At 43.5% G+C, this 68,598-nt stretch overlaps 2 protein-coding genes across 2 annotated transcripts in view; one reads left to right on the top strand and one right to left on the bottom strand.

Annotated features, from left to right (window-relative positions):
- Positions 1-11,046: 11,046 nt before the first annotated feature.
- On the bottom strand, positions 11,047-38,078 carry DIPK1C (divergent protein kinase domain 1C). Its single transcript, XM_054985783.1, has 4 exons — positions 37,777-38,078; positions 23,733-24,410; positions 17,506-17,670; positions 11,047-11,328 (listed from the first exon to the last, which is right to left on the bottom strand). Exons 1-4 carry the CDS (start codon positions 37,966-37,968, stop codon positions 11,089-11,091), a joined length of 1,275 nt encoding a protein of 424 aa, XP_054841758.1. The 5' UTR covers positions 37,969-38,078; the 3' UTR covers positions 11,047-11,088.
- Positions 38,079-52,420: 14,342 nt separating this feature from the next.
- CNDP2 (carnosine dipeptidase 2) overlaps positions 52,421-68,598 on the top strand; it is a 22,254-nt gene continuing 6,076 nt past the window's right edge. Inside the window, exons 1-7 of the mRNA XM_054984609.1 lie at positions 52,421-52,500; positions 56,664-56,756; positions 58,842-58,985; positions 61,326-61,488; positions 63,015-63,103; positions 65,723-65,923; positions 66,734-66,818. Of these exons, the coding sequence (XP_054840584.1) occupies positions 56,694-56,756; positions 58,842-58,985; positions 61,326-61,488; positions 63,015-63,103; positions 65,723-65,923; positions 66,734-66,818 (745 nt within the window). The 5' untranslated portion in view covers positions 52,421-52,500; positions 56,664-56,693. The remainder of the gene's footprint in view (positions 52,501-56,663; positions 56,757-58,841; positions 58,986-61,325; positions 61,489-63,014; positions 63,104-65,722; positions 65,924-66,733; positions 66,819-68,598) is intronic.

Genomic DNA, 68,598 nt, shown 5'->3' with positions numbered 1-68,598 from the left:
TTTCAAGAAGTTTAGTGTGCCTTTCATATTGGTGACCAATATTGTGGCTTGGCTTTATTGCATTGTAATCACACTACAGTGAAAATAGCTGATATCACAATAAATAACAACTTTTGATAGCATGTAATAGCAAAATCCTGTTTTTCCCTTAATAAACCGAAGCCAGAATTTTATGGAAAGAATTACCAGTTACATTTTTTTGAAGACTAATGCAAGCACATAGCCACTGCATCCTACGGCTTTCCTCTGTGGTTGCTGCCATGCAGAGATATATCCAGTTTGACTTGGTGTAATGAAAAGCAGCTTTTCAATATGACCAATTGGTCCAAGAAAACAGTTTGCGATGTCATGATATCCCCCACAGTGAGTGATTTAGTAGCTATTTGTTCATTCAGTAGCTCCATTGGCTGGCTGGTGGTGGTGGTGGTGGCAAAAGCTCTTATGTTTCTTGACCACATGACTACCTTTTAGGAAACCTTTAATCTACAGAATTGGGTACAATTTAAAAAATTTCAGTGATAGTCTCAAAACATACTATCTGCAATTGATCTTTCAAGATCAAGCAGCACAAAGTATAGAAAAGTAGGAGTACACTGTGTTACCCAAATAGGGGAGAGGTCTCCTTGTGAATTGGGGGAATTAGCATATGAGGAGAGGCAGCAAGAGGGGGTAACTAGCAGGATCTCCACCAATGTGAACCAGGAATAATAAAAGAAAAATCAGACACAAAATACACACAACACACTCACACAAGGCTAAATAGGAAATCGGTGAGGAAGAGTGAGAGAGATTCAGGAGAGGCAATATTTACCAGTTCTGGGAGAGAAGAAGGTTCATGGAAGTGCCAGGACAGCCAGTGTCTTATGGAAAGGGGAGAAGAGGGGTCAGACATAGTCTGAGTGTGCTTGAAAGGGTCCAGAACACACAGCTATGGCTGAGAGTAGCCCAATTATAGTGTGAATTGTATCCTGGGGCAGAAAGTCTTCTGCCCCCCAAACAATAACTTAATGGCTGTCCTCAGAGGAGAGACAATGAATTGGGTAAGGCTTCATTAAGCATATCTAGGTGGAACTATAGGTAAAAATGGTGATTGATGATCCGTGATCGCTGGATAGGAAAGGCTATCAGATCCCTGAATAGCCTTTATTAGGAAGGAGGGAAGATTGAATGGGTATGGATGAAATAAATTCAGGAACTCCCGGAAGACTTCTTTTGTCTTTAAATCTTTGCACATCTCTGGGGTGTGGGGCTGCTAGCCTCATGACTCACAGTCTGGTAATTTCCCCATTCCAGCCAGCTTGGGAACTGTTCTGCCTAGCCGGGCAGCATGCCTTGTGCTCAGAGCACATGAGGAGGAGTCTTATGATATTGCCATTTTCATAAACTGCCCTTTCAGTGTGAGGAAGGGTCTGACTACTAACAGCTGAAAGTAATTGCTTGACACAACTGTAGTAAGAGCAGATGGGTGAATTTGACTCTGTGGTAGCTTACCAAGTCACCCAATCAAAAGAGGTGACTGATAAGGGCATCTCCAAAACCAGAGTTTACAGGATCTAGCACACCAGGCAAGGAGACTTTTTTTTTCTTACAGTATTAATTGCTTTTGTTTTGCTACATTGCAGGAGTAAACTTGTTCCCACATTCATAAATGTGCTGAGGTGTTTATGACCTTCCACACATCATAGCAAATAATGTTTGAATGTATGAGAGAGGAATGAATTTGTCAAGTGTGCTCTGACTTCTAAAAGGTTTTGGTGCCTATCAAAATCTTAATTCTCAACACCGCAGTTTTCACCTTGCATTTCTGAAAATATATTTTTCAAAGGAGATTCTCTTGAAGTCTTTCATTCTGTTTAGCTATAAATTTCATTCTGTTTAGCTATAAAACTCTCTTAGATGGCCTTGGACTCTCTCTCCTTAACCCAATTCACACTGTTACTAAGAGAATAAATGATACAAGCATTCTGTGTTTTATATATGAATAACTTTAAAAAAAACATCCATTTTTTCACTTTTAAGATGTCCACAAATCTTTTTCATTCCAAACATAGAGCCAGTTTGGTGTAGTGGTTAAGAGCATGGGTCTCTAATATGGAGTGCCGGGTTTGATTCTCCACTCCTCCGTTTGAAGCCAGCTGGGTGACCTTGGATCAGTCACAACTTCTAGGAGCACTCTCAGCCCCACCCATCTCATAGAGTGTATGTTGTTGTGGGGATAATAATAACATACTTTTTAAACCGCTCTGAGTGGGTGTTAAGTTGTCCTGAAGGGCAGTATATAAATAGAATGTTGTTGTTGTTGTTATTCTGTACATCTTATTCAGACTTCCTTTAGAAAAGCCTTTTTAAAATCATTGGTTGTGATAAGTTTTGATGTATCCTGTTAAATTTAATGACATGATTTAATTTGGCTTTAGGGATTCTGGATTGCGCATCTGATTACCCCAACTAACTGTTTGGTGCAGAGGTGGGCATTCCTATCTCAACTCAGCAGTTGTTACATGCAACTAGTTGACCATGTCTGGAGTTGGGTCAGAATCAGTGTGATTAGCACATTAATAGAGCATCTTTATCAGCAAGTTGACTTACCACCCAATTACATGAAAGCATTTTGACTTCTTGTATGGTCTGTGGACTAATACTAAAACATCATGCAACAGTAAATAAACCTTTTGAAAAAGATATTTTATTTACCAATTTCAAATGTTTTAATCCTGCCTTTTTACCTAGTTAGAGCCCTCAAGGCAGCAAACATGTTTTAAAAAACATCAACAATATTAAAAACTATGCATGTATAAAAAATAACAAAAGCATAAACAAGAAGGAGGGTCATGAAGGGAATCCCAAACAAAACAGGACTTCACTAATGGGTAAAAGCAGGGCTTTTTTCAGCAGGAACACAGTGGAACGGAGTTCCGGAACCTCTTGAAAATGGTCATATGGCTGGTGGCCCCGCCCCCTGATCTCCAGACAGAGGGGAGTTGAGATTGCCCTCCGCGCCGCTGAGCGGCATGGAGGGCAATCTCAACTCCCCTCTGTCTGGTGATCAGGGGGCGGAGCCACCAGCCATGTGACCATTTTCTCCGAGGGCAACCCACTGAGTTCCACCACCTCTTTTCCCAGAAAAAAAGCCCTGGGTAGAAGACAATAATAGATGGAGATAGACAATCCCTCTGTGGAGAGAGTTCATGATTTGGTGGCATGGCTTAAAAGGACCTTTCTTGTTTTGCCTTGCCACCCATCTACCATCAGATTACTGGAGCCCATGAGGCTGGGCCCCCAAAGATGACTGTAATGTTCTGATAGGTTTGTATGCCCCAAGATGTATAGGGCTTTAAAGGTCATTAAAAGCATTTCTAATAGGGCTCGTAAGCAAATTGGGAGCCAGTGTAGAGAGAACAAGACTGGAAAGATACAGTTTTATGACCCATCCAGTCAACATTTTTGCTTCAGCATTCGGTCCCAATTGCAGTTTTTGGATGCTCTTCAAGAGTAGCCCCATATAGAGCATATTGAAGTAATCCAATCTAGATGTTACCCAGGGCCTGTTTCAGCCATTTTGGGCCTGTTTTGGCCAAATTCAGTCCTAAAGTGGCCAGGATTAGGCCACTGCCAAGTGGGGGAATATTCCCCCACCTGGCAGCAGCCTGATCCTGGCCATTTCGGGCCCATTTTGGCCATTTTGTGCCCATTTTGACCCAATTTGGGACTGAAACAGCCAGGATTGGGCCACTGCCATCAGGAGAGTATTCCCCCTCTCAGCAGAGGCAAGATGCTGGCCGTTTCAGGCCCAATCCTCGGTGTTTGGGGCCTATTTTGGCCATTTTGGGCCCAATTCAGGCCCGAAATGGTAAGGATCAGGCCGCTGCAGGGTGGGGGAGAGTTCAGGCCCAATCCTGGCCATTTTGGGCCAGTTTCAGCCATTTGGGGCCCAAAACAGCCAGGATTGGGCCCAAAACGGCCAAGATCGGTCCTCTTCCAGGGGGAGTGTTCCCCTGCCTGGCAGCACCCCATTCCAGGCAATATTGGGCACAATCCTGGCCATTTGGGGCCCATTTGGGGCCTGAAATGGCCAGGAGTAGGGGGGCAGTTTTGAAAACTGCCAGAATGCCGTTCTGGAGTGTTCCAGTTGGAAAAAACCATGATGTTACCAGATATAAGAACTGAAAATGATTTTTGACTTTGTGGCTAATACAGTAGTTTAGGATCAGGATTTCAAACTTCTAGTGTGATCAATATGCTTAAATCCAAACAAACTAGATTTACAGCACAGCCAGATTTACACCAAATTTTTACTCCCATTAAGGAGCTGACTTTTTTGGGCTCAGATAGTTATGTCCTTTTACAAAGTGGGGAGATTTAGCCCAAAAGCTGGATATAACTGCAGTTTATGGGTCAAAAGCAAGTGAAATGAACATGATGAAAAAGCAGGGATTAGTGATATATTTAGAATGCATTTCTTGGACTACTTAACATAAAGCGATCGATTTGTTAGGGGGAACCTTTTTTGAGCACGTAGTTTGAGGATCACCAAGGTCAAAAGGAGGAATCTGGTGTTTTCCTGCTTTTCTCTTGCGGGGACAGTTGTTCTGTATGCCTCAGACTTGCCTGCTTCTCACTCCATGCAAAGAGTTCTCTGTACAACATATGTTTAAGTAGTCTCCATGGGATACCATTCATGACTTGCATATCCATCTTACAGTCTTAAAGATTAATATGCTAGTTAAAGGCAACAAAGCAGCTCTTCATTTTCCTGTGGTTTGAGGTCGGTAAAATCATATGCAAAGTAAAGACAAACAGATGAAATGTGGATGCCGGATAGAACTATGGCAATAAATAAAATATGTGATTTTGAATCAGACCATCTAACTCCCTATTCCTGTTGATTCCAGTGGGTAGTGCTTCCCAGGATCTTAGTCAGAAAGGGGTCTTTCTCAACATCTAATATTATTTTAATGGGAGAAGCTATGGACTGAACTTGTGACCTTCTACGTAAATTGCATGTGCTGTACCATCCGTGCTATAAACATATGAAGCTGCTAGACCATCTATATAGGTAGTTGCTCGTTCTGTAGTTAATGAAGATTGAAATGAAACAGATGTAAGACATCATACCAACAAATGTCCATTTTCCCACTGAACAAGTTATCGGTCCTAGTAAGTGATCTGCTTGCTTTTCAGTGTAGTTCTTATTTTCAAGGCATCTGAGTGTTCTCAAGGTAAATTTGCATCTCATTTGCAATACATTCTGATAGTTACACATGTAGAGCAGAACCTTCCCTTACCCACAGCGACCTCTTTGTAGTTTGTCTCCCAAAATACTTTTCTGCCAGCCAAGTACAATTCTGGTATCCTTGTCTGAGAACAAAAGTGTCTGGAATGGGAGGAGGAAACAGGCTACAGAGAATTAAGCACCAGGGGAGGGAACAGGTATTCTACAGTCATCATCTGTGCACAGACACAAACACAAGGATTGGACTGAGCTTGGCCTTCCATAAATGTAGGGTTACAATCAATTTCCACTCATCTTTTGCCATACCACAATTCCGTCCCCATCCTCTGTCAAGTCCCCTGTTACTTGCCTTCTAGTGGTAGTGTTATACCAGGACAAATTTTACACCTGTGATAGTAATGCCAATGTAACTATGTTGCACATTCCCTCATGCTTCTGGCCTGTGCCCATGCAAGTGGATTAGGGATAAGGTTGCCAGCTCTAGGTTGGGAAATTCCTGGAGATTTGGGGGGGGGATGATACCTGGTGAAGGCAATTTTGGGGAGGGGAGGGACCTCAGTGGGGTATAATGCCACAGAGTCCACTCTCCAAAGCAGCCTTTTCCTCCAGGAGAACTGATCTCTATGGCCTGGGAATCAGTTGTAATTCCAGGAGATCTCCAGGTCCCACATGGAGGTTGGTAACCCTAACTAGGGATGATCCCGGCAGCTGCAAAATGGAAATAGGCTCATGCTACTGGACTAAGCAACAGAGGTGACATCTACCATATATAGCTTCTCTTCAGAAGAAAAGCAAAAGTATTCATGATACCTGTTGAGGGTAATGGTGTATTTTATACAGCTACCTGAGAAAGAAGCAACATAGGTGATGGTTAATCCATATACACAATTCATGCAGCCATCCTTTGCCCAGTTTTCCTATTTAGACTGGGCTATTTTTTATTAAGTTTCATTCTGCAGAGTACATCATATTTTTTTCCCTGTTGCATTTCAAATGCTGTGGCATATTTAAAAACTTTTTTAAAAAAGTTGTGTTCCTTATCTATGAGAACAATTGTCTAAACAAATGTTCAGTTTTCAAATTATTGATTACTCTCTGAAAATTGACGTTGACCGTTCATGGCATGTATATCATCACAACTAAGGGGCATGATCTTGTTTGGGGAAGTCCAAGTTCCACCAAACATGTGGTGTAACCGTGTTAAGAGAATGAGCTACCTTTCTATGTTTCCATAGTGCCTATGCTGGTTTTTTTCCCATCACAACAACTCTATCAGGCAGGATGGGCTAAGATTTAGTGTCTGGGTCAAGGCCACCCAATGACCTTCATGGCTGAGGGACCTCAAACCTCTGTCTTACCGGTCCAAATCCAGAATTCTAATAACTACCCAGGCCAGGACATGCAGTCTTAGGGCGAAGCTACAAGTGACGAATGACTCTTGAACGGCAAGTGTATTTCTCCCTGTTCACTTGAACTCCTCTCAATCCACTTGCCGTTCAAGTGTCATTCGTCACTTGTAGCTTGGCCCTTAGTGTTATGGAGACTGTTTTTTTCAGAGGAAGAAGGCGAGCCAACTCAGTTCCTGATGTCCAGGTATCATCTGAAGGCATACGATGCAAGTGAAACTAAGCGGCTGGGATTGGCCACTGCTTAGATAGGAAACCTCCTGTGAATCTCTGTGGGCCATCTTGAATTCCACAAGGGGGGGAGGGTGAGTAGAGTGTAAGCATAATAAGGGAGACAATGCATGCAGATCTCTTTTACCTCACAGATAGAAAAGAAACTGGAAGAGCTATTTTGAACAGAAAAAAAATGTGTAAAGGGAAAAGAGCTGAGCAGCCTGTCCACCTTGACTTTCCTTCCCTCAAATTTGCAAGCTTGCAGAACTGCTTTGGGTTAAAACAAAATGTTATGGCATGTCTTGAGTGGGCCTGAGCATGGCTCTTGTTGGGTTCTGGCAGCTGTTAAGATTCCTTTTGCTCATGTATGCATGCAGTGCCAGAGAGAGAAATTAGTTTCAAGAAACAATCCCTAGTCTAGTGGAAAGTATGAGCAGTACCCACTCAGAAGCCAAGACTCTCAAGCAGCTGCCCAGACCCACTTTCTTGTATTTTCCACCAGACAACTGATTTGTTTTCAAAGTCAAGACAGGGCCTGCTATCGCTAGCTTCAGATGGTCCAAATTTGTCGGGTTTTTTTAGCTCCTTAAAGATAACTATGAGTCCTGAAAGTGTAATAAATATGCCTGTTTAAACGCGTAGCATTTCTAAACTGAAGGATATTTTGCTATTTATTCCACTTCCTCCATCTAAAATCTTATTTATAAGAAACTCAAGAGCAAACTTGCATGGTAAAATGAGTGGATCCATGTGGCAAGTGACTGACTTGCAACTCAACCCATCTTGGCTCTGCAATGGTATTTTATTGTAGAGTGAGCTGTGTGTTGAGGCCCATGTTGAAACAATTATCCTAATGCCAGAATTGTGCAGCTCAACTCACATTTGCAACATCTGTTTGGTCCTCAGAATCTTAGCACTGTAGCCAGATCACACAGTCACCAAGTAGAATTACAAGTAGCCACATCTTCTTTGGGCTTCCTGTGATTACCTGTCAAAAATGTAAATACATCTGAGCCCATGATCAGTGAAGTTGAATCTGTTATTCCAGGTTAGCTGTTTTCCAGGACCATTCTCAGTAATTAAACAAAAGAAAAAAAAGTCAGAATGAATTAATGTAATATACATGCAACACATGAAGCTATACCTCAATTCTTTGTAAAGGTATCAATTGGGCTTGATTGAAACATGATTGCGGGGCTTTTTTTCAGTGGGAACGCAAAGGAATGGAGTTCTGGCACCTCTTGAAAATACTCAGCAATAGTGTGTGAAAATAATATTATTTCAAAGAATCCCATGTTTCTTCCTCATTTCCCTCTTGAGAGTTCTGCCACCTCTTTTCCCAGAAAAAAAAAAACCTGAATGAGACCCATTGTGAATGCTAAGTACTGCAGGTGATTTCTTTTGCATTAGCCAGTGCCATGTTTAAATCAGGCCTCTGCAGAAAGCTTCAAGGCACAGAGCAAATTTGCCATATGTAGTTTTCTTTATTAAGGCTTGTCAAGGGGAAACAAACCTCATGAGGAAAGAGATTTTTTCAAAGGTTCCAGTACTGTTTGTTTTAATCAGCTCTTATGATAAGGCTATATTCAAAGATATCTCTGTGCAATATTGACAGCTTAATTAGGTTTACAATTCTCTCTGCACTGCAAGTTATACCTGCACAGAGACAGTACCTATCCTTAAATTTGAGATGGACTTGTGTTATTTGGGGGAACTTTTATAGGTCCTACTATCTGCCCCTCCTTTTCTACAAGAAAATCCATGCTGAAACGATTGGTGTAGCAGTCCTCATTCAGCAAAAAAGCAGCATGCACATTTTGTAAATAAATAGTTTTATTAATTTTTTTTTTAAACTGTGAGCACATGAGCCTTTCCTCCATTGCAGACAGTGCCTCACAACAATTCTGTTGTTCCATTTGGAAAAGGCCACTGGAAGGCACTTTGAAGGTGGAGGTCCTAAATATGGCAGTTCACAAACCACTTCAATTAGCTTGGGTATTATTTACTTAATTTATACCCCACCTTTCTCCCCAACAGGGGCCTAAAGCTGCTTATATTCTCCTCTTCCCCATTTTATCCATTATTAAAAACATTTATTTTGACGTAAAAGTATTGATTTCACTAGAACTTATTTCCCCCAAAACATGCCTGTCCCATACCTGGGGATCAGTGGACCTGAAGGTCACAGCTAAGATGTAAATCAGCAGCAGAGTTTACAGGTGATGCAGGGCTTAAAGCTTTCAAAAATTGTGTCAAGACAATGTAGCATAACAACAGCTTGCAGCTAATAGCTAAATGATGGTTACGAATTTGGGTGATGATATTCTGATTAAGGTAAGTAGGATTGTAGGGTCTCCCAGGCGTTTAAGAATCCTGTTTAATATCAATGTCATAAAGAGTTGTTTTTCTATTTTGGTCATACTTTGACAAGGAAAAACAGAAACTCTTACCTAGAGGGGGCAGCAGAGCTAATACAAGACTGCTTGTCAGTGGCACAGCATATCTTTGGCATGTTAAACAAACATCCCAATTCGATCCCTCCTGTCTCTAATAAAGGATCTTGGGTAACAGGTATTTACAGAGACTTTCCTCTGCCTCAAGAACCACAGCCAAAGTAGATAGTACTGAGTTAAATGGACCAAAGTTCTAGTAGTACACAGCAGCTTCTTATGTTCTAGTCTGGGACACAGTCCTGATGGCAAAGCTCACTCACTGGATTAAAACTGGTAGAAAGCAACCAGTCTGGCTTTCTACTGTCTTGGTCATCTTGCTTCAAATATATCTTGATTCCTAATATGGTCTACTTTAAGGTTAGGAGGGAACTTCTAAGAAGTCTGAGCTTATTTGTTTTACTAGATTATTGCATTATCCACACAGCAACATACTTGTGTTCTTTTATTTTTAAAATCGCTTTTATTAATAAATACTTTAAAATGTATAGGCAAGAGGAAATGTGACTCTCTTGATACATTCTCCTTGTATTATAGACTTTATCTACTGCAGTGTATTGTGATGGAATAGTTTCCATGAAGGCAACTGAGCACTGTACATTCTCTACAGAATCCTCTATAGCACACCTCACTCCAGAATTTCTGAAGGTCCTATCTGACCAAAGCATTTTGGTAGATGGTCATTATTGGCAGTCTGGTCCCCAAAGTTCCTTAGCCCTCACAGAAAGAAAACGCATCACAGTCACAGTTCATGAAGTTGGTTCCAAGGTTGGATTGCAAGGCTACAACTCAAACTCAACCGCCACAGTTTTTCCCTCCCTATCATCCCACCCCAGTCTCTACTGCTCCTCTTGTTCTCCTTTTCTTCCAGTTAGTGGGCAGAACTCCAGGTGAGCTGCTCAGCGGGAGGAAGAAGGAGAATAAAAAATACTAAAGAAAAACAAGGAGGGAAATTTTAGCAGTTTTTTTAAGAGATATGATGTATATCTCCAGCTTGGCAAGGCACTTACTTCTTAACTCTGAGTTCCCAGTCCCTCATCAAGAGCCATTTCCCCTAACCTGGGCAGCCTGCAGAGGGTTCATTTATTGAAACACTGAAGAACATCAGGCATGGTCTAGATGAACTCTAACCATCTAGAAACACTACTTAGGTCCACAGCCTCCATCTCATGAATACTCACATGGTCATTGCATTCAATGGGACTAACAGTACAATTCTAAGAACACTTTCCTGGGAGTAAGCCCCATTGTGTAGGATTTTGAGTAGACCTACTTAGAATTTCTCTCTAAATAATGTTAGCATGAGTGCAACCAGATTGAAAATAGTATCGGACACACTTGCTTAAAATCTGTCCTTCATTCAAATACTCAGGCATTTTTTCGGCAAACATACTTTCTAACTTCTCCACTGAATAAAACATTAATAAGGTGTACAACTCACCCCATCTGTTATTTAAAACTAGACCTAATAAGTGGGTTTATTATTCTATCTCCAAAGCACTTTTGGAATCCAAATGCCTTTCTACCATCTGGTCAGACATTGGTTTGAATAAGTGCCGCAGCTTTTTGGATAAACAATATAATACAAAATATCAGTGGGGAGGAACAGCATGTGTTCAGGAACGAAGCAAAACAGAGTCCAAAGAAAGCGATTTCACATTTCAGAGGATATTAATGATATACACACTGCACCTCCAATTATGGTTTTCAAAAGCACAACCAATCAGCATAAATTAATGCAGCTGACAGGAACAAAACAAAGTTGTTATTTATTGGATAGAAATCATTAGTAAACATGATGAGAGTAGCTTCCAGATTTCTGGAGTTCCTTTTGACTGGCTCGAAGCAACTGGTACAGCTGGGTAAGAGAAGTCAGAGAAGTCCTATGGAGAAGGGCAACATCGTCATAAGCTGGTTCTGCACAATCATGCACTGCCTTCTGCAACTGCAGCTGCAGGGGAAAGGAGACTGTTGGTCCTCTGAGGTTCAGAGAGAACCAGGGACGAAATATTTTGTCACAGATTACCTGTGGAAATGAAAAACAACAGTAACTTGCTACAAGATGTTCCAATTCCACCAAACTTTAAGGTCAAATGACATAAAACAATGTTAATAGAAGCTGCTGACCTATGATCCAACTAGACATTTTAAAAAATTCACATTTACCTAGTCTTCTGTTCAAATAAAACAGACGTCCAATGGCACCTTAAGGATTAACAACATGAGTATGACCTTTCAAGAGGCAGCGGTCACTTCCTCAGTTAAAATGGGAAAAGAAAGAAAATGATTGTCCAGTTTTTAAAAAGTTACATAAGGGGAAATGAAAAGGGGGAGCAACTGAGCAAAGAGAGACCTGGTATCATAAATCAGGTGCAATTCTCTAGTTATACATAATGCATGATGAGCAAAATCAGGAGTTCTAGCAGCTCTTTCATGCAGTGAAAATTTTTAAAAGTGCAATAAAGTAGGGTAAATAAAATAATGAAGGAAGAGGTAGTTTGAAGCATGAAATAATCAGGGCTTTTTTCAGCTGGAATGTGGTGGAACAGTGGAACCTCTTGAAAATGGTCATGTGGCCGGAGGCCCCGCCCCCTGATTTCCAGATAGAGATGAGTTTAGATTGCCCTCTGCGCCGCTGGTGTGGAGGGCAATCTAAACTCCCCTCTGTCTGGAGATCAGGGGGTGGGGCCTCTGGCCATGTGACCATTTTCACCGAGGGCGATTTAAACTTTAAAAAACTCCCTTGTTCCAGCTGACCCAAAGTGATGTCATTGTGTGGTCCTGAGTTCCACCACCTCTTTTCCCAGAAAAAAAGCCCTGGAAATAATTAACCAATGTTGATAAAGGCTGTGGTAGGAGACAACATGTTCAGAAGAGTCTATAAAAGCTTCTAAAACTGGTGGATTATTAGATATTGTAATGAGTGTGGAAGTCCAAATCTCGGTTTAAACCAGGATTAGAGAAGTGTTTACTTTTTTATTGTTCTAATTCAGCAGTTTTGCATTTTATATCCTTTTGATTTTTTTTGTAGAACAGTGGCTTTCAGGTCTGTAACAATATGTCCAGGAAGATGAAAATGCTCACCTACTGTAGGCTTGCCATCCCCCCTGTCCTACCTGCCACCACTCCCCTGCTTACCTGGCTGCTGGAGGAGAGGCACAGGGTGGGGGGGGGACAAGCACATGCTGCACTCCCCTATTCCGCTGAACTGGCTTCAATGCACCTGGAGTTTCCTCCTCCACAGGACACACTGAAGCCAAAACTAGTCATTTGGAGGCTTCAGCAGAAATGCCAGGAACACCAAAGCCTCCAAACAGATAATTTTTGGCTTCAGCACATCCCGCAGCTCTTTCTTCATGCTGAAAAATGACATCATTTTCCAGCATAAGGGAGGAAACACTGAGCACACTGAAACCAGTTTAACGGATGAGAGAGCGCGGGAGTGCATGCACAAAGGGCACGTGCAGGAGGTTAGTTCCCTGCTGTGCTAGTAATCAGACTTGCCCTCACGATATTAAAAAAGGCCTTATGAATATGGCAATATCATGAGCCCCTCTCAGTTTGTGTTTAAAACACAGAAACACTGTCTATCCAGGCAGAAAATGAATATCAGATCCTGGCTGGGAGCTGAAAAATTATTAGCATGTGAGATGTCAAGTGAGACCAGGGCTGTTTTCACACGCCTGTAACCTTCCAGAAAATCACGCAAAACTCACAGCACGACGGTGTCTTCATAGCGTGATTTCCCATCATGATCCAGTTTAATGGTGTGATTTCTGACGTCATCACACTATTAAACGGGATCATGATGGGAAATCACGCTATGAAGACACCGTCGTGCCCTGAGTATTGCGTGATTTTCTGGAGGATTACAGACATGTGAAAATAGCCCAGCTTTCAGCCCCCACACCCTGGAGATGTGCAAAGATCCTAGGACAACAGGATCTTCCCAGAGTTTCTGAATTAATCACTTTAACAGACCCTACCGATCTTCCCTTATCCACTCTCCCATTTCAAATGGTTCAGGGCTCTGATAGCCTTACCCACCCATCCATCGCAGGTCATCAATCATTGTTGATAACTTTAGTTTCATCCAGGAAGGCTTTATCAAACCTTCCCAGTTTTATTGTCTCACCCTGGAGACAGCCTTCTAGTTCATTGTCTCACCCCGGAGATGACCATCAAGTTATTGTTTGGGGGGCAGAAGACATAATCTTGCCCCAGGGTACATTTCACAGTATAATTGGAAAGCCCCTCCTCCATAGTTGTGTGCCTGCCCTAGGATCCAGCATTCACCCTCAGATTTCCATCTGAGCTCTTGCATTGACTCACTGGTCGCCCAACACTCTCTCTCAGAACTGGCAATTATCACCCAATCCCTCAACTCTGCCTAATTTTCCTCACTGCTTTCTAGTTAGCTATGGGTGTATAGTGTATGTTTTGTGTGCAACTGATCATTATTATTTTAAATAAAAACCGCTTTTGGTTGAACATCTGCCTCATTGTTAAAAGAGTTCTCTATAAGGAAAAATCCTTGTATACGTTGGTGAAGATCTCACTAAGTTACCCACCTCTCGCTGCCTCTCCTTGCACACTAATTTTCCCAACTCACAAGGAGACTCTCCATTTGGGTAACAGCTGTCCCCCCACCTCCAGCCCATGTGTCCCCACTTGACCCCTGGAGCCCATTGGTTGCTAAGCACTGCAATTTCTTATGTCAAGATTTGTGTTCACTGGTTCCTCCCACTTATGGTTTAATACAATTGTCCAATGTAGATTAAAATGACAGCAAAGACAAACATGGATGGAATCTAACATTTTGCTCACAAAGAATAAACATGATTGTCACACTGGATTAAGTAGTGCTGCATCTTGCTTTATGTTCAGTATACTGGCAAAAGCAACCCACATGCCATTACTACACCTAGTAATGAAGTGGGTGGCTTGTGTTAGCCACGAAGGCTGTGAAACCAGAGGAGGGGAAATTAGTCTGTTTAAAGAGGGAAATATATGGTTACTAAGGGAGAGGAAATTTACAAATAGTTTATACCCTTTCCCTGCAGTGCCTTGTGAGCCTCCAGTTTATTGGACAGGATGATAGCTTCCCTCCTCTGTGGTTAATCTCCAGCAGACGACTCCACCCAATCCTGTCATCTATTCTAGATTCTAACATACACATGAGGCTCCCTCACCAAGAACAAATTTCTGTAGAAACAGCTGGTCCGCATATACATTCCTTTGTGTACACAGACTAGCTTCTTGCATTCAAATATTGGGAATCTTCTACACTAAAGATCAAGCACTCTGTGAACACACCAGGATGTCCACCAAACTCTGGAAATGCAAAAATGTCTATTTTCAAGGAGACTGGTTCTCATGGCTTCCTAGCCACTGACAAACACATCGGCTATGCATTCCAGCTAATGAGGATATAACCACTATCTGGGCCAGCCACTTCTTCATCCCAGTGTAAACACAACAGGGAATATTTGGAACTCTGTGCCAATATTCATATTTTTGGATCCTGCTTTAAATAAAGTGTGGGGTGCTATTAACTATTATTAAGGCCAGATTTCCCATCCATTAGCATCTTCAACAAACCTCATTTATAGAAACAAGCCACTCTTGGGATTTCTGTGGGACATGCAACTTAATTGTCACAAGGGTGCAATGATGTGGAGTTCCTTGGAATCAATAGCTTTATTTCCCAGGCAAAAGGATTATGGTTTGCTTCATGAAATGGTAAGTTGGATGTGATTTTAGAGCAGGAGCAGGCAACATGTACAATTGGCTTGGGTCTGGGAGCTCATCAGAGACATCAGCTACAGCAAAGAAAAATCTCCCTTGTCATAAAGGAGAGCCCAAGAAAGGGAAGAGATCAGAAAACTATAGAGCTTTCTTCTTTCCAAGCTGAGGGCATCACAGCTTCTATATGCCTTGGTCAAGTCGCTTCCAATTTATGGTGACACTATGGATTAACAATCTTCAAAACCTATAATTAACAGCCTTGCTCAGATCTTGCAAACTGGAGGTCATGGCCTCCTTTATTGAGTCAAGCCATCTCATTTTGGGTTTTCTTCTCTTTCTTCTGCCTTCCACCTTTCCTAGCATTATTGTCTGACCCAGGGTTATTTCAGTAGTGCTCCTGAGCAATCAGAGGTAGTGGATAAAGAGGAATCCAGGCAAGGCATCTTAGTAAACAACTTTATTATTGCAGACATAACTCTAGGATAAAATGCAGTAAAGTTTTAGTATGCAGTCTAATAAAATATGAAGAACATGGGAAAGATTACTAAGCTGATGGAGACTTACAATTCTTGTGCATCTGGCCCTCTAGCAGGAGCAACGGATGACTACACAACTTCACGTGCAGTCCTCTGCAGTTTTCAGGGCTGGCGCGCCCATTGAGGCCAGGTAGGTGGTGGCCTCAGGGCGCGGGGTGCTGGAGGGGGCGCCGGAGGAGGCGCGGGGGGTGGGAGTGCACACCACGGACCACCCTGCGCCACCGACGCCACCAGCACATGCCCCCGGCTGGGCTCAGCAGCCGCAGGCAGGCGTCTGCTGGCTGGCTGCAAACACCAAAAATCCTGGCGCCGCTGCTGGTGTGATCATTTGCAGAACTGCCAGCAGCAGTGCCAGGGTTTTCAGTGCCTCTAGTCAGGCGCCCACGCCCGCACGCGAGCACACACACCGGCCTGCGTGATGACATCACGTGTCAGCGTGTCAGCTGCCAGCCCAATTTCTGTGGCGGGCGGCTGGGACGGGGTGCAGGTGGCCTCCGAGGTCTCCTGCTCAGTTGCCCTGCACCGCCGCAGACGCCTGCCCGCAGCTGCTGAGCCCAGCAGGGGGCATGTGCTGGTGGCAGTGGCGGCGGCGCAGGGCGGGAGAGCTAGGAGGCTGCAGCTCTGTGGTGTGCACTCCCACCCCCCGCGCCTCCTCCAGCACCCCCTCCAGCACCCCACGCCCTGAGGCCACCGCCTACCTGGCCTCAATGGGTGCACCGGCCCTGGGTCACACACACATACAAGGGACAACACTTTTTCAGGATTCCCCCATGCACAACAAAAAGGCATTAATCAATCTGGACCTGGGAGTTCTGAGACCAGAAGCCTGCCAGATAACACACAGTCATTAAGAAATCAAAGGGGTACTGTTGTTTTTCCTCTAGGTTGTTGTAAAAGCACACCATCTGGGATAGAATGGCTAGCCTGGGAGATTCCATTAAGCAGTTCCATCACAATATCTGTTAGCTCTATCTACTCATCTGTCCAACTGCCCCTCATCCATCACACACACTCAGAGCCTCCATAGACATCTATTGACTGATGGCATAATTGACACTTGATGGCATAGTTGAGAACTAGGATACGTTACAACTGTCACAAGCATGCCATCAAACATGGCACTCCCATGCCAAGTCCATCTCCATCCCTAGGAGTACTTACCACATGATCATGCAACCTAATCATACTGGAAAGATTTCTTCCCCTCTGTTCTGCATCCGTCACTTTCCTCGGCACAAGTGGAAAATCTGATAAAGCAATTACACTATGGGCCAAAATAGATGATACAGTGCCCCCAGGGACATCACCACCATTTTACTGTTGGAATTCTTTCATTTTACAAACACCACAGAGGCCAATCCTACTAGGGACTACATGGCAAGAGAAGACATGTGCAGCTCCTCTCGCTGTACCCTAGTCCCAAGCAAGATTGGCCCTCATGATGTTTGTAAAGTGAGGGAATTCCAGCAGTAAAATGGCATCAGCATCCATGGAGATGCTGTGTCATCTAGTTTGGCCATATGTCATGTGATGCTATAGAGATGCCATTTTTGATAGCATTACATGAAACATACATGAAACACAGCTCTTAATGCATGAATCATCTCCATCACAACATGGAAGTTCCGTTGATGGTGTCTGGATTTATGACTTTGGTTTGTAAGGATTCTTTGACACATGGAAGTCACCACTTGGAGCTGCAGAAATCAAGTGATGAACAACTATCACTTGATGACCACAGCCCCAAGTGGTGGCTTCCGTGTATGAATGATTCCATGTTGTGATGGAATCATTTCAGGCATGTGAATGAGCCCTTAATGACAAACACCGGATTCTTTATTTAAAATTGCATGGTAAGGAGTATTTTGAAATGAAGACAAAACATCCAGTCATAAACAAGCAAGCCTGCAGCCACTCACTTGAAGGTTGTTATTGGCTCTCTCTGCTCCACATTTTCTGTTTTTCAGGTCACACTTTGAAAAGCAATCAAAAAAATTACAGTCTTCATCTCCTGTGCAGTTCTGGTCAAGGATGTCTCTCATTTTAGGCTCAAAAAAAGCCATATCTACGTCTATAGCAACTACCTGCAATCAGAGGAAGACATACACAGTGACACACTTTGACAAAAACAACCAAACTGTCATTTTTAGATTCTTATTAGCAGTCTGGAGACAGCTGCTGACCCAAGCAATACCAGATAAAGGCAAGAGAAATTACTACTGGGTGAGCTTTAACTGCCTAGGTCAGCACCACCAGTGCTGAATATAGAAATGTAACAGTCACAGCAATCTCTTGTGACAGGAATGGCAAAGACCTTCTGTGAGACTGCAAGTAAAAGCCACTCTCAGAATAATTTCATTCCATTCTTCTTTAAACAGATAGTAGTTTCTAACAATAATGTTCACTTCTGCTTCCTTTGTTCTAATGAACCTCACCTTCAACGTCTCCTTCGGTCTCAGGGGCATGACAACTATCCAACCAAAGCTCCCATCCATTCCCCACCCCCCCAGCTGTGTGTGTGTTTATGTATTAGTGATTTTTTTCTCCCTTGTGGCCTTCTACTCCAAACTAAATTGCAATGTCTACCATACTCAGATTGTCACATTCACAGTCTTGGACACTTTCCCTAAAGGAAACTTGGACTTTATTGGCACTTTAATTCCTGTTTTATTTTGCTGCTACAGATTAACATGGCTATCTACCTGTATGTTTCCAAAGAAGAACCATCTTCTCCACAGGAATCAATCCATCAGTCACCATTATCAGCAATAGATCATCAGTTTTTCCATTCCTCCCCTGCCTTTAGAAGAAAAGCTGGTATCCACCGAAAGAGGGCTTTTTCTGGGGTAGCATCCAAGACCTGGAATTCTCTCTATAGGAATGTTTGCTTGGCACCATCCCTGCTAACACATAGTCAAAATCCATTCTGCTCTTCAGGTTTTTTTAGTGGTATTTAAGATCCATTTACCTGATTTTAACTGTGGTGTCTATCTTGCTGCTTGCTGGATTTTTTGGTGGATGTTTGTAGTGCTATGTTTATTCTTTCTGTATTATGTACATTTTTCTAGGAAGAGATCCTATGTTTCAAAAGAAAGGATATGTTCTCCAGGTAAATAAATATACCTGAATGACACTTGAACAACACTCAAAAGTATGGGTAGCTAGCCACTCCATGTCTGGCTGTTATGTTACCACACTTCCTGAAGTTTTGCTTGCACCCAATAAAATGTTGGTAAATGTTGCATCCTGTTTTTATCCACCAAGGTATGTTGGTTTTTTTCCTGTTTCCATGATGGCCACGATCCCTCTATCAATTTTTAAACGTGTATTGCCTCTTTTTGTTACAGCCTTATTGGCTCTGGAATTTTCATCTCACACAGAATGCAGATTTGTATGTATTCATTTTGAACAACTCTGAACACATGAAGTTGACCTATATTAAACCAGTCTGTGGTCCATCAAGGCCAGTATTGTCTACTCTGAATGCCAGCGCCTCTCCAGGGTCTCAGGAAAAACTTTTTTTACATCACTTACTATTTGATCCTATCAACTAAAGATAAAACCTAGGATCTTCTGCATTGCAAGCAGAAACCAATGATGAATATAAAGTGAAATGTCCCCGTATGCTTTGTATCGATGCACAAATAATTCTCTCAGGTTTTCACCTGGCAGCTGCTGTCATTGTCTGGGGCTCCTTTGTGTTCAGCTCCTAAATCCACTTTGGATGATCAGCAGAAAAACAGAGAACTGAAGCAAGGCATACACTTCTGTCTCTTCCCAAGTGGGTGCATCGAGAGCGTTACTTTTTTTCAAAGATGTTGATAACTGTTACTAATGACATTTACTTGCCAAATCCAGGCTCATTATGTAAATAATAAATTCTAGTCTCCAAGCCATCAATACAACACTCTCTATTGTAGGCACACTTTTTACTTGGAAATTACAAAGTTAAAGATGGGGGAGGGGGGATAAGCAGTTTATGAACCACAGAGATCTGACAGGGTGAAAATCTCCTTTGAATATCAAACGGCCCTCTCATTTTCCCTCAGAATGAGAGAAGTCAAAACACAACATATAGCTCCTAGTGTTTTTTTAGGCTTCTTGGAAAGCTTTAGAAGAGTGACACACCCTGGGGCCTTTCACAAGCTCATGCAGGCAATATCAGAAGTGTATCTGGTTTCTAACAGATTCTTCAGTGTACTGTAACTTCTTGGAGATTTTCTTTTCTTTTTTTCCTGGAGATTACAATTTTCAGAGGGGGAAGCTGTGTTAGTTGCTTGTGCATGCATGTATGTGTGTGTAGAGGCACTTTAAAGACTAACACATTTATTGTAGCATAAGTTTTCAGAGCCCACCATCATACATGTGAAGTGAATTCTTAACTCAGCAGATACGTATGCATAGACCAGGGTGAGTGGAGACTATGACCATGAAATGTAAGAGATTAAAGTTTATGTATTTTTATACAAAATCAAAAGTATCTGCAAATTACCTATATGATTCTAGCTGCCATTCAAGTGTTGGATATTACCTGGTGAAGCCCTTTACCACCTGAATATACTCATCATATTTATTGAACTGTATCTCCCAGAATATACCCATGTGCCAGCTACACTCTTCCAACAGCCTTTTCCTGGTGGTATCCATTCAGGATATCATTGGATATCATAAATATAGGTATTTCCTCAGTGGGCCTTGAATGTCAGGAAATGGTTTTGTTCAAGTACCCATCAGGGTTTGGAATGGGTGAGCTTTCCATCTAGCTGAAGGGAGAGAACAAATGAGTGTCTGTATGAAAAAAGCACAGCCTGAATGCAAGACAAGACAGGTTCTGCTATGAGTTGGCTGAAGCACCTCAGGGGTACAAAGTCTCTCTCTCTCTCTCTCTCTCTCTCTCTCTCTGTGTGTGTGTGTGTGTGTGTGTATCTGATGCAGGATGAGAATTTTCTGCCCCATAGAAGTGCCTAACAGTGAAATGCTAAGCAGCATTACTCTAGACTAAGTCCATTGAAATCAGAAGGCTTAGACTGGAGTAACTCGGCTTAGCGTTTCACTGTAAGTCCATGTTCTACCAGTGTACTTCTAAATAAAGCAAATACTACAAAAACTCTCTCTCTGATACTCTCTCCTCCAAAGGGAACAAACCCAAGTAAACACTAGCCTTTAAAACTTCTCACCGTTCAGAAGTAGGGTGCATGTAACAAAAGCAATGAAGTACCAGACAAATAGAAGAGACTTTCCAACACAGAGACTAGAGTCAAGGCATTTTCAGTGGTGGCACTTCACCTTTGGAATGCCCTTCCACTTGAGGCTTGCCTGACATCTACCAAATTGTCTTTTAGGTGTCAAGCCAAAACTTTTCTTTTTACCCACATATTTAACTGAATGGTTTCATATTTTTAAAGCTGTTTTAATAATAATAATAACAACATTCAGTTTATATACCACCTTCAGGACAACTTAATGCTCACTCAGAGTGGATTACAAAGTGTGTTATTATTATCCTTACAACAATCATCCTGTGAGGTGGGTGGGGCTGAAAGAGATCAGAGAGAACTGTGATTGACCCAAGGTCACCCAGCAGGCTTCAAGTGGAGGACTGAGGAATCAAACCTGGTTCTCCAGATTAGAATCCTGCCACTCTTAACCACTACACCAAACCAGCTCTGCTTCTCTAGTCTGAAGACAGTTTTGTGGCTATTTTATGCTATTTTTATGTCCCTGAATTGTTTTAATGGATTATTTTGTTTTATATAAATAATTGATGGTAATTTTATGGTATTGTTTTTACCTTAAGCAGGATTCAAGGAGGGCATAAACATTTCCTAAACAAATAGCTTTGCCAACACTCAAGAGATAAAAGACCCCCAAAAAAGTGTTTAATAGAATGGAAAGCTTAAATATAGAGATATGATTTGTTTAAGGTGGAAATAATAAGGTTTTTTTCAGTCTTTATAAATATGATATAAATTGATTTTTTTGGTAAAATGAAACAAACAAAACATAAAATGGTAGTCTCTAGCAGTTAGGCTAACTCTGCAGTCTGGCTCATATCCCTCAATTACAATAGTATAATTCTGTTTGCCCATTAGAAGAGGCTCAAGAGGCGCAAGAAGGGAGAAGGGCCATTTCACCCTCTTCCCTGCAGCCACCATCCTAGGTAGCTTTTTTGCCCCCACAACTTTCCATTCCCAGAATCACCTTTTTGGTGCTTACAGACTGCTGCTTAGGGAAGCAGGAAGCAAGGAAACAATCAGCCTCCATCACTTCTTTCCATAGGTGCTGCATAGGATTCACACCATAGCAAATAAAGCTGACAAACTCCATCCTCCACCTCTTAATAATTCAAATTTTCTGGTGCCTTGTTCCTTCCTGCCCATTCCCTAGGTACTAATTATGCACCTGAATAAATATCAAAATAGTTTGGAGAGTAAAAATACTTCTGCTCCTTTAAGCTGCTACATGCTTAACCTTTCAAGTACAAACGTTCTATGTGCATACTTAATAAATACAGAGTGTGTTGGGAGCTGTGTTAATTAACACAGTCTTCTTTCATTCTGCAGGAAATTAATTTGCTTGAAGCTGAACTGAAAGCATGATTTGATGGCCCTTCCAAGGAGGCCTTACAAAAATTCCATTTGAGATCAGTATATACTAAGTTGGATTTCTACTTCACCAATTAAAAATTGTTTAAGAATTAGTTGAAATATCTCTAGAACAAGAGCAAATTATCTCAACCTTATCCAGTCTTATCCACTTATCAATCTTGAAATCCAATGAAATTAAAATCCCTACTATCCCTCCATGTGAATTCAATTCCCTAGTAAAATCTCTTTTTAAGTACAAAGATTTTACAACACCTTCAGAACATACTCAGAGGATGACACAAGTCTCCAAGCAAAGGAAGTTCTTTAACAAACAGTTCTACCACAAAGCCTTTCAATAAAACTATCATTTGGATGTGGCGCACAAGAAATTTCTAGACTAAACCACAGGAGAAAAGACATCCTCAAGAATGCAAGACCCAAGCCACTTAGGGCCAATTTTGTTGGGTGACATCAAGAGGACTTATGTCAGTTGTGCAATGGGAGTTTTGTGCCTCCCAAGTGCATGTTTGCAATGACAGCAGATGGGGAGAAGCCACTTCACACACATCTCAATGCCATGTTTGCAGCTTTAATCTGTCCCATGAAGACACTTTTGGTGCTGTTAAAAGAATCAGGATTACACACGTGGCCGCACATAATTTTCGTAATAAAACTAATAAGGGCTCCACAGGGCAGTTTGAGGACACAAAATCAGGAGAGAAAGATGAAGCTGCTTCTCCCAACACTCTGGTTGCAAGCAGTGGCTTGCATGTTGCAGGCACAAAACTCCTTTTGCACACCTGATACAAAGTCCTTGTGCTGTCCCCCAACAAACACAAGGATTTTGTTTGAGAGCCTCTGTTATGTTGTGGTTAAAATGGTTAAAATGTTAGACTAGGATCTGGGAGATCATCCAGGTTCAAATTCTATTGTCATGGAAGCTTGCTGGGTTACCTTGGGCCAGTCATACCCTCTCAGCCTAACCTACTTTACAAGTCGGTTGTGAGGATAAAACAGAGGGCAGGGGATTGATGTAAGTCACTTTGTACATAAATAATACAAGATTAGTACTTAGGACACTGCAAATAAATGGATTTTGACTGAAAGTAGATATGTGACAAGCACAGCAAGGCAGACTTCTGGTGATTTGGTCTCCAAGCACAGACATCCCATTTTTACAAGGTCAGTCAAGATTTGGAACAATTTTGCCAAACAGCACTTTGCAGATATGATGTAAGTGGAGACAATCCATTTTGCTTAGTTTGTTTGAGCTGAATGTTACTTGTGCTCTATCCTTTTATAACTTTCTCATCTCAAACCCCTTGTAAGGCAGAGAAACTTAGGTTGATGAAGCAGTGGCAAAGATCATCTTTGCCAACATTAGCAATGTCAGCTATCAAATCAAAAGGAAGGATGTGTAAGCTTATTTCGGTGAACTAGGCGGCAATATAATGAACAGAAAATTGTCACAGTGTACCACTCTTTCTGAGGAGCAGCATGAATTTCAGTTATGACAATGAATCATGAGTTCAGTCATCAAAACCAAGGGTCGAACTTACCGTCAGATCATTCCGGATAGCAAAATTTTCCGGTTTGATGTCACAGAGATGAAGCCGGTGAGAAAAGTCATTGTCAAAATGATTTACCATATCAAGGAAGCTGATTGCAATTTCAGTGATGGCCTTAGCTTTGTTTTTAATCCCAGAAAAGGAGGCACCAACTGCATCTTCCACAGAAAAGAGTGTGTTGTGCCAAGCATGTCCAGCTGTCAAATACTCCACAGCGTAGAAGTGGCCACAAGAGCCAATGACCCTCAGGACATGTTTACTGAAGTCTTGCAGGACACTAAAATAAATATATTCTTCTTGTTGGAGTAAAGACCACATACTGGCCAACTGTGCTTTCCAGTGAGGGCCTCTCCCCCTAGTCCACAAAGGTCCTGCAGTATTATTAGGTAGTTCCAAGCCTAGAGCATTTTTTATCTCCAAAGCCACCATAAGAAGCAGATCTGCCTCTGGGATACCCTGCGATTCCATTTCCTCCAGGAAACCAAGGCGCTGATAGCTGGAGAAGATTTCTTTTTTGGATTTCAGGATCACTGGGCGGCCTCTCCAGTCAGCTTGGATGACCTTTTTACCTTGGTCATAATAAAGGCAGCGCTTGTATATCAATTTCTGGGCCACACACAAGTCTTCACAAAGGTCACCTGTCAAAGCTCCTTTCCTATAGTCCAGACACTGAAGAGATATGGAAACAAAAATGAACAACTGACAGCAGAAAACCTTCGTAGGTGAGGGGGAGGAGACCATTCAGAAGCCCGTTTCTTTTAAAAGGGTTTTCCACTTTCATGTGGCACACAGCAAGCAATGTCTGTGGAGAATACACATCCCTTATTTACTGTTTGATTTCCTGAAGAACTGTCAAGGAAATTTTGGCTAAGTAGTTTATACCTAATTCTTTTTAAATGGAGCGGTCACAGACTGTCGACAAAAGTCAGAGAAATCGTGGCTAATGGGTTACAAGCAAGTGCTCTGAGTCTGCATCTGAAGGATTCTGGGTTCAAACCAACAGTTATTTACTTAAACAGACCTAGCATCTTAGCCTACAAAGGCCAGAGCGGGGGAGTAAGCTGGCATGTACCCTTAAATATGTTTTCCTATTTCTTCTGTCACCAAACAGAAATGATCAGCCTACAAAGGTCCAAACTCGGATGGCTCATAGATTTAGGCCTGATACTTTTGCTCAGCAGCCAGGCAGACCAAGGTCTAAATCACCATGCTAAGGGCAAGCATAAGCCTAAGTTTTTAAAAAAGACATTCCTCTGTCACATATAAAATAGTTAGCAAAAAAGGAGCACAGGAATGCATACTTTGTTGGAATGCAGCAAGGCATATATCATGTAAGCAGTAAGAAGGTATTTGCAGCAACATGGTTACTATATAGAAAAGAGCAATACAAGGTCATGGGAAATACTCTGTATACATGGGAAATTCATGACCGCATAGACATTAGGGGCAAAATCCTGTAAATTTAACCAAGTCCAATTTATAGCAGAAAGTTTTCAAGACACAACATTAAATATGGATTACAGCCTAAAAATTAACATAATAATACCATGTTAAAAATACAAAAGGTTTAAAAATTTATTTTCAAAACAGGTCATATTTGCTTTGTGGGGTTAGACAATATCTTCTCTTCTGACCCCCATTAATAAATAAAATATGACTGCTCATGATAAAAAGCATGTGAAATACATATCTAATAAGTGTATTTATACAGCTTGGTCAGTTACAATTCACAACTGAAAAATGTAAAAAGCAACTGCAGCTCTGTAATTATGTGGTCATCTCAAATGCATGAAAGAAGTAAAAGGGATTTCCCCTGTCGGTCCCTTCCTCCACCCATAATTGTTTCCATCCCTCCATTTCTAGCAGTGTAGGCAATCTGCGTAACTATCAGACCTTCCAGAAGTGCAGCTGCAATGTCTATTCTGGGTCAGTCTCTGGAGGAGACGTGGCTTAGGATGGAAGGTCTTTGCTGATGTAGAAAACTAAACAGCCAAAAGATGGCTCAGTACCAATTTCTGTCTCCTCCTTCTCCCTTTCCAGCATTTGGGTATTTATTTCTGCTGGTCAATTGTTTCCCACATTAGGTTCATTCAGCCTTTGAGAGAAATTTTGGGCCCCAAGAAACAAAAGCATTGTGGACTTTCTCCAGCCAACTTCTATTATTTTGGCTAAGAATGCTGCATGACAAGCAATAAAGAACTTTTAGCAGTTTGAAAATGCCTAGCTACAACTAGGTTATTATTTCACAAAGAGCACCATTTGGATTTTCTGCTCCAGCACCGGCTTGTCTTGGACGACAGTATGCCAAATTAGAGCCCTCAGAATTCATACACAGTTCCCCCTCAATAAATACTCTAATCCAGGCTTTTGTAAATTCATGGTTGGAGCACTGTAATGTGTTCTGTGTTGGGCTGCCCTTGAAGATAACTTGGAAGCTACAGGTTGTTCAGCATACAGCAGTTCAATTTCTGTTGGTGGTTAGCGGATGGGAACATATGTCACCTATTTAAAAACTGCTGCGCTGGCTGCCAGTTTGTATCCAAGTTCAGGTCAAAGTGTCAGTTACAAGTTTTAACAGGGCTTTCATGGCCTAGGACTTACATATCTGAAGGACTGTATCTTCTATATGCACTTGTATGGCAGCTGTAGTCTTCAGGCTAACACCTGCTAGCTGTTCTCCTGGCCAGGGAGGCTCACTGGATATCAAACAGAACCTGAGCTTTTTCCATCCTTGCTCCTACTTTATGGCACAGGATCCCTGAGGTGGTGAGGGGACACTGTCTCTAGGTGTTCAGGAGGCACTCCAAGGCTATTGTAATCATTGGGGCTTTTGATGGGATGCAGGCTGCTCCCCTTTAGGGAGGGGATTTGGAGGTTTTATGTATATTTTCAACTGAGTTTGTTGTAAGCCACCTTTATCCATGGGGAATGGTGGGTGTAAATACTTTAAAAAATAAAGGAAAATTCATCCATTGGAGCCACAGAGAACAAAGTTGTCTACATTCCAGCACCAGTCTTGCTTATCAACTCATGAAAAGTTCAGCAAACAGCTGCAATAGGAAAGTATAGTAAAATTAATTTTAAAAAATTGATATTCCTTTTCTAAATCCTATATAAAAGCATGAAATTGGCCATTATAACGTCTTCAGGTAGTGAGGTCAAATGATCAATGCTGAAGTAAAAAAAAATAAGTATTTGTATCTTGAACCACAAATCATTAGGTTTATTAGGCAACCCTCTGTTTCGTGGCTCAGTCTTGCTCAATCTCATCTATCATGGCTGCTAAGCAGGTTTGGCCTTGGTTAGTAACTAGATGGGAGGCCACCAAGGAAGACACTGTGCAGAGGCAGGCAATGGCAAACCACCTCTGTTCATCTCTTGCCTTGAAAACCCCAGCAGGGGTCTCCCTAAGTTAGCTACAACTTGACAGCACCACTTCATTTCCCTCCCAAAATTTGTAATGTTTATATATCACAGCTCAGAGATATCAATCAAATACTCTTCCAAAGTTTTGTAAATTGTGAAGCACGGTCCCAGATTATCCCAAAAACAAATGTGCATTGCTTATTGTTCTCCTGTAAGCCTGTGCGTAAAGCAAAAAGGCATAAATAACATAAAAGGAAAAACCACTATTTTAAAGGCTTTTTTACTTCTGCTTGTGCAAACCATGGTGTGGACATTCAGAAATGGGATTTAAATAGAAACACCCGATTTTGCTTGTAGCAATTCACTGCAAGTAGTATGACATGACAGATTTAAGTAAATTTCAGGTTCTCTAGTTTGGCATTGACTGGTAAAGCAATGCAACAATCATTTTGGTAAGATCTGATGCTTCATCGCTTCTATTTTATCTCTCAGTGCTTTCTTGATGTAAATTCAATGGTGAACCCTATTAATACTCTCCAACAACAAATGGCTAAAAGAGAGCCGAGAACTTCAAATCTCTTAAATGTCATTTAAAATTCTGCACATTTAACCTGCTCTAGTGATTTGACTGTAAATACACTTACAATTTGCCATTGAGGAACCAAAAATGTACTTAAATGTTACTATTTGGATTTAAGAAAATTTAGGACATAATCCTAAAACTAATGTATAAACTGCTTAGGGCAGCTATTAAGCCCCAGGCCATGGTAACTCAGATAGGTGCTGACACAACTGTGAGATATGTCAAAGTTTTCAGAGATACACTGGTGTAGAGCCCCACTCAGGCTGAAGTAAACCCACTGTGGCGGAGCTTGTGTATCTTAAAAAATAGAATCCTAAGCACTCACCCCATGTCCCATCCCTAGCTCTAGAGTGACAAATAAATTCTGCCCACCTGCCCCCCTGGCACACACTTAACACAGCCAAGCACAGCTTAGCATACCCAAGTCAGGACAGCCATATCTAAGGTGCTGGATTGCACAACATCTCTCTGGCTTCAAGTTGTGTACATTTAGCCCACACATTGGGAGGAAGGGTGCTCCAAGATGGGAACTCTAGAGGAACGGCACTTGCTAGCTGGCAGCCCCATTCAGCTGACTTCCATCTAGAACTCCTTCATTCAATAAATGTTGTAGTTGTTTTTCAGCAACGGGCTATGCTACTCCATACTCCTGAAGGACTACCTACACAGTATATAAGGGGTTCGATGTATGGAGGACCAAGTGTATTTTTTTAAACTCACTGAACAGGCATGAGACTCTACCCAGATCAGGACTGCAGTGTAGGATGGCTCTTAAGTTTTTCTCCTTTGCTGTTTTCATGATTAAAAATTTGCCCCATTGGGAAAAGAAACATTCACATTTGCATTTTAGAATGGGACAAACAGCACTCCTCCGAGGCCATTTTTGATCAGAAAAACAGTGGGGGAAGGCTTAAAATCCCCCCATTTGCCATAGTCTCAATCCAACCTGAGACCCAATGTGCCTGATTTTTTTTTTAATGCTGGAAGCTCAAAGCATCAGTTAGCCCCTGGGCTGGTTTTAGCACAAGACTCACACAGGGCAGAGGCAAGAGGGTCTTTCAATGTCTGCATCTGTGCTCCAGCAAAGGGAGGGGCAGATTCTTTAGGGCCAGAATGCCCCTCTGTTCATTGCTGGCATATAATAAACCACACATGCTACATAGCTGGGAGGCGAGATTTATTTATTTAGAAAATGTATATGCCATCTCTCCAGAGACTTACTCAAGGCAGCTCAAAAAGAATACAGTAAGATCAGTAAAAGAGCATAAAAATTAATAACAAACATAAAACCCAGCCAGGGCATAAAAAGAACAAACTCGGGCAAGGTGTAAAAACTCCTAAATTATCTCCATAAAATACTGTTTGGGGTAGAAGTTGACCATACACCTTCAGATAAAAGCCTAGATTTAAAAAAAAAATGGCATGGCTCCTCAAGGAGAGTAAGACAGATGTCAAGCAAACCTCAAGGGGGAGGCCAACCCAAAGGCAAGGTGCCACCTCTGAAAAAGCCCCGTCTCTGGTTGCCAGCTGCTTCTCTTCTCTGTAGGTAGGGATGCAGATAGCATCCTTACCTACAGATTTCAACAGACAGGCTGAACAGTACAGGAGAAGGTAATCCTTCAAGATCCGGGGCGTAAGTCATTTAGAGCCTTAAAGTTAGGAACGAGTCCTTTGACTTATTCCTGGAAATAGAGGGGCAGCCAATGCAGATCTTTCAGCCCAGAAGTGACGTCACCCCTGCATCCAGCTCCCAATGGTAGCCTGGTAGCCACATTTGAAACTGGATCGTTTTCAAAGTCAGCTCCAAGTAAAACACATTGCAGTCATCTAACCTGGATATCTGAGCACATATCGCCATGGCTAGATCATACTTTCTGAGGAAGGGCTGCAGGCATAGCAGCTAAAGCTGATAAAAGATCTTAGAGAGCCTGCCAACTATTGAGGACTGGATTTATAAATTGCTGTACATGGCGGAAATGGACAAAATGACAAGGAAACTGAGAGACCTTGATCCAGGACAGTTTAACACGGATTGGGAGAAGCTGAAACAGTATTTGGTGAAAAAATGGGAGGTGGGAGGAGAACTGTGGCAGTTTGAAAATTACTGAAATACAATAAAAGTAGAGGGAGGTGACTTTACCGGGGGGTGGAGAGTTAAATGAGAATTTCTAAGCAACTATTTTATTTGACTATTATATATAGTATTAAGTATCATAGGTGTTATTATAAGAATTATAATGATAGAAATTAACTAATTATAAGGATAGAAACTAATTAATTTTATTTCTGGCAATAATTGTATAATGGAGATATTTTATAATTGCAATGAAGAAACCTAAGCAAGGTGGGAAAAATACATAGTAATGTATAGACTATATGTTAAATTGATCGACTGAGGTATATATGGGTCAAATTGGTTGACTACTTTTGGTGGGTAGCTGCATAATGGAGGAATTATATAATTAAAACAGTACGAAGACAAGATGTGCAGAAAAAGTAATATATAGAATATAAGTTAAATTGGTTGACTTATATTGAATGTATTGTTTATAGAAGTACCTAAAATTATGCTAAATGAGGGATAAATTGTTTGTCCCATATTGAAGATGAGATTATAAGATAGAGTATAGAGTACCAAAATGAGTTAAATGACTATTATTAAAAGAATATATGCCAAGAATGTATTATTTAGTTATGCATTATTTAGTTGTTAAAGTAAGTAAGAAGACAGAGGAAGCACTGTGTTATATAGATAAGCTTAGAAGAAAGTGAAATTTAATGTTTGACAGATAGAATAAATTTGAAATGAGTAAGGGAAAAGGGACAAGGGGTTGGAAAACTGTTGGAAGTCAACAAAAGGGGGGGAAAGGGAGGGGGTTAGAACTGGGGAAATTAAAGGAAATTGACTGTAATGTACAATTTAATGATTTCTAATCCAATAAAATTTTTATAAAAAAAAAAAAAGATCTTAGAGAGCCAGTTTGGTGTAGTGGTTAAGAGTACCAGGGCTCTAATCTGTCGAACCGGGTTCAATTCCTCACTCCCCCACTTGAAGCCAGCTAAATGACCTTGGGCCAGTCAAAGTTCTTCCAGAGCTCAGTCTCACAAGGTGATTGTTGGGATAACAACATACTTTGTAAACCACTCTGAGTGGGTGTTAAGTGGCCATGAAGGGCAGTTTATAAATCAAATATTGTTATCATCATCATCATCATCATCACCATCATCATCATCATCATGCAGCGCCTCTAAGCTACAAACCTGCTCCTTCAGGGAAAGAAAAAAAACCCTCAAGGACAAACTGAGTCTTCACTTCCCTCGCAGCTTCTCCACTGACCAGCCTTTCAGTCCTGTTTGGACTGAACTTTACTGAGCTTCATCCACCCCATTACCTCCTCCAGGCATCTCTTCAAGACTTCCACAAACCCACCAGCTCAGCTGTTAAGGAGAAACAGAAGCAGCTGTCACTGGCATACTTGTGGCATCTCACTCCAAATCCCTGATCTCCTGTTTTCATGCAGATTTTTAAACATCATGGGGAAAGATGGACTCCACAGCATGAATTTCACAGCACTGAGAAGCAGTCCACCAGCACCACCTTTTAGAATTGGCCAGACAAGAGTCGAACTACCAATGAATGGTGTCCCCTACCCAGCCAAATTCTTCACCTAAGCAAGGTACTGAAAGCTCCCTTCTCCAAAGGTCCAGGAGAATCAACAGGGATGCACTCATTACTCTCTCAGCAAAGATCGTCAGGGTAGGTATGGTTGTCTGAATCGATCTTTTCCAAGACTTCTTGAAGCTGTGTAGCCAGCACACAGTCAAGGTGCAGTCAAGAGGTTCTGGGATGAAGGGATTTGGTTTCGTTTTCTCAGCCATGTCGGACGCTCCTCTTCGCTGGCTCGAGAGGAAGCGGCCGAGCACCCTGTCCGGGCGGCTGATCTGCGAAGATTAGCCCCCAAAACTCCCAGTGAGGGAGGCTGGGTCCGGGACGCTGCGGGAAGAGCCCCCCAGAATCAATGCGGGGGGTTAATTGCCCGTTTGTCCCTACGGAGGCCGGCGGACGTGCGCGGCGCCTCGAGTGCTGCCGGGCCATGAGAAACGGCAAAGAGCAGAACTAGGCGAGAGCCTACAAGTAAGCGAATTCCTTCTGTTATTACAAGCGTACGTGAAGGAGAGGTGAGATCTGAAGCTAAGAAGGTTCACTCTTCCCCTTTGCTGAGTTTCAAAATTTGGTTGGCGCCCCCCCCCCCCAAATGGCAACAAAAAAACAAAGTCCTGCCCTTGGCAAGTCAGTTTCGGCTGCCTTAAAGGGAGAATCGCTGGAGGAAATAGTACGGAGGGCGGTTGGTGAAGCTATAAAACCCTTTGTTGACAAGCTGAATGAAACAGATCAAAGGGTGGGCTTAATTGAGAGCGAAGTGAAAACCATCAAGGAAGCAGCGGGCGGGGGGGGGCAGAGAAGTCTGCTCGGGAAAGTGCGTCACTCGTGAAGGCTACGAATAAAGAGCTTAAACTGGTGGAGAATCAGTTGATCGGGCTACAAGTGGAACGAACACAGACAATTTTGCGCCTCCCGTTTCGTATGAGACATATTTCTTCTTGGGCACAAATACAACTGGAAGGTTGCCAATCCACTCCAACGTGACTGCTCAAGACCTATTACATTTCCAAATAAATGACGGACATAGGTACGAAACGGGAATTGTATAAGATGCCTGCATAATCCCGTCGGCACCCGTGGATTTTACATCTCATTGGACTTGAGCCACCACCATAAGACTGCCTTGTGACTTCCTCTTTAATATGTCCCCATTGTGGGTTTGTTTCGGACATTCATATTATGACTTGGACAACTGAATTGTATTAATTATATTTATTGTATTCATTGCATATTATTTATTTGCACTTTGCACTTTGCACTATTGAAATGTTTACATAAAAAGTCAGCACTATCATTATTTATGACAATGGAGGATTCCATGCCACATTATTTTCCTATGTGCCCAGCTTGTGGTGTAACTAGAGGACTGCTCTGCAGCATCTGTGCTCTGGAGCTGACTGGTTTGTTGCTTGCCAAATGATTCCTAGTTTCCTCCTTAGTGGAACTCAAACCTCCTCCATTCTCTTTTTCACATGGGTGCTTTTTCCTAGTGAGTTACTGGAGGGAGGCAGAAATGTTCTCTAGTTGCTGTCTTAGTGCATCTGTGTCTGCCTTGCATGATTTCCCAGGTACAATCTGAACCCTTGCTTTGAAGAGGTCATGAATTTTCCATCTGACTTTCCTCTGCCAAGTGAATTGTGAAGGTGTTTGAATGCAGTTGGATTGTCTGTGCCTCCTTCAGTGTATGTCTCCTGATCAATAGGTAATGGGTCTCCGGGACAGGATTCAAACACTATTCTGAAGCATTCCCAGAAGTGTGGCAATTACAGAGCCCCTATAGCCCTCTTTGTAGCAGAGGCTACTGTATTTTCTATATTCCTTCCTTTGCTGTGTTATGCAGGGAACAGAGTGACATGACAGAGTCATGCAAGCACATATGTGCATTGACACATTGACATACCACTCCCTAATTGGTAGGTGCTGGTTGTGTTTCTATGGACTCCAGTACAGTGGCCATGCTCTCAGTTCCTTGGAGGTTGGGACGTTGGGGGGGGGCATATTTTCCCTCTACTGAGTAAGGATTGACTAGCAATGCTGGCACTCCTTTTAGGATTAATCAATATATCATTTATCCTATGCTAAAGATTGAGCTATAAGTCCTTTCCTGGATAACAAGACTGAACTGCCTTAACTACCTTGTAAGACTGTAAATAACTTTTCTCCTATCTGGAATCCAAGTTAAGACATAGGCCTAAGAAGGAAAGGCAATTGTTGTTCCCAAAGCGATGTCAGACACCTCTGGATTATTTTGGCGTTCTGGCACAGCTCTGGAGGAAGTGGAAAATATTCAGTATCTCCGAAGTATCCAAGCTTCACAGCTGCCTGTCAGAGAAAAAGAATTCCGTTTGCTTGCTATTTCCAAGAAGTTGGCAAGGCTACTTGCATGCACACAATTTGTCTTCGTTTATTATGCAGAACGCAGGAAAATTTATAGTCATCAATAGCTTGCTACCATAATAGATTATTTAATTTCCATTAAGGTTTCTTTCCCACTTAACAAAAGCCATTTAAAAATAAAAGAATGTGGCTTCTTACTTAACCCTTTGTGTGCCCTCTGCCAAGTGTTAAATGGTTCTTTTCAGTGACTATATAATATATAGAATTTGGGGCTGAAAATATGTGCCAGTCAAAGCAAAAACCCATTAATATTCAAGCAGTCCAGCTTGAATTGGTTTTTAGTGAAGAACTGCAAAGCAGATAGACCTGCTTAGTTAGCATGCCAGAGATTAGGAGCCTGTGCAGGAGTTGCGTAGGTGTGCCAGCAAATGGTGCATAGCTGCTTTGTGCAGATAGCAGCAGAGTTTAAAAGATGCACTGCACATATACAAAGGCCAACAGGTGAGGTTTTTTGCCTCAGCAGCCTCATATTTAAATTAGACCCAACCTATGTCATACTGGTGGGTTTTCTGGAAAAGGTCTCTCCCCCTCCTGCTATTATTATTTCATGCTTGGAAAAACGACGATACTATAAAGTATGGGAAATTTTGGCATTTGCACTGTGTGGATACAGTTCTACCTTTCCACCACATTTGGCCTCCAAGGCAGCAAACTATTCAATTTAAATCAATATAAAATAACAGACTCCATACATGTTGTACAAATTATCCATTAAACTTGCTGGCACGTGCTATATCATGATATTACATCATAGACAATGAAGACCAAACCTTTCTTCACCTAGTCTAAAAAAATTAATCCTCTTCTTTTTTTTAACCATAGTGACAAAGAGCAATATATGGTGCGCAGATGTTCTAGGTGACCAGCCTAACCTCTACCCAACTGCCTTGAAAATCCACTAGAAAATACAAAAAGGTCTTTTTTGGTCTATATTTCCATGTGTTTTATCAATTAGACCAAGCAGCTGAATACTCTGTCTTCTTTAATTGACAGTAACTGCTGCCTAAAAGGTGTAAAACGCAGCCATCGTGGCAAATGCTTTTCAAGCAGCAGCCTAATTCCCTTAATCAGCAGCCTGGCTTCTTCTTTTCTTTCCCCCCCAAAACACAGAAAACCTCCCATCAGCATGGACTACTCGTCTCCTAGTGCCTTTCTTGCCAGCTCTTTCACAAATCTCCTATTCATGACACTGAGCATTTAGCAGTTCCCACTAGCCTCCACTCAAAGGGCTGATCCACTACAATTCAGGGGTGAGTTAGAGTAACTCATTAGCTGTGATGTGGTACAGCTCGAGAGGAAAAGGAGTGGCGTGGCATGACATTTTGATACAGTGCCATGTCCTGTATTATGACTGCAGTACAGTAGTGAAATACAGCAGTTTGAAGATCGTTGGGGTCTGGTGTTTTTAAATGAGTCCATTACTTTCAGGCATTATTTTAATTTCTGAATATTGCAGTCCCATAGAATATATTAGGAACCTGTTTTGCTTTTTCATGGCTTTTTGCTCTTGCTCTCCAGTACTTCCCTGATTCATCCCCCCCACACCCCCGTCCAAAAAAAATAAATAGCAAATATGGGTACAGGTACCTGACCTGGATAGCCCAAGCAAATCTAATCTCAGCAGATTATAAAAACTAAACAGAGTCGGCCTTGGTTAGTAATTAGATGAGAGACCACCAAGAAAGACTACAGCTGCTATGCAGAGGCAGGCAATGGCAAACCACCTCTGTTAGTCTCTTGCCCTGAAAATCCCAGCAGGGGTCACCATAAGTCAGCTATGACTTGAGGGTACTTCCCACCACCAAAACAGGGCTATTCCCCCCACACCTGCCCACCCACTGCTGAATGGTGTGCATAGTTGTGAAGATAAGCAAAGCACTTTGAAAGCCCAATAGGTTCCAATGTGTCTTAATCACTCTTAACTTTGTTATGGCATGATTACCCCACTTATAAAATTTGTTTGGAAAGAGTAATAATTGTTAACAAATACTGTAGCATTTTCCCACATTTGTTATAATCAAGCAGAGCTTCATGGCACATTCTATCATGAGGTGTGGGTGTTTTTCTATCATTAGGATTGCCAATAATTGCTCCAAAAATCTGCCCCCCCCCCCGTGTAGACAAAGAACCTTCCATTTTTCTTGCTCTTTCCCATCTTTTGAACAACAGACTAGAAAGTTCTCTCAGTCTCTTACTTGCCATGCAGGCTCTGCCTCTATTCACGCCTTCTTTGGAAATACAGTAAATCATTTTGATAGATGGAGTGGTATTTAACGTAGGCCATGTTGACACAGAACCAGATTGTAAGAGAATGGTGTAGTGGTGCTTTACTCTTATGTCTTGTGTTCCTCTCTCCACATCAGCTTTACTTGTTTATGGTCAGTTCTTGGTACCTGACAGACAATGGATCTATTTATAACAAATACTGGTGAACATCAACAATTGCTAGGAAATGTGGTGTTTTAAGTTAATGAAAAAACGGAATACTCTGATTTAGAGCTACCTGTTGTTTTGCATCAGTGTTCATGTACTCTGGTAAACCATTCTTCTGCTACCAGGCAATGTACTTGAGGGGTCTAATTTTGTCCTCACAACAACAGGAAGGCTGGGATGCAAGACAGTTTGGCCCAAGGCTCCCCAGTGAATTTCACTGGCTTCTCGGGAATTCTACTCAATCAAAGTCCAATATTCCACACTTCACTACACAAGGTCAAACACTGAATGTTCTCTACAGCAGTGTTTCCCAACCTGCAAGTCAAGACCCAAAAATGGATTGTGAAGCCTCTGAAAGTGGGTCACAGGCCAGCCATCTCTAATGGTGGCCCATTCCATTTGTACCCTTCTTTTTCTCTCCTTCCTTTCCAGTTTCTCACAGTCTTACCTCAGCTTCTCACAGTCTCTCCTTTTGTGACAATAATGAGGAAAAAGAAGTTATCTGGTAACTAGTAATGTTATGATACGTCACTGGAAGAATGGGAGGAAAGGCTGTAGAATAGGTGGGAGTTGTTCAGTGCATGGGAAGTGAGAGGAGGAGGTGTGTGGAGTACAGGCTTTTGTCTGGGCTCCTTCAGCAGCCCAACCTCTTGCCCAGCCCTCTGCAGAGCTTCACTGCCCTCTACCTGCTGTGGGAGATTAACTTCACTGAGCCACTTCCACCCACCTCTTTGCCAACATCGGCCATTTTCCCACATCTCCCCCCACCCCTTCTCAATCTCTTGAGCCAGCCTGGAAGGATCACCATACAAAGTAAATTTGGACTTGCGGGTCACTGTGTCAAAAAGGTCAGGAACCACCTCTCTACACAGTGTCCCTATGCACCCATCTGCTGCACTTGCCCTTTTTGGTCTTTCTCAGCATGTACTGATGCCTCTCTCTTCATCACTGAACTGCAGCAATCAAACCCCAAGATCTAGAATTCTCAAGAAATTCATTTTACAAAGCAGACACTGAAGAGCTACTCAGTGACACAGGGAAAATAATAATCAAAATTCTTTCGAAAAGGCTTCTTTAAAAGTTCTTCAGTGCCCTCGAAACAAGAGCGTTTTCAGGGCATTCATGTTATTCTTTTGCCTTAACCATAGCAATGCCTGCAACCTGGCTCTGTGAATGCTTACTCAAAAGTAATCACCGTTAACTTCAATGAGCATGCCTAAAACTGCACCCCGATACTACGCGTGTTTGCTCAGGGTTCAAGGAAATGGACACCCGACAGGTATCTCCCAAGGCTGCAAACCGGTGCCTGCTTTAGAGAGAGCTGAACCACGTGGCCCTTCCGCTTGAGCAAACGTGCACAAGGGATCGGGATGCTCTGAAAAAGCGGTGGTGGGTCAAACTTTAGGTCGGTCTTTTCTGCAAGTTGCTCTACCTCGGGCAGCAGCGCCATCGATAAAGCCCGCCCGTGAGGAAAGCCCGCGGAAGAAAAGTTTCGCCCTGTCCCCTCGGGTGCAAGGAGGCCGCCGCCGCATCCCACCCCGCCCCGCCTGCCAGACCGGCGGGGCTTTCTTTTCGCAGCGGGCTTCACCTACCAGGCGGGCCAAGATCCGACGGCTCTGCTCATCAGTGCAACGTCCCGAGAAAACGCCGCCGTGCGCCAGGAAGAAAAGGAAGAGGGCGCCCCCTCCAGCCCAGCACACAGCCCCCAGGAGGAGGAAGGCGGCGGGGCATCGCCTCCGCAGCCGCGCTCGCAGCAGGCGCCTCACCACGGCCGCCCCCCGCATAGTCAGCCAGCCGCTCTCGGCTGCGGGCACTCCAGCGCTAGCCCGTCCAGGGGCGGCGGCGGCGGCGGCAGAAGGGAGAGCCGCCGAGCTCCATCAGCAACTGCAGAGAGGCGCGCTCTGAAGGCGGCGGCAGTAACACAAGCCTTAGCGCGACTTGCTCCGCCGCGCAGCGTGCAGCGCTCGAGCAAACAGTCAGCTGGAAGGAGCGTCGAGCGGCAACCCCAAGCGCGCCGCGCTCATCTCCCCGGGAAGCCAGCTCAGGGCTCCCCGCGCGCCTGGAGAGCTCTGCCACCGACGGGCGCGCATCGGTTCGCCGAGCCTCCCTCGCACCGAGCGGGGCTTCGGGAGCTCTGCTTTGAAATGAAGCCACGTAGTTCCGCCTTCTTTTGTGTGCCGCCTCCCATGCAGCCAGCCAGCCCCCCTCCCTCTTGGACAGTTACTAGGCAGCTCTCCTCCACCCCCGACCCAACAAACTTTCACAGGCACCAAGAAAGCCTTGCCGAGGAAGCGAGAGAAGAAAGGGACGCTTTTTGTTCTCGTTTCCAGAGCTGATTGACATTTTTAAAGACACAGTCCTCAAATGCTTGCCAGTTCTTTATTTTAGTAGGAATTAAACGTTCACTAGACAGCTCTGCCCTTTAAATTGCTAGTTCCGCACCCTGCTGTAATCAGTATCTTGTATAACGTTACACAGTGTTTAAATAATTACAAAATCATACTGCACATGCAGATTTCTTTTTCTCATTTCCTTCCACCTTTCTTTCTTTATTACATCAGAAGTCTGATACCTTCTTATTAGGATCAGCTCAAAATATCACGGATTAGCGAGAGTGTAAGCTTTCAGGTTCTCCAGAACGCTTCATCAGGCTGGATGTTAAAGAGAAGGAAAAGGGTTGAGAGACAAAAGCCTCTCCGTCAATGGTTCCTGGAGTCGACAGATAGACCAGAGGAAATGCTATGCAGGCTTAATTAGATTAAGCCATTCATGGTGCAAAAAAAAATCTGAGGTTGCTCAAAGGTTGCTGGGAGGGAAGGCCACATGGTATAGCCCCATCTCCTGGGTTATTGGAAGCCAGCAAGATTGGCACTTGGATGGGCAACCACTCAGGAAGACTCTGTAGAGGAAGGCAATGGCAAACCACCTGTGCTTCTCACTTGCCTTGAAGACCCCTTTGGAGATGCCATAAGTCGATTGTAACTTGACTGCATGGCGCACACACACAAATGCTGCTGGAATGAAGACACAATGGCTGCTCTCACTTAGAAAATATAAACTCTGGGTGCAGTTTAGATTCTACTCAAGCACTAATCAGAATATGGGAAAGCTGGACAGCAGAAGTAAAGAACATATATTTGCAAAGGTGGAGATTAATTTTTTTTCAGAAGTGCATCTTAATAAATTATAGCAACTTTAGCAAGTATAAATGGCTACAAGTTCATTAGAAGTAAATTATTTGACCAGGGGCTCTGCTGGTTCTGTACAGCAAATGCAGTAGGAATTGAAGAGCTGTTTGGACAGTAGGCATTTAACATAATTGCGACAAGCCAAAGCGACAAGTTATGGTGTTTTAAAAATTAGCACACAGCACTTTCAGTTTCACTTCAGAGTCAGTGTACGATTAAACATTTCAAATGAAATCTATGTTCTTATCTAGGTTTTCCATTTGAATTACTGGCTTGAGAAATAAAAAACTCACTGAAGCAAAAAAACCCAACCTTACGAAAACATATGCTAATCTGTCTGCAATATTGGGAATGATAATATTGCAAGCCACACAAGCATACTGGCTCACAAAAACATCAGTCTTCCTACTGCCACTGTATTATCTCAGTAGTATTCAGGAAAGATACCACAGGCTGCCATGTGAATGTCACGCAGGGTGCACGCCAGGTACATTTATGCTCATACAAAGAGCTGCATGGATGCCCAAAGACCTTTGTTGGTTATGAGTTTACTGTGTCCTTCTCAAAAGCGTTCCCTGGCTGATCCCCTTTTCAGGCCTTTTCAGGAACATACTTCCTTGGCATCAGCTGGAAGATGTTTTGGCTTCCAATAATTTTTCAGACTGATCTCTTTGTGGCGGTATTTAGCAGTTCAGTCTTAAGCACAGTTATACCCATTGAAGTCAATGGCCTTAAAATTGCACTGTAGGTGCTATAAATATACCTTAAAGGTATATTTAGTCTTAAAGGTGCTACTGGACTCTTTGATTTTGCTACTACAGACTAACACAGCTAACTCCTCTGGATCTATAAATATACCTTGTGACTGTTATCCCAATATTATAAGGAAGGAGAAAAATGTCTAAATTTGAAAGAAGCTGACTTGGTCCTAGCAACTATACTGTTCTCGGTGATTTCCCTTATCTGTGTGATCTAGCCACTTATTCTAATTTGTGTGCGTGTGTTATGTGCCAAGATGCTTCCAGCTTATGGTAACCTTATGAATGAAAAATCTCCAAAACATCCAGTCAGATATGCTAATTTGTACACTTCCATATGGAATATTTTACCATGTTCTAGGGGTTCTGCTAAATTACATCCAGCTTTTTTCTCACCTAAACAGCAGAAGATGGTCCAGAAATTAAAGTAAAATAGTTCATGAGAAAAATGTGTGATGCAGCATCCCAACATTCAGCAATGAGACAAAGATTTTTTTCTGTTAGCATTTTTTCCCTTCTCCAAATGGCAATGGATTTCCTTTGCTGTAGGATGTCGAGAGACTGGAAGGAGCATTATGCTTGCAAACACTATAGCCTCAACAAAGATCCCCTATCAGAGGCTGCAGGGTGCCAGACTCTTAAAGGTGTTTGAAAGGCATGAGGTGACAAAAGCCCTGGAGGATTAAAAATGCCAACTGCTCCCCATGCATAAGACCTAGATCTTTCTTTAGATAGGCAGGATTGGAATGGAAATGAGAAACATTGAACAAAAGCTCTACTATTCCATCGCAAGAAGCCCTGGAGGCTGAAACATTATCACAAAGCACTTTCCCCCCTTAATCATAGGATCTCCGCTAACCTCTTCATGCTTTTTCCTTCCCTGTTGCCATTTGTACTCAGCACCAAAGCCAGCCACCTTAATAAAAGCATTTTAAGTGATCATATTAAATGCAAGGCACCTAATTTGATATTGATGGAATTGGTGAGTGATGTATATCGGCAATGAACTTAGGGCCTGGGGCTATACAAATGGTGCTTTTTGAAGTTTCCTGTTCTACTTATAACACAGCCAATAGGTATTTCTAAGTCTTCTAAAACAATTTAACAGATCTATCACCAGCTGTATCCCCCCCTGTAAAAATAGACATGTCAACTCCATACAAACTTAAGATGTTTTAGTTATAAAATCAGAAGATCAAATGCACCAGAAAGCCTTCAAGCGATATGTGCCTTCATATATGAACCCACAATCCAAATCACAGACGGCACAAACAAAGGAAGTCAAGTTACACATCGCAGAGGAAGTGGATGGCTGTCACTTGCTTTGATAGCAAATTCTGAAGCCAAAGAAGGGTCTAGACCCAGCAATTATTGTGTGCCAATATCTCTGCTGAAATCGAAGCCCCACAATAATTATGTTCTACCCTTTAATACAAATTTGTTTAATGACTGTATGAGGATCAGAACTTGACCCGTGTTACCCTAGATTCCTTTGTACCTTTCTTGCAAAGGAGATTTACGTGTACATATTCTGAGGCTTCCACTACATTATTCTTTTTTTATTGAAACAGCAATTGTGTTGTTTTCAGTCCCTGCCACATCTAAGAAGTATACAGATTTCCCGTGGTTACTTATGGAAAGTGATACAAATGGGCCTTTCTGGACTTAATAGGTAACTGTGAGATATTCATTAACTTAATGGTACTTACTGATGCAATTAATCTCAACACATAAATTATCAAATTAAAATATTAAATTAACTGCAAATTGACCTTGATTTACTATTAGAGATCAGCTGGTGATCACACTGACAGGTATATAAGCATACTGTTAAGCAACAAGTTATAGGCCAAAGTTTCATAGCCAGTATGGTGCAGTGGCTAGAGTGGTGGACTGGGTTCTGGAAGACCCAGGTTCAAATTCCCACTTTGCCATGGGAGCTGGCTGGGTGACCATGGGCCAGTCTATAAACTCTCAGCCTTAATTTACTTTATAAGATTGCTGTGAAGATAAAATGGCAGACAGGAGAATAATGTAAAGTGTTTGGGTTTTCCATTGAGGAGAAAAGCATGGTATAAATGAGATAAATAAATCATATGCCTCTTTTGAATATGAAATGTTGGCAGATACGATTCTTGCTCTCTTCTAGAGATCTTTCCGGGCTGTCTCTTGATTTGTGCTTATGTGGTTCATCTACTTAGTGAGTCTGACCATCCCTGATCACTAATTATGTATCCAAATCCTCAATACAGTTCCTTCACTCACTCCTGGTTCTGATGTCAGCCATATACTGTGACTGCCCTTTTTGTAGCTTGGACCCTGATTATGAGGGTATTTGAGTAGTTGTTGCCCTCTCAAGCCTCAGAACCAATTCACACTTAATCCAGCCAACACATCTGCTGTGTGCAACACTGATGTTTGAAGTGGTGAGTGCTGGGGAGTGATGTATTTGTAAACATATAGAAACAAATGCTGGACATGCACCAGAGAACTAAGACTGGTTTTAGCTCCCTGATGCATGTTTAGAAATATGCAATATGGTGACAGACACCAGTGTGGGTGCAGGAATCACACTTGCTAAGCAAATTGTGACTTGGATCCTGAATACTCCCAAAACCTGATTTGGGTGCCCTGACAACTCGACAGTATGTTCTGACAAAGAATATCAATGATGGGGAATACATTCCTTCAAGTATCTGTAATTTTGGCATGCTTGAACACCGGATTTCCATGTTAATATTGTAATTTGTTATAGTGACAGGTGCCAGTTACAAATGTCACCTCCAGATTACATCTTCCATAAAACTGGAAAAAACTCAAGATTGCTGTTCTTTCCTCCCAATTCTGACTCTTAGTATAGTATAGTATATACCACCAAGACCCAGGAATGAAAGTTTTCTGCAGCACTTTGAAAAAATATATTCACGGGAGCAAAAATCTTTCCTCCAGCATCATAGTAAAATCACTTTGCAGTGCCATGTATATTGTCTATGAGATGCATTGTGTGGGATACTTTGTGTGGGAACTTGTTTATTCAAGGCTGTTATCCAGAATCAACAGCGTTCCTTGGTCCAGGCTGGCTTACATACATACAGATTATGCAGTCAAGCTTCAACATTTGGGGAAATCACAGGGGTAAGCGTACCTTCAGATTCAGGCTTACATGGAAATCTGGGTTCCACCGTACAGATATTGTTTATGGAATTAATCGATTGAAAGAGAGTTGAGTCAAGGGCTTCCCTCCCAAGGGATAGCTGCTCATACAGACTATCCCTCAGGCTTATGATTCTCTCTTCAACTTTTTTTTGCCAAAGTTCTCTAATATTTCAAGGATTTGGAAGAGCTAGAGCAAATATGTTTTAAATTCCGATTGTACTACAGACCCTCTCTGATGTTCTTTTTCTCATAGTGACACATGCTGGATTGCTTTACGAAGCTGATTGTGCCTGCACCAGAGAGCTCTTTGTGCACAACACCAGAAGTGCAGAAAGCTGACAGAGCAGATTGTCTTGGAAAAGTAAGTACCTTTTTTTCCAGCATCAGGACTCCTAAAAGCCACTGGACATGTCAGCCTGATTCAGCCTGCATGTCACCACTGAATCCTGTCTAAAGGAGAAAACAGCAGGGAAACGCAAAACGTCTCATAGGACAAGTGGATTGTGTGATTACGCCTTTGTTGCCAAGGAGCCCCCCTCTCCTGCTCCAAGGCCTGCCATGAACTGTGTTTAAGTTTCCTGCGTTGCTGTTTTACTGCTACACCAAAGACTGCCTTGCACGTGTGCACTTTTAATACACGTGTCTATTCCCTGCCTGTTTGGACTCTGCTTCATGTGTCAGTTTTCTGCCTGCTTGCTATCGACCACGGACTGTGCCTGTGCCCTATTCCTGCTATGGACTGTGTTGTACATGCTGTTTCCCTGCCTCCATGGAAGCCTGCCTCACCTGGGCTCTAGCCGCACTGTTAGCAGCCAGGTGCCAGCCGGGGAAACCTCCAGCAAGCCTGACCAGGCACCCCCTGGCCAGTTCCTGTCTAGAGACTCCCGCGGGCCGGTCACCGAGCTTGCCCTCACTACCGGGCAACCTGCTAGCAAGCCCCAGCCATGCCCAGCCGGCAGCCATGTTCCCAGGCAGCCAGAAGATCCAGAGAAGCAGCCTGCTGAGAGAAGCCATTCCAGAGAAGCAAGCAGACCATGTCCACAGTGGCGAGTCTCACCCTGCTCTGCATATCTTAATAGCCGCCCTGGAGAAGAAGCTAAGTGCCAGCCATCCCAAGCACTTAGAGAATGCATCTCAAAGCAGCCTCCACATTCCAGAGATGATGACGACAGGACAAGCCCTGTCCGCTGGAACATCCATTCAACACACCTGGATCTCCCCCTCCCTCCTTTGTCCCCTCCTCCCAAGGTGTCACAATAATATAATCAGATTCCTAAAGTGGCCCATCTAGGGTAGTTGTAGAGCCATTAAAACTTTTCTTTCGCCCGTGAGAACCACTAGAAACTGCACCAGCCCCAGGGTACGTTTTGGGGTATTTAAGCTGGTCTCCCAGGCCACATGGTGCGTGTGCCATTCCTATCCAGACTCCTTGCCGTCACTCTATTTCGGATCCAGTACAGGCATTAGACCACCTCATCTCACTGCTACGTCTTTGCTCCACTTCAGGATTGTGAGTATATCCAACTTCATTGCTCTCAAGTGGGCTACCCCGCTAATGCAACCGTCTCTATTTTCCTACTCTGTTTTCCTAGCTCTTGTATGTAACCTTGTATGCGTGTGCTAGTTCAGGCATACGCCACATTATTTAGTAAAACACGTTGTATCTTTATTTAGTCTGCCTCTTTATTGCATGAGCATCTGGAGAGGGACCCCAGTATATATTGGTTAAAAGATCCACACTAAATTTAGTTCCAGTCTGCTAGCTAATTCCCCATTCAAATAGAGCAGTTCTGGTAACACCTTAGTATCCTCCTATAAATCCTCCAGATTAGGCCAGGGTTTTTTTGAATTTGGGCAACAAACAAACTCAGTTTGCTGTTTTAGCATACCACAAGCTTCCCTTGCTTTTCATTGCCTGGGCACTAGAGCTTCATTGAATGATTCTACCAGGACCTCACTCCATTTCACTTCCTCATGGTAGCCCCTGTTGACCTGACAGATCTGACACCTATGCGAAAAGCTCAGATTTCCTCCTACAAACTTCATGGATCTCTGTTCTCCCTTTTTTCTAGTTTCATTGAGGAGAGGTACAGTCAAGGGACTAGCACTGACTGCTATTTTGATTATATGTTGGAGTTATTCATGCAATGGATGACCGACCATCTGACTCTCTTTCAAACTACTATGCAGAAGTTGATAATATTTTCATTTGTTCCTAGGGGCAGTCTTCAGCAATGGGCAACAGAGGCAGCTAGCCTGGGCCTCATACTGGGGGAGTTGCCACCCATGGCCCTGCCCCCCTGAAGGAGGGAGAAAGAGGAGCTGGCTCTTGCTGCTGTTTGTGTCTGCCCCATCTGGGACTTGGGCAACTGGCTTCTGCCAGCAGCAGTTCCTGCCCACTTTGTGCAGGATGAGGTCCACACCTTGCTTGGTCCTAGTGCAGGTGGCATCAGCAAGTAGTGCTGGCAGTGATTTTGGGGGGCAGAACCCCAGAATCACTAAGACTGCCCCTGTGTGTTGCTTTCTTTTTCAGGTTTGGGATAATTTTGTTCAATTTCCATTGAGACCTAAAGCTATTATCTTTTTCTCAGCTCAGCTCATGAGATGCTCAGTAGATGCTCATTTCCAAAAATGGTCTTTTAGAGCAAGGAATCATGCAGTGTTCAGTATATGGGATATACTAGCACATGAGGAGGGAATGCACCTTTCATTGATCTCATCATATTATTGACTGTATTTTAAAGTCTCCTTAGCAATAACTCTAGGAAACTAGAAGGAAACAGGATCCTTCTCTTATTTGCCCTCTGAACAAATGGAACTCATTTAGGCAGAAAGCACATGAAATTTTCAAAGTCCACTGAGAGGAACTTTTAAAAATACATTTTAGCATATAAATATTTCTTTCTGATTTCTTGCAGCCAAGATGAACATCACAAAATTTGGCAGATGTGTGAGTATATCAATCAGGCAGTGAATTTTTTTTTATCAGGCTATCATTAAAAACCTCATGTATCTTTCTCATTAATGCCACTAACGAGAACTGAAACTTCTGGGAGCTGTCGGAAAAGCTGTGCTGCATTCTAATGAACTGATTGTTTCATTGAGTAATGAGGCATTGAGATGCAAATAAATAAACAGAGAAAGGTGCTGATTTGGAGGAAAGTAGCCTACGTTGATTATATATTTGTGCACAATTAATTTGCCATAATGTGCATGACAATAATACACCATTAATTTGGTATTTTCAAAGTGATAAAATTTAATTTGATATCTAAATATACTACTAGTCCTAATGTAAATGCATTAAACTATTTCTTTTCTTTACTAAAAATTTTTTCTATTTGCAACATTTAATTTTTCCTACCACAGATAGCAAAAACGAAGATACATGTGCTAAGGAAGCAAAGGGTGTAGCGCGCACGTGTGTGTTTCTGCTGTGTCAATACAGGTGTAGCAAGGCTATTCTGCCTTTGAAAGCTGTATCTACAGAAAGGTGAGCCAGAGACAGAGTTGTCCTACCATTACATGCTCATAAAAGGGACAAGTCTTAGGGCTCTGGCAAACTCCCAAGATACACAGTGCAATAATTCTTCCAATCACCGAAGTGATGTCATCACGCAGTGCGGGGAGCACGCGTGTGCTGCGCGTGCACACGCGACGTGGCCAGCCAAGGGTTGCCCCGGGTGTGGGCAACCCTAGATCCAGCGCTGATGATGTGATGTAAGCCCGACTCACTTCCCCACTGTGAGGTGAATTTTCCCTCCAAAATGGTCAAGATTGCTTGCTGTAGCCAGGCATCCTTTGGTAGTGTGTCTCTGTCCCACATTTTAAAATATATAAATTTTTGGCTTATATCTCAGCCCAAATATTTGGTAGGGGAGAAGCAAGAACCCACATCTTTTTTTAAACAAAATGACACTAGAGGCTGAGTAAAGTTCAAAAGGAAACAACAGATTTATTAAACAGGCAGGATTGGTATATAGGTAGGTAGGGAACATAAAGCTGAGGTAACTTTTGATTGTAGAACAGAATACTTCACAAGCATTAGACACAATAATCTTAAATCTTAGGTTCAGTAGTTACAGATCTTAAAAGTGAGAGGGTGGTAGTTTAAGACTTAGGTTACTTTAACAAGATTTCTTCATAGATTTCACCTTACAGCTTAGGTGTTCTGACAGCACTCTTTTCTCTTTACACCAGATCTTGGGTCCTCCTCAGAGCCAAAACTCCATTTTAAAACACTGGGCGAGAATTATTATTCTCCAAAAGACAGTTTGGTGTAGTGGTTAAGAGCACGGGACTCTGATCTGGAGAGCCGGGTTTGATTCCCCACTCCTCCACGAAGCCAGCTGGGTGACCTTGGGCGAGTCGCAGTTCTCTGGAGCTCTCTCAGCCCCACCCACCTCACAGGGTGATTGTTGTGGGGTAATAATAACACTTTGTAAACCGCTCTGAGTGGGTGTTAAGTTGTCCTGAAGGGCGGTATATAAATCGAATGTTGTTGTTGTTGTTATTATTATTATTATTATTATTATTATTATTATTATAACCCTGATCATTTGGCTGAAGGGGAGTCCCCTTCCACTACCCACTTCCTCTGCCAACAGCACCCCCAGTTCTAACTTGTCTGTGTAAATTAGTGCTGGCTTTCATACTTAAGTACTTTAACTAAAGTCTTCTGTTAACCTAAAGCTGTTCCAGTTAGGGCAAACTTTTCCTTTTCCCACACATAGAGGGTTACTACTAGACTGACCCTCCCTTGTGAGATTCCAAACTTAAACTCCTTCAACAATTCCATCAGGACCAATTGTTACCTTCTCACTGGCCAATGGAGCGGGGGGGGGGGGAGCGCAGCCTGTTAATCATCCTTCCTTCAGGCAGTATTTTAACCCTTTCTCTTCTACTCTCTGGGTGCTGCACCTAGTAAACCATTCATTTAAAAGCCCATTCTGTCACAGGAACATTTATATCAGAAGAAAAAAGGTGTCTACTTAGTGCTTTTATGTACATTTAAAGTTGTTGAGAGATCTCTGTTCCTTAACCATTGATTGTCTATCGTACAGAAAGATCCTTCCTCATCAGTCTTTCCTCTTCATTGATCTCTCACATCATGTATGGTATTGTGTGCTTTTCCTGTTGTGAGGGTGAAGCATTAGCCTCTCAGAATCTGCTTCAGGAACTGGTGCACTATATAAGTAAGCTAAATACACAAATAAATAAAATATCCCCTAAGTGTGTCTGCTTGTCGTGAGGAGGGTGGTAAAGTTTTGTTTAACTAGAATATTTTAATAGTGGGCTATCTTGGCTTCAACCAGAGTAGACTGAGATATAAGCCAAAGCTAGGGTTGCCTGGTTCCCTGGGGCTAAAAGTGGGGATGGGCGGTCTTTGGGGGTGTCAGTAGGGTCTGCATTCACACACATGTTCCAGAACACTTTGACATCACACTGGGAATGATGTAATTCCCAGCACAACGGGAGTTTTCAGCCCTCTTCTTGTGCCTTCCCCCCTCCGCCGCCAACAGCCCAGTGAGAGATGGCGGGGGCAGAGACTGGGAGCAGGGTATCCCCTGACCCCACTGGGGAGCTGATAACCCTACACCAGAGCTACCACCACTATCACTCTATATGAGCCACACATTCTGCCTGATCCTAGACAGAGTTAGAGTAACAGTAACCTTATTGATATCGATGTATCCTAAGCATGCCTAACTTTATTTATTTAAGCATTTCTACACTGCTTTTCTCCCCGCTGGGAACTTAAAGTGACTTATAAAGAAACACAAAAATATAATTTAGACAAACAGAAAAAATACACGCTATAACACCAACATTCTGTGCTAGTTTAATTAATAATAGTTGTAAATAGTTTGATTTGAAGCTAACAATTTTGGTTTCCCATGATAAAACAACACTGAAAACTTATACACACCCAGACACAAACACATTATCTGTTAATTTCAAAATCCGGATTTTTTGTTTTACAAAAATACAACAAATTTATATTTGTCTACCAGCTTTGTGGTTCAAGGAGGAGATGGAAAAGCAATTATTTCCAAGCGAGTTTTCATTACAAGTAAAAGAGACCACCTTGTGGACTCTTCTAGTTATTGCACAGGGCAGATTTAAAATATTGAACATTTATTGTTGACAACAATCTGATTACTGTTTCATGCTTTCAGGCATATACTTGAACTAATAATGAGCGACAGACCCACAGCACAATCCTGAGAGCCTCCATGGCGGGGGAGGTCAACCACTAGCGCAAGAGTGGTGCTGCCAGTTGGCTTCCTAAGAACATTCTGTAGAGGGGAAAATAACACACGCCCCCCTGCCAGGCACAGATCACAGGGCGACTGGGAGTTGACCGTGACCCCAATGACACTCAACACTCAGGCAGCAGCACCTGATGACTTCTCTCCGAGTGGCACACTCTGACACAGCCAACCATCCTCACCTCAACAGCAACCCCCAGCACCAAAGGACAAGGAGGAAGGACCCAGTGACATCACAATCTAGGGGTGCCAACTTGCAGGAGGGGCCTAGAGATCTCCTGGATTCCAACTGATTTCCAGGCTCCAGACTGACTGCTGTACCATAGTGGTTAACTGGTTAGGCTGCAAGCCAGCACTCTGCTGGTTTGAATTCCTCTGCTGCCGTGAGCTCAGTAGGTGGCCTTGGGTAAGCCTCTCAGCCCCAGCTCCCCAGCTGTATTGTGGGGATAATAATAACACTGACCTTGTTCACCGCTCTAACCGAGGCACTGATCTGTCTAGAAGGGTGGTACAGAAGCACAGTTATTATTATCACTTGTTTGGATCTGTTCCAAGTTATTCCCCAGAACAAATCATTCGCCATATAAGGATTAGATGGAACTTATGTGTTGGCTCCTGTGACTCCATTCTGCAACCTACTGTTGTAATAATAGGTGCAGCAGGTTATCTGAATTCTCTGTTTTCATTTTTTAAAAAGTAAGTTTCTAGCCCCTTCCATTGCAGAGAAATGCCTTTTCTCTTCTATCTCCACAGGAGAAAGGATTAGAAACATACATTTTTAAAAAAATGAAAGCTGAGAATTCAGAGCAGGGCCGGCGCACCCATTGAGGCCAGGTAGGTGGTGGCCTCAGGGCGTGAGGGCACTGGAGAGGCGCCGGAGAGGGTGTCAGGCGCGGAGGCACACGCTGCGGAGCTGGCGTGGCTGGCCCACAGCTGCTGCAGCCAGCCAGCCAGCCTCGTGCCGCTGCTGCCTCCACATGCCCCCAGCCGAGCACAGCAGCCACAAGCCGCTGCCGGGGCAGTGTGCGGAGCGCGGAGCAGCCTCCGCCCGCCACCCCAGCCATCCGCTGGTGAATGCCCCCAGCTTGCGCTGTGCGATGATGTCATCGTACAATGACATCATCATGCAGTCTGTGGCACGCGTGTGGGGGGTTGCCGCAGGCGCCAGATACCCTGGCGCTGGCAGTGATTCAGAGAATATGTTGCACTTATTATTACAATGTTAGGTTGGTATAGCAATATGAAACTGATGATTTTTTAAAAAAATTCAAAAGCCCTGGTGGCCCAGATGAGGGGGTGGCTACTTCTGATGCCAAAAACGCAGCACAGTTTGAAAAGTACATAGCTGCTGCTGCTGCTGCTGCTGCTGCTATGGGCTCCAAACCCAACAAAGGTCAATTTGCCCCACTGGTGTCAACATCTTCGTCCTGACTCTGGGCCAGCCTGGGCAGGGCTCTGTGGTTTGGATGGGGGGGGCTTAATATGGGTGGAAAAGCTGGTCCACTTTTAAGCTTCCCCATGCAAAAACTGGCAGTGTGTTCATTTTCAATCTTTTAAAAAATTCAGCCCATATAGCTATATAATCATGTGCAAAAAATTAAAGGGGGGGGAAGTGCTGTTACGTAACCAATGATGGCAGCACCTTTGCTTGAAAATCCTGAATAGTAGATCTTTCAATTAATATAATTCCCAGAATATCTGATTCTGAGAAATTACACACCATCAAACTAGTTTTTCAGAACTAGATGAGAATAATAAATCCTATCTCCAGATAAGACATGTTCCAGCAACTGTTCTATATTCTTCTCAAGTTTGGTGGCTCATCTTCTGCTAATACATGAACTTGGCTGGTATGGATAGCTCCAGAGTGAGTGATCAAGGATATTTTTCAGAAATAGTTTGCTGTGTAGAATAGGCACCCACACATGGATATATTTTTTTTGCAGATTTTGGGCTCATAACATCTTTGTTATCTATGTGGCATCTGAATTTTGTTCAGTGGGTAGCCTCAAAACTGGGCATTCCATGCAGCTATTCCACAAAACTGTTTATTGTTTAACCAGGGATAAACTGATCATAAGTTTTGTGGCTCATTGCACTGTTCCCATTTGTAGCAAATTAATTTCTGGCAAATTAATTTGGTTGCTTTAGGTACCTTGGAACTTGGCATTCCAGCTTGTTGTTATTAAAAATGAATTATAGTTGGGAAAGATTTTATCAAATTTTACTAATGCAAGAGACTCTTTTTCTAAAACATTGTCCTCAAGTTTCTCTAACACATCAGGTAAGAAGTTTTCTTTCCAGCAGTGGCTACTCCGGCCTGTTCCAGTCTGTCCCAGCTTTTACACCCCTGACTGGGCCTGATGAAGCAGCATGCATCAAAATTGGTAACGGACAAACAAAAGGGTTTTTTTTAAATCCCCAAATGCATTTATTAAGTACTGATTTGTTTCCACAGACTTTGAAATAAAAAATAGACTGAAGATTTGTCCCTCGAATCGATCCAATGAGTAATGAAGGTGACCTATCAAGCCCCGCTTGCTTTCCTTTTCCCCAACAACAAAGATTCTGCTTCGTCCTTCTCGTTCCTTTACTCTATTGTTAGCGGACCGCTGCACTTCCCAGCTTCCCCAGAGGAGTTCGAAGACCTTCCAGGCGACACCGGCGATTCCACCAACCAGGCCGGTTCTCCCAACTTCTCCTCCTGTCACATTTAGCCACGCCCCTTCCCTTTGCGGCACACGATCTTTCCTGCTCGGGGCCCAATGGCGCCAGGCCGAGAGGCGTAGAGGGGCGCGGATTGGTCCGCGGCGTTCCAAGGGGCGAGCCCACGGAGGTTTTTTTTTTTTTAAAGCTAGCAAAACTGGTTACTTTTGCTTGCTGGCTTCTTTCCGCTTGGCAGGCGCAGGGGGTCCCTGTGCCATCGCGCCGCGTCGCTCGGGGTGAGTCGCCGGGGCCTGTTGGCAATGCGAGGGGGCCTGGCCGCCCAGGAGGGGACGCCAAGTTGGGGAAGTTTGCCGGGCTCCGCTCTGCTTCCCTCCGCCCGCTGCTGGTGGGCAGATGGCGAGGAGGAGCCCCGAGGGATTTGCGCGCCTCTCAGCCTTCCTTATCCGACCCCCTCCCGGGCCTTGCTTGCAACGCGCTCGGCCGGGGGTCAGCCATGGCTGCGGCGCTGATCCTAGCCAGGGGTTGCAGCGGGTCTCTCCTGGGCCGCAGCTTACGTGCCAGGAGATGGAGGCCTGCCCCGATCCGCAGGGTGGGTCGCGGACGGCGTGGGGTGGGCAGGGGGTGGCAGGGGCTCCTCTTCGGGGCTGAGCGGCTTCGACGCATCCCTCTCCGCGCTTCCCCGCCCGTGGGTTTTAAAAGGGCCCGGCGTCCCAAGCGGAGCAGCCTTCCCCTAAGGGGAAGCGGCTTTCCTCCCCAGCCCCCCGGCGCTGCCTTTGTGGGGATGGGCCACAGCACGGACTGATGCTGCGGCGTTCAGAACGAAGAGCAGAAGGGCGGCGGCGGAAGGCGCTTCGCCCTGGGGCCCAGCTGGGCTCCCCCGCAGGCGTAAAGTGGGCTGCAACGGGCCCTGTGGGCCTGGGGCATCCTCAAGTGCTGGAGCTTCTCGCCGCAACAGGCTGCGCCTTCCCTGCGGCCCTGATCCGGCCCGGGTTGGTGGGACAGGAAAGTGGCCCCGAGAGGGGAAGGCCGCCTATGCTCATTGAAGGGAACAGGCCGCTCCTGAAGACGAGCATTCCGCGCCCCAGAGAATAAGAGGAAGGCCAGGCGCTCGCTCCTGCGGGGGCTCTTCTCCTTTTTCATTCGTTCGCAAGCGCAGAGCCTGGCGGCTTCTTCCCTCCTCCCTGTTTTGTGACTTGCACTCGTCCTCATGACAACTTTGGGTATAATCCGCGCCCCCCCCCGCCCGGTCTCACTGAATTTTCATCCTTTGTCTTGGCTTGCTGCCCTTTCTGGCTGTTCCTTCCTGTTACAGTGACATGTTCAGTAGCCCAGCTGACTGCTGGTTTTCAGGACTGGTCCAGGGAATTCTTGCAGGTGGCTGAAAGGAGCTAGGGCCAAACTGGCAGTATTTTGGGCTGGAACTGAAGAGGCCTGCTTTTAGGAAAGGCTTATTTGAGTGCGAGGTGCTGCCTCCATTCAATGCTGCACATGTCTTTTACAGTCCGTTGGTGTGAAGTGCAGAGCTGGGATAGTGCAGTGGTTGGTGTTTTGGACTGGGGGCTGTGCTCAGCTCCCCACAGTGCCATGAGTGGTCCTTGGCCAGAAGGGTTGCTCTGAGGATAAAATGAAGAAGGGGAGGGCTTTTTATGTTGCCCTGAGCCTGTGGACAAAGGGCAATATAAGAATGTGATAGGTGTATCACCTGCCCCAAATCTTCTGAGCTTTATCATTCCCTGTCAATGGTATAGTAGCTAATGTAATGTAAAGCTTATATTGTCAGGCTTTGGCCTGGGAGTTTCTATCCTTATACCACAGTAGAGATCTCGGAATGACCTTGGACCAGTGCAGCTAACTAACTTCGCTAGGAAGAGTGTGTTGAGTTTCATATCTTTCTCCTTTGGAGCTTCTGTTGCCCTGAAGTTATAGAACAGACAATAATGACTAATTAGACAAAATAGTTGTGCTAATGCTTATTGCTGGGAAATAGCTTGTAAAAGCTCCTGGCCATTGAAAGTGTACACAAAATGTTCTTAAGATGGTATAGATAAGAACATGAGAGAATGAAATCAACAATAGTTGCTATTGTTCAACTGGCACTCCAGAACAGATCAGCTGTGTGATAGTAGACATTGTAACTTTAACCCATGCATACACACGCATGCAGTAATACAGTGAAGATCTTTGTGCTGTGATGGCAACTGTTGCTGAAAGAACTTTTGAAAAATCTGTACAGCCAATCAGAAATCCTTTGGGGGCAAAAGCCTCACCTGTCCTCACCGTCTTTTCTAAAACACTTGGCAGGCACCAGGAAAGGGGCACCGTGGCACCCATAGGAGCCTTGTTGGGGACCTGTGCACTAAAGTAACAGATAAGAGACAGCTTGAGGGTGTGTTGCATTGCTTAGGGTACTTAAAGAAGGTGATTTCTGTTGAGAATGAGTGTGCAAATCCAGTTCATGCCCCCAAGTTGTAACAAACGTTGTTGGCACAGACCAGAGAAATAACTGTTGCAGAAAACGAACTGTTCATAGCTTTTCACTCAATAGCCAGTTTGGTGTAGTGGTTAAGAGCGCAGGACTCTAATCTGGAAAGCTGGGTTTGATTCCACTCTTCTCCCCTTAAGCCAGCTGGGTGACCTTGGGCTAGTCACAGTTCCCTGGAGCTCTCTCAGTCCCATCCACCTCACAGGGTGTTTTGTTGTGGGGTTAATAATGACATACTTTGTAAACCGCTCCGAGTGGGCATTAAATTGTCTTCCAAGAAAACATCGTGATGTGACGTCCCCTCATGGGTCAGTAATGACTCGGGGCTTGCACAGGGGACTACCTTTACCTTTTACCTCCTTCCTGAATGCTGCTGGGAGAAAGCCATGGAAATTCTCCCTGTGATGGAGGGAGATCTCAAGGAAAGTAGTTCCAAATATTACAGCGATATGTAGACAGACTTTTGTTGTTGTTTTTATAAAATCATAAGCTCAGAGTCTGATGGATGGAGGCCTCTAGCACTTGGTGTGGTATGTTAGCAGAAGCAATCTACTCCAGTTCAGTCTACTCACAGCTCTGTAAAAACTCTAACCAATGAAAGTGTTCACAAAATGTTCTTAAAACAATATAGATAAGAACATTACAGAATGACATCAACAATAGTTGCTTTTGTTCAACTGACACTCCAGAACAGATCAGCTGTGCGATAGTAGACATTGTAACTTTAAATCATGGAGAAACCTATCTATTTATTAAGTGTAAATCACGATAGTGAATACTTCCAGGGTTAGTGCATACTGAATTTGGATGTTTGGGAAACCAGTGGCTACTCAATAGCTGCTGTTTGTAGTCTTCCAGATTAAATTCTTGGATATTGCACTATTGTTACACTATAGCAGACATTTGCAGTCGGATTGCTTTATCCACACTGGAAAATCCTGTTGTGAGTGAATCTAAAATCTAATTGGCTACAGTGTTCCTGACATAACTGGGCAAATCCAGAGGAGGAACTTTAATTTCCTAAACATCCATCCAAAATATGTGGGTACAAACAGCTGCTGGAGTGGATTGATCTTTCACTCCCCTTGTTTAGTTGTAATATTTCAGATAATTACTTGGCCAAATAAGTGTTATCAAAATCTATTTACTACTAGGTTAAGTGAAGGCAAGGTTGGATTTTGGTGTGGAAACTGGGATATAACCAGTTTTAAGCGCTTACCACTTAAAGCCCTGAGCTCGCAGTTTTCAAAGCAGATGATACTATAGTTGTTATTAGGAAAATTTGCTTGTGCAACAACTGAGTAGAATCATTTCCTTTACTTCAGCAGATTTTCATAAAATGGTCTTAGGATCAAGAAGCCAGTTAAGAGCAGGATATTTCTGAGGGAGATTGGAAACTTGAGGCCTGATAACAAAGCTGTTGTACTCATGGCCAATGACCCCTTTTCTGCCTACATTGCAAAATGGTTGTTAGGCGTGTACTCTGAATTTTGCCACTTAAGCAAACTCATTTTGATTATGATTTTGCTGCGTCATGCAAATTTATTAGGGGCCCTCTTTAGGTGTCTTATGCACCGTGAATGCAATGAAGTCAATACAGAAAATAGTGACTGATTGTCTGCTGGGTGGTTGTATAAATTGGCCTATATGAAATGTAGTTTGGTGACATTACTTGCCACAGAGGAAGCTTCCAGTAAAATGTCAAAGCTTGAAGCCTTTGAAATGGGCAGCTGACACAGCTTTCCTTACTTTGCTTCCTCCCCTCATGTGATCTGCAGACTCATTCGCAATGAGCTGCCTCAGTCTCTAAAGTCCTCATGACTTATCTGAAACTGCAGTGATGCAATTTTAGAAGTGGACAACTATAGTATAAAGGAAATCGCTCTGACAAATTCCATGGCTGTGACTTATTGAAACCTAGATTCTGAATCTCCATTTTTAAAATGTCTCCCCTAGATTTTTCAGCCGCACCAGTCTGAACAAAAAATGTCGTCAGCTCTTGAAACCCTCTTTGAGTACATTGATAAACACCAGGATCTCTACGTTGAGGTAAGAGGCCTCTTCTGTACTGGCTTAAGATCAAACCTCTTACTTGATGCCAAACAACCCCGTATGTGCCCAAGGAGCTGCGGAACTTCTTTCCCTACGTAACAGGAGTGCGAAGCAACTCTTGCAATGGAGCCATTGGCTTGTCTTGAGTGATGACTGAGAAAGAACTACTCCATCTGTCCTGAGTGGGTGGAATTATGTCCTTTAGAAGCATTAATTTCCAGAACCGCTCCTCTTTCTGAATATCTTTTCATCCTATAATTTGCTTAGTCGTGGTGTGTGATGTAAGCCTGTCATTTTGCTCACAAGGCCACAAGCTCATATATACCTTTATTCCCTGCCACAAGTTAAGATTTACACTGATTTCAACCTAGGCAAGGTTCATAATTAACTGAGCTTTGAATGCCAGTTAAGATATCGAGAACATAAAGGTTGCGCCAGCCCGAGATACTTGAATGGTGATAGAATATGCTTGGCTGCTGTGTTCCTTGCAGAGTAGGCGGGGGGGGGGGGAGAGTCCTTGCCTGGAAGAGAACATTCCAGTGAGCTTGTTTGAGAGTAAGTCTGCAGTAGGCCTGCATTAAAAGTGCCCTAAGAATCAGAACTGAAAGCCTAACACTGCATTGTAGGACAAAATTCATACGGATGTGGCAGTCAAAACCAACTGCAGAGGGGCTGAAACATTTGGAAGATTTAAAAGGTCTCAGCCTGATGCTGGATGCCAAGTGAGCCTCTGTGAGAAGGGGATTCCAAAGCAGCATATTTTGGTTCCTGTATGCAGGGAATTGTTTTGTATGGAGTAGCATTCAGTCCTGTTAACCCTGTCCTGCCACTCTAAGGGGTAGGGCCCAGCCACAGGCTTATGGCTTCAGTAAGAACTATAATGAAGAAGTGCATGCAGAGCTTAGAAACAGCAGCCGGGTTTGCCTGGTTAGTACCTGGCAGCACTAGTCATGTCTCAACAAGATGTCTATTTGGGAGTTTCATTTTTTGAGTTAAAAAGTTGCTTGATTGGATGTACAAGAACTATGCCCATGAGCAGGATGTAAGTGGTGTCTGGTCTTTCCTGTTGAAAACCTGAGCTTATCACTGCATCTGTCGACAGCTGAACTTTTATATTGAAAGTTTTCTGGCATGCCAGCTGCATTGATGAGGAAATAGCTAGAAGTTGGTCAGGTGACACAAACTGTGAGAACACAAGGGACTCAGAAATGTGTGCAGAACTGGGCAAAGGAGGTTCTGCGTCAGCTTTGCTGTAGTTCATGCAATTAGCGAGCAGAGAGCAGAGTGTTTGAGTACACTATAACTCTTTAGTGACAGATTTCACCCTGATCTAAGAGCCTATTGGGGCTTAAAGAGTCAGGGACTGCTGGAATATGACATCACAACTTGTATCCTATGTCCTGTGAGCAGAGGGTGCATTTTTCCAAACCCTTCTGTTTTCCTAGCATCCCCTAAGGCCACTGGAACAGGATACTGAGAATCATGGCCTTTAACCAGCCATGATTAATATGGAATCTTTGTCACCTGGTTGCTTTTTTTTACTTCTGAGTGTATTTCTGGAACCGCCTAATTGTAGCGTTGTGTTTTTAGTTTAATATATAATATTTATTGTTGTTTTAATTGTTGTAAACAGCTTTGGGCTTTATTTGAGGGAAAGGTGGTATAAAAATCTAATAAATAAAAAAAATTAAATAGACAAGATAGCACAGGAGAGTTGCATTGAAGAGGGAGGACGAGGCAGCTTGGGCCCCACTTCCATCCTGGCGGTGATGGGGAGGAGTTGCCTTGATTCCTCCTCATTGCCTGTCGTTCTCTGTGTCTCGTGGCTCCTTCTCCGTAAAGCTCTCACAACTCCAGCGCCAGCTTTTCATTGGTTCTGGGGGGGGGGGGTTGCTGGGGGCTGAGAGGCAGGAAAGATCCAATGGAAACCCATGAGCCCACATAAGCCAATAGTATATAAATACTAGAGTGCTTTATAAGCGTTCGTCAATAATGACTTCTAGCTACACAAGATGAAATGTGTTTTCTTTTCTTCTCCCGCTCCTCTGCACCTCCATTCTTGCCAATATTATTTATGAGTAGCGACTGGCCAAGTGGGTGGCAATCCAGAGTGTATCAGCATGGCCAGAGAAGAGAGGAGAAATCCAGCAGATGATGAAAGTTGCAGCCAAAGATATTGAACGGTTGGGTGGCACAACACAATTGATGGACATTGGAAAACAGAAGGTAGGAAGAGGTTGCTCTGGAGAACTAGAGAGCAATCTAAACAGTTTAGAGATAAATGTTTTAAATTGAAGTCATTCATTCAGTCTTCTCTTTTTAGAACCTGGTTTAGAGAAGTCCCAGAGTCCTCCCATGATCTCTTAGCGGTCATCAGCAGCTGACCGCTAAGCAGTTTGTACAATCATATTATAAGAGTTGTTCCTGTGAGACTGGTGGAGCAGAACGTTCAGCTTGCTTCCTCCATCAACCTGACTGCTGACAAGTCCGGCCTCTGTTCTTTCTGTGAAATGGCTGGGGGGATGACGGAGGATGAAGAAGCAAGGCAAAGGGAGAATCTCTTTTCCCGCCCTCATTCTGGCTCTCTGTAGAAGCTGTTTTCTCCTGGAGGGGCTGGGAATGGGTTGGTGTATGCAGAAGAGAGAATTCTTTCTTTTGTATGGCCCTCATTCTTTTTTCTCTGCTTGTCTTTTCCAAAAGACAGGAGAGAAGACTGAAAAGAGAATTCTCTTCCATCTGGCTCTCCCTTCCATGAAGCATGGAGAAAAGGGAGGGAGAGAGAGAGATGTCTGGTGACACTTCTGCACTCTGCAAAAGTCTACTGATGCATGCTGACTGAAAACCGCCCCTTTGGAGGCAGTTTTCACTTTGAGCATGCACGGACACCCCCAAACTGAAAACTGCCTCCAGAGGGGCGGTTTTCAGTCAGCACGTACTGGGATTCCTCTGGGGAGGGCATGCAGGTGCTTCTCTTCACAAACATGCCCCCTCCGACCAGCCAGATGAGCAGGGCTGGGGGATGGTAGGTGGGGGCAGGGGATACCCCACCCTGGGTAGGAGGCTGGCAAGTCTACACCATACAAATGGTACTGATCTGATCAGATACTGGTAGCACATTGGTAGAACTGCGCAAAATGTCTTCAGCCACCTTCCTTGCTGATCCCCCTCCTTGAAAAGACTGGTTGGACTTAAATTCTCCACCAGCATATGTTTCTAGATGTGAGTAAGGAGAAGGGATGTTGGAAAGCACAAACTGGAGAGAAAGTAAAGTAGTGAACCTTTGCATAGCCTTTAGAAGCTTGAAAATGTGCATTTACTTTGTTGACAGAAAGGTCAGAAAAGGTGGCTTCTCAGCAGGCATGAAAATGGGGGGGGGGGGGTTTTGAAGACTTTCCCTCTGCTCCCTACATCCTCAGTGTGGTATGTTAGCACATGTTGCTGGTGACCATTGTGGTAGGAGCATGCATAGCTTCAAAATCCTAGTACAAGCTCCAGAAGAGATCTTCATTGTATCAAGAACCACATCATTACAGATGTGTCTGGGAAGGTTGCTGAATTCACACACACACACACACACACACACAGAGAGAGAGAGAGAGAGAGAGAGAGAGAGGTAGGTAGGTAGGTAGGTAGAAGGGAAGGTAGAGTGCAGAAAGGGGATGCTTCTGGTAGGCCTTCACAATCCACTGAAGGCTACTGATGTAGAACACAAAGTCATCTTCTGTGGCATGGCACCCTGAGAACTAGGAAACCAGTGTTGTACACTCAACCCAAGAAGGATGCAATACGTCTTGTGACTTATTTAAGCCTTTTATATGGAGATGAGTGAAATTCTGCAATCAGTGAAGCTATCTAATAATGAACTGTCAGATCTTAAACATGCAAAGTGGTTTTCTTTTAAATTTACCTGATTTTTTTGTCTGATGTGCACAATTGCATTTGGCATACAGAAAGGCCACCATAATCTAAAACATTGCTGAAATCGTTGAAACATTGTTGAACTGTGAACCTGAACAGTATATTAATTAGTATTGAGTTCTAAGAGGACATAGTTTTGGATGCAGAGCATCACATTGATCTCTGCTGCCTCATTTTGCAACAAAAGACTTTTAAAAAAAAAAGCGAAGGAAGCTTTTTCAAAATATTCTTCTAATCTCATTAATGCAGTATTTCAGTGTAGAGTATTTTGGTGAATATCTCCCTGGAATGCTACTGCAGGGCCATTCTAAGTCCTTGCTCTCCTAATGGCTCAGGGTCCCAGTCCTGAGCACCACATTTCTTTCCAGTATGCAGAAATCACTGCATACTGGTTGGATGTCTTTATCCTATGTACATGCATCTTCAATAGTATAAGAAAATGTTAGGCTGAGAGTGCTGAGTAGAGCCAAGCAAGTAAGGGAGGATAGCAAACCATGTGGCCCATCACACCCTAATGAACTGCTTTTAGAAAGGCACCTGTTAGGATTACATATTTTTAGGTGTTTGTAATGCAATTGTTACTATGTTGATGAGGGAAACTTCCCAGAACACATCTTGTCACTAAAATTGGCATCTTTCTAATTCTAGCTACCAGATGGTTCAGAGATTCCTCTACCTTCAATAATTCTAGGCAACCTTGGCTCGGATCCTCACAAGAAAACAGTTTGTGTTTACGGACACTTGGATGTACAACCTGCAGCACAAGAGGATGGCTGGGACAGTGAGCCTTTTACTCTGGTAGAAAGAGATGGTAAGACGTGCAAGACACCAGTCAGTCTCTGGATTGCCTCTTGACTTTAGAGAGAAAATTCATACCTTGCCTCTAATGAGACCAGTTCTAAGGAAATGATAAACATCTCTTGCTGTTTCTTTAATTCCTGTTCTTCCTTCTGGCTATCCAGGCAGCATTCCAAAGTGTTACTTTTCAGTGCTAATGAAGTGTTTCAGCCATCCATTTGCACAATAACCTGCAGCCACAAACTCTCAGAACATTTGCACATAAGCCTCCTTAGTGTAGTTTAAGCCTGTTCCTTTAATCAGATAGTTTGAGTAGACCTGCAGCCCAAATGTGTGTGCGTGTGCATGTGCACGTGCGCTCGCACACACATACACAGAGGGTACTAGCAAAGTGCTGAAGATACCATGTTTTTTTTCTGCTGCCTCAGCCTTTTGTGGGGCATGGCTTTCCATTTTGTTCATTAAGTAGCAGAGCTTATAATCTTGAGTCAAAGGCTGATGTCTAATGTCTGCCTCTCCAAACTGACATTAAAGGAACTATAACATGCTACTGCTTGATAGCCAAGGCTCCTGGTTATTAAATAATAACAGATTGCCTTGTAATTGAATGTATGCTTTGAAATTGAACCAGACACACCTTTTAAAATTCTGTTTTGCTTTCTGCTGTGTTAATGATCCGTGCCCTCTCCATGTAACTTCAGATGTACATCTGTTACATGTCACACTTGGTGAGCAAGAACTTACCTGTGCAGTGTTGCATTTGCCTCATGTCTTGTTCAAGCCATGTTGTCTCACTCAAGTATGCATATTTAACTTGCTATGAATACATGATGACTTGGGGGGTGGTAAGTTGACGCAGCAAACTATGCTTTTCTGTTATTGCTGAGGTGACTTGAGAGCTGCAGGTGAAGCAATAAGATGTTGGGTGTATGCGGTTCTACATGGATGAGTTAGTCCTGCTTGCCTGGTATCCCATTTTATTGGGCATGGAACTTCAAAGTCTTGCTATAGTAGGCATGCCTAGACAGCAATTGCCCGTGTTCCTGTATTGTGAAATAAAGGCATGGGAAACGTTTTGGGGTAAGGCACCCATTTCTCCGCACATACGCCAGCACTTGCAACCAGAAGTCAGTCTCGCAGATGATATCAGCTTGCCTTGGTCCTACAGGTTTTTTGGTTGCATAGATTGCAGTGCCAAGAGTGCCTGTTGCAGTGTTCTGAAATACCAACATGATGCATCCCATTTCCCAAGAGGTCTGTGGTTGTACTCTTGATGGTGGATCAAGTCGCCCCATGGTCTTGTGGCACCCAGTGGTCAGCCTGCATGTTTTCAAAGGACAAGACCTGCCATGATGAGGATTTGGGGGGAGAAGATGGCTTGGTTTAGAAAGCGAAAGTAAAGCTGATGAGATATGACAGGGTGGTGGTGCCTGTCCTCCATGGTGAAGTTTTCTTCTGCAGGTGAAGCTGGTGTTGAGCTTCCAGGCGAGAGAATTCCCACCACCCCCTTTCCTTACCACTTTTGTTTTGCTGCTTTAGGGAAATTGTATGGCCGAGGGTCGACAGACGACAAAGGTCCAGTGCTTGCCTGGCTGAATGCCCTGGAGGCTTATCAAGAAACTAAACAGGTATCTTGCCCTTCTGTTAAATTTGCTTGCTTTGTAAACGATTAAACCCTATACCTTGGCATTAAGCCACTGTGGCTCTCTTTGAAGATAAAAATTAAACCTGCTGAATTTGGCAATTTGGTCCATAAAAATCCTTTATGAGGTGACTTCCTGAAAGGCAGAGGAACACATGACTCAGACCACTAGTCCACCAAAGTCAGTATGGTCCTCAGACTGGCAGCGGCTCTCTTGGGTCTCAGGCTGGGGTCTTTTCAAAGCATCCATCACCTATTGCCATATCCTTTAAATGGAGAGGCCGGGGATTGAACCTTTGACCGTCTGCATGTCAAGTAGGTGCTCTGCCACTGAGCTCTGGCCCCTCCCATCTTGTGGCTTGCTGCGTTTTTTCACTATGCAGGAAACTGGTCTCCAAGACTATAGTCAGGCAGTACTAAACCAGCTGTTGTATGCGTAGCCTTCTTTTTCTTGCTCGTGCATCTGCCATAGTGATGTCTTGGCCTGGCCTATAAATCTTCCCAGAAAAAACAGCAAAACTATGAGTGCTTGCAGTCTGAGCAAAGCCAAACAATCTGGAAAAGGGCTGCAGTTTGTCCAGGGGCCCTAAACTATGCAGCTCAGCCTTAAATGCATGTGGGTGTGAGTCTTGTTTCAATATTACACACTATGTTGATTTAGAAAAAAAAACCTGGAAGATGATATTTATATGGTCCCATTGTTGTTTCTCAAGCTTGAGGGTATGTATGATCCTTTTATTGCAGCTGCTAAATTTTACAATTCAGTTTTAAAAATGTCACTGTCTCTCTCCTAAAACTCAAGTTTGCCGTATTGCAAGCCCACCCACAATGAAGAAAATGCAAAACATACAAGTGGGGGCCCATAACAAAATGTTGCAGATTGTGTTGAGGTGACACTGTGGGGGGGAGGGGGCTGTACTGGGTCTTGCAATGCTGGCAATTCAGGCATGTTGGGGGGTCTTAGGGGTGGGGCAGGGCAGTTGCAGGGAGGGGGAATCCCATTCCCTGCCTTCGCTTTTCTCCTCCCATAGATCCTGACATTTGTTCCCTCCTGTCTCAAAGACCCTTCCCTGTTTCTTTCCCCCTCACTAATGATCCTTCTCTTCTCCCCCCTCCCTCTCCTGCTTCCATGGAAAATCCCCTTAGCGTTTCCCTTCCCCTCCCACTCCCCCCAAGCACCCTTCCCCTCCCTCCCTCCCTCCCTTGTTCCTACCTCCTGAGGGTGGGTTTAGTGCTGGCCCTCCCTGGGCTTGCAAGGTCTTGTCACACTGCAGCACTGGCCAAGTGCGTCAGGGGCTCCTCTCATCCCAGTATTGGCCCAGCACAGCATTGGCTGGGTGCATCTCAGTGTTGGATGAGTGCAGCAGTGCTCTTCACATTCCGGTGCTGTTTCCCTTCTTTGTCCACCAGCTTGCTCCATGTGCCCGGGGTGGTGGTGGGGGTGGGGCATAGTGTCCCCTGCCATTCCAGCAGTGTTTGGGGGTTCCCTGTGCTTGAAGTATGTGCTGATGCCACCTGGGCCTTGTGGGCTGCTCTTGGGCATGCTGAGCCAGATTGGTGTAGTGTTTAAAAGCAGCAGGACTCTAATCTGGAGAACCAGGTTTGATTCCCCACTCCTCCAGTTGAAGCCAGCTGGGTGACCTTGGGTCAGTTACAGCTTTCTCAGAGCTCTCTCAGCCATACCCACCTCACAAGGTGATTGTTATGAGGATAATAATAACACACTTTTTAAGCTACTCTAGTCTGGCATTAAGTTGTACTGAAGGGCGGTATATAAGTATAGGGTTATTAATGGCAGATGGGTAAGTGGTGCCTGCTCATAGGCCGTGTTGTTGTTGTTTTGTTGCGGGGGGGGGGGGAGAGTTAAGCCCCCAATTCTTCCTTAGTTTTTGCATTTTTTGTTTCTAAATGTCCCCAGTCTAGGTTTAAGTATCTGCAGATTGGAGCCTCTTGGCTATTAGTAAATAATATTTTAAAAGCAGCTGATCTAGATAGAATAGATTGTAGACAAAATTATAAAAAGGATCTATGAAAAGTCGGTATAATGTATTGGTTAGAATGTTGGATTAGGATCTAGTCGATCCAGGTTCAAGTTCTCACTCTGCCGTGAAGCTTGGTGTGTGGCTCTGAGCCATATACTGTCAGCCCAATCTATACAAGGTTGCTTATGGGGATAAAATTGGGGAACATGTAGATTACAGACTATTATTTACTGAAGTCAGACACACAGAATGCAGATCCCTGCATGTCCTTTCTGAGTAGTGGTCAAAAAGGCAAATCCATTTACTAGTTTCAGATAGTAGGTATTCTTAATTAAAATGATGAATGTTAATTAAGCAATGTGTCTTTTTTGTTGTTGCTGTTTTCTAAATTGTCTTGTGCCATTAAGCTTTGACTATTGGTGGTAACTGTAGCACAGTGCCTGATGAGTGGCGGGCATGCCTTTGGGAAATCTAGATTCCAAGCCCCGAGTCACTTTGGAGTCTGTGAGGATAAATAAAAATTACAAAGTACTGTGATCAGTGGTGTGGATTGAATTTTTGTGGCCATGGCTTGCTTGATTTTATGTGTCTTTGATCATATTCTTGCGTTTTCTACCTTCTAGGAAATCCCAGTGAATGTCAAGTTTTGTTTAGAAGGGATGGAAGAATCTGGCTCTGAAGGCCTTGATGAGCTGATATTTGCACAAAAGGATGCTTTCTTCAAAGATGTGGACTACGTTTGCATCTCTGATAACTACTGGCTGGGCAAGAAGAAGCCCTGCATTACCTATGGCCTCCGAGGCATCTGCTATTATTTCATAGAGGTAAAGTACTTCTCTAACTGAAAGTAACTGGAGTCTGTTTCAGCGGAGTACTAGTTGATGTTCTCAAGGGGCAGCATCTGTTAGCATTCCAGTTGGCTTGTGTGAACAGAATACCGAAAGTGACTAAATACTAAACCTTGCCAAGGTTTAGAGCCATTTGATTATCTGTGCCATCTACATACATTTACATGATGCTATTCTGGTGTCATTGGAACTTAAAGCTTATCAGTTTCCTAGAGCTAGGTAATTGTGACCACAAGTAAAATTATTCACAGAGCATTGTATGGGCTCAGCAACAGCGAAAATTCTTACAAAAACAGTCTGTTGCTCAGACTTGGATGCTGCGGTCATCATTTGATGGATGCCATAATCATCCCTAACTGGTATAATCCCAAAGCAGGCAACTGAAATTGAATACAGTATAAAAGGGCGTTCCTGGCACTTGTTCTAAAGTAATTTGTAAGCTTATGCAAAAGAGAATCCTCAAGAACAAGTATGTAAAATTTTCTTTTGTAAAAATGAAAAAAGGGGTTGGTTGGTAGTTTATTCAGAGCACCAAGAACTGTTCCAGACTGCCTGTCAATTTATGAGACTTACACATTCAAAATAATTAATTTTGGTTTCAGAAAATCCTTATTTGCAGGTGACAGTAGCTATCTTATTCTTCATTTGTGCTACTGAAATGGGCCTCCAGCATCTTTACACTGTCATGCATAATAATTATAGAAACTTAACAGGCAACTAAAACCCTGAGAAATTAATACTTGAGTATCGATGATGGTTGAATAGCCTTCTTTTGTTACTGTATAGGTGGAATGCAGTGACAAAGACCTTCACTCTGGAGTATATGGTGGGTCGGTGCATGAAGCTATGACAGACCTTATCACTTTGATGGGTAAGGCCTGATCCTACAGTTTAACTGAAATTGTCTTGAAACAGAGGGTGTTAACTGATAGTTCAAAGGTGAGCGAAATCTTATCATGACACACCCAAGTTGATGACAGCGGCATGGGTAGCCAGAGAAAAGGCAGGGATCCCTTTTGCAGGACCAAGGTAAACAAATACTCTGGTTCTTGATGGACACAGTCTCAGCAATTTGAATATTGCCTACAAGATACTTGCAGCATAAGCCACACTTCTCTTTCAATGCTTGATATATAAAAGGTAGGTGAGTAGATGCATCTAAAATTCTGTGCCCATTCAGTTTCCAAGTCTGTATCCAGTTGGACCCGGTGAACCTCTGTCTTTTCATTCCCTTTGCCACTGAAACTTCTCTTGGCTGACTGCAGCCATTGCCTCATCATGCACATATGTTCTTCTGAACATGGTGGCAGGAAGAAGCTAGAGCATGGGCCTGCTGATGGCTCTTGGGGCAGCAGGCCACATGTGAGGTGGCCAGCCCCACTATATATTCACATATGATGTAGATACTGGCTGGGCCGGGTCCAGGTTTGGGCAGGGCAGGAGGCTTGGCAAAATGCTCCCTAATGGGCCTGTTTCCTAGTGGGCCTAATTTTTACCAGCAGGGATTTGTGCTTCCTCTCCACCACACAAATGAGAAGGCCAAGTGGTGGCAGGGTGGTGGTTGGCAGGTAGGAGCGGCTGCCGCAGACAGGCAAGTGACAGAGGCTGCTTCTGCACACTGTTCACCTCCTTGGATGGGGTGGAAGAAAATTGGCTGTTGCGAGAACCATTGGAACTGTCGCTACAGTCTGCCTTCTGCCTGTGTGGAGCAGACAGGATGGCTGGAGAAGCTTTCACAGCAGCAGTTGGACCTTTTAATAAGGAAGTAGGCCAAAATATCTGTTCCTCCTTGGCAGCAGCAGATGGGGAGTTGGGGGTGAGCCTTCACATGGCACAGCTCTCTCAGCAGCTGCCTGAGGAGGCTGGCCCTGTGTGTATTTCTTTCGAGTTTATCCTAGTGTTGCTCTTGACCACAGTGGGTTAAATGGGCATGCACTCTGCTTCAGGACCAAAGGGCAGGTCAGCATGTGGTGGTTGTACACTCTCTTAGTGCAAAAAAAAAAAGCTGTGTGGCTGCTAGAGGGCAGCCCTTGCCTGAGATTTAATCAACTGCTGCACTCTTTTGAGTCTGCATGAAAGTAGTGCTGTGTTGTACAGTTGCCTGATTGCCTTAAGTGCCTTTGTGCCTTGCATATTGCTCAGCCTTAATTTTGACTGGTGGTTCATCCTAAATCTTGCTTGAAGGGAAGCCTGTCACAGTGACTTAAGTGATGGATTGGTCAGATGTTCCTTGGCTCCAGGAAAAAACAAAACTAAAGGTCATTTGTGTTGTCCAAAGGCGAACTCTGAAGTTTGTCCTCACTCAGGAGATTCTCTGCAGGGGAGAATCTTTGGACTTAACCAGCAGCAATAATTTCTAATCTTCTAGAAATTAATAACTAGAAGCATGTGACTGGAATTGATTCTCCATGGATTCATCTTGTGAATGAGTGGCTATAGCAAAGGGATGGCCTGCAAGCTCCTAGCAAATGGTGCGGCTGTTTTTACGTGGGGAACACTAGGCAAAGTTGGTTTATCTCTGGTGTCTGTACCGGAGAAGTCAAATCAGATTTGCTGTTACCCAAACTGTGCCCTAGATGGAGCCTAATAACCTGTTCAAAACTTCTGGATCCATTTCAGTCTGGCTTCAGGCTGGGATGTGGAACGGAGAC

This window comes from Eublepharis macularius, chromosome 7, assembly GCF_028583425.1.
Source record: "Eublepharis macularius isolate TG4126 chromosome 7, MPM_Emac_v1.0, whole genome shotgun sequence".
Taxonomy (NCBI): Eukaryota; Metazoa; Chordata; class Lepidosauria; order Squamata; family Eublepharidae; genus Eublepharis; species Eublepharis macularius.
This window is presented reverse-complemented; position numbering and strand designations above follow the sequence as displayed.

Bases quoted from the DNA above. Each gene is read 5' to 3' on its own strand.
- DIPK1C (XM_054985783.1), bottom strand. From the start codon at position 37,968: ATGCGGGGGGCGGCCGTGGTGAGGCGCCTGCTGCGAGCGCGGCTGCGG. The intron at 24,411-37,776 runs GTAGGTGAAGCC...ATATCTCTTCAG, and splicing joins GTCGGATCTTGGCCCGCCTG to TGTCTGGACTATAGGAAAGG. The intron at 11,329-17,505 runs GTGAGTGGCTGC...TCATTTCCACAG, and splicing joins GAGCCAATAACAACCTTCAA to GTAATCTGTGACAAAATATT.